We start from the raw sequence: 72,089 nt of genomic DNA on the forward strand, positions 1-72,089 counted from the left end.
TAGAATCTCATCACTGGCACTAATGTTTAATTATTCCATGAATCTGTTTTTACATCAGACATTTGGAGATGACAACATCTTTTCATCGTTATGGTATAGAACGAGAAGTCATCAGTTAAAGTGACTAGGAATCACCAGATTCACATTAAAAGATAAGAGAATAATAGTGGTGATAGAAAACTGGGGTGTCTGCTGCCATATTTTCCAGACCTTGGTGCATTGAGTTGTGAAAAGAAGGTGGGTTTGTTAATCAACTTTATTTTTATTGTGGAGTGAGTCATGAATAAAGTAATCCAAGAAAAAGAATTACCCGTGGTTCCTCAAGCTTCTCTCATTGTTCTTCTCTCCTCTCACTTTCAGATCCAGGGGGCAGAACTGAGTGAGGAGACATTTCTATAGTGGTTAGCTGGGAACTAGCAGATTCAAGTTTTTTCCATTCCAAACTCATGGGAAGATAGATAACAGTGACATCACTCAAGAATCTCCTAGAAGGGGCTGGGGATGTGGCTCAAGTGGTAGCGCGCTCGCCTGGCATGCGTGCGGCCCGGGTTCAATCCTCAGCACCACATACCAACAAAGATGTTGTGTCCGCCGAGAACTAAAAAAAAAATAAAAAAAATTCTCTCTCTCTCTCTCTCTCTCTCTCTCTCTCTCTCTCTCTCTCTCTCCTCTCTCACTCTCTCTAAAAAAAAAAAAAAAAAAAAAAAAAAAAAAGAATCTCCTAGAAGGAAACTTCTGCTGAGTGCTGCACCTTGGAGACACACTGGATAGTGTTACCAGAAGCTTACACCATGGGCCCAAGGTCTTCAACTCTTTCTCTTGGGTGGAGAAACCATCATCCATCTTCTCCATCAACTGGAGTCCCTCACTGAAAAAATGTTTCATACCTGACATTATGCATTAGTGATTCTCAAATTTTCATCTGCATATCTTGTAAATTTTTTTTTAATATGTAGATTCTGGGGCTGGGCAGTGCTCAGTGATAGAGTACTTGCCTGCCATGCTCAAGGTCCTGAGATGGATCCCTAGCAGTGAAGAAAATTAAAGAAGAAAAAAGTTTTAATATAGATTCTGATTCAGTAGATTGGTAAGGCCCCATATTCTGCATTTCTCATGAACATTTGAGAAGAAGCTAACACAGCTGATCTGTGGACCATAATATAAGTGGCAAGGGTATAGATCATTGTCCTCTGGGGACTGCCTCAACACCCAATTTAAATTTTACTTTCAGATTAGTTTTAGCCAATATGATCTCTGCACTTTTAAAACTGGTTTATTAGCATGTATTCTCAGGAATTCTGGGACTATCAAAACATGTATGATGGGGCTGGGGATGTGGCTCAAGCGGTAGCGTGCTCGCCTGGCATGTGTGCGGCCCAGGTTCGATCCTCAGCACCACATACAAACAAAGATATTGTGTCCGCCGAGAACTAAAAAAATAAATATTAAAAAAATTCTCTCTCTCTCTCTCTCTCTTTAAAAAAAAACATGTATGAGGTTGATAATTCCTCTGGTCCTCTATTTTATGTTTCCACATAATATCCCACACTCATAGTACCAGAGGCTAGATGAGGAAGGTGGGGAAGACGTGGCTCATAGAACACTGGGAATTTTCTTACAAACTCTCAGCTATCTCCTCTGCACTTTGCTGCTGAGGTTCTTCTCACCCCTAAACAATATTATCCACGTGCCCTGGGCCCAAGCCCCAAGGTAAGCTGCAGACGCCCACTAGCCACTTGTGCCTGATCTTATGCTCATGGAGCTGGCATGAGAACAAATTAGATTCATGCATACAAAGTGCTTAGAACGATATCTGCCAAAGAGTAAAAAGAAAAAAATAAAAGTCACCATTATTGTTGATGCTATGGTTCTTACTACATGAACAACTCCTCTCCTCTCCTACCCCACCTGTCAGCCTAACACTTCCCTCTCCCCACTGTCATTTACCTGCCCTGTGTATTTTGTGCCAAGGGGATTGCTCACAATGCCTTTCTTGGTGACTATCTGACACACAGTTATATATCAGAATCAAAAAGTGTCCCCACATACTTTCTTACAAAAGGCATTTTCATGGAGAGCTGCTAGAGACAGTATCTCCACCTTTGCTACACCATAGAAAGATCACTAAGAGAAAATTCAAAGTGGGACAGAAGGAAAGAACAAAGAGGTGGTGGGCTGGTGGGGCAGCTGTTTTTTAGACAGGGTTGATCCTACAGTGCAATTTTGGAGTTGCCCTGCAGAAGTGGCTCCCTTTGTTATGCTGATCTCTGGCTGGCTCTGTAAGTTCCCAGAATTTATTATTCACCAACAAACCAGTATTGGACACAAACCCTATACTTGGCTCTGAATTTACAAATACTACTAACACAAAGCCTACCCATGAATACTTTATAATTTTATGAGTGAGATAGATATTTTCTCACTCACATAAAGATTGAATGAAACAAATAATATGGGAAAATAAAGAATAATTCTTTCTGATTTGGGCAAGTGGGAGAAGCTTGAAGGAAGGTGAGTGTCTTTGTCTGTTTTGTGTTACTATTACAGAATACCTGAGACTGAGTAATTTATAAAGGAAAAAATTATTTCTTACAGTTCTTGAGACTGGGAAGTACAAGGTCAAGGGGCTGCACTTGTAAGGGCATTCTGACTGTATCATAAGATGACAAAAGGCATTAATCATATAGCAAGAGAACAGAAACAGTAAGCTCCGGTGTCTCCTCCTTTTCTTAGAAAGTCACCAATGCTATTATGAGGCCCCATCATAATGATCTCATCTAATCCTAATTACTTCCCAGAGATCCGTCTCCAAATGCCATCAATACATTAACTTGGGGATTAAGTTTCCAACACACGAACTTTGGGAAAACACATGCAAACCACAGCAGAGTGCCACTTAAAGGAGATAGAGTGACAGTAAATAGATAGCAATGGGAGAGAGGCCTTCCAGGTTCAAGGAATATCACCAGCAAACCAGACGCGTGAAAATCTAAGGATGATTGAGAATAGGCATAGAAGGAAAGATCTTTGGGAATTAGGAAGGATCATGGCAGTGGGCAGGTGGGCCACATGCACTCAGATGACAGCCAGCCTAGATTGCAGTTGATGTTGTTTAGATTTCAATCTGGAGGTGACGGAGCCAAGATGGTACTTGAGCCAGAAGCAACTTCGTTTGTTAGGAGACCTAGCAGTGGAAAGGGTCAACTGAAGAAGTAAAATCCCCAGGTGATAATTAAAATTGTATTAGAAGAAAAAATGCAGGGGGTCTTTAGAAGTGTCATGTCATTAGGGACACAACAGAGAGGCTAGATATGAGAATCCTAGCAAGAGGTCAAATGGCTTAAAATTAAGCTAATTTAGTCTTTAAATCCCTTGTATTTGTTTGCTGGTGTTGCCATAATAGAGTGTCACAGAAAGGGCAGCTTTAACAAGAGAAATTCAATTCCTCTCAGTTCTGGAGTTCCAAAGTCTGAGGTCAAGGTACAGCAGGTTTTCCTTGGGAGACCTCGCTCCTGGACTTGTACCTGGTCCTCCTCTTTCTCCCTGTGGCTTCACATGGTCCTTCCTCTGTGTGTGTCTGTGTCTTAGTCTCCTTTTCTCATAAGGACACCTGTCCTGTTGACACCCTGTTGACATTATTTTATCTTGGTGCACCTCTTTAATGGCCATTCCCCCACACAGTCACATTCCGAGATCCTAGGTATGGAACCTTGACATAGGAATCAAGGGCCACACCATTCAGCCCATGACACCCCTGCTTCATCCTCACTGGTTCTGCTGACCCAATGAATTGTGCGTATTGTCTCATGAGTAACCTGGCTGTGATGATGGCCCTTCAAATGCAAGAGCAGCTTGGGTTAGCACTCCTGGGGCAGTCGGCATATTTCCATCCGGTTCCCTCAACATAAAATGCTACAAAATAAAGATGTAAACAAAAGGTTTTTGTGTTAATACATTTCTGAGATACTAGGTCTTATTTCTAAAAGAACCTTAGGTCAGGTAGATCAGGGACAGACAGATTGGATTTGAGGTCTCATGGGAGTGATACCCCTGTGGCCTGATGGGTCCTCACGATGCTCGTAGGGATAAGTCAGAGCTGAATGGAATGACAGAGTGTGCCCTTTCCCTCTGTGTTAGTTCTGCTTTTATAGATCAAACCTCAAAGCAAACCATTTTTACAAATGCTAGCGTTTTTTACTAAAAAAACAAAGTCCCCCCCCACACACACATACATTTTCACACAACACGTTCCAACTGTATACAATATGAAGAACTGACTCCCTGGCTTCTAACTTAATGTATTAGTATGGACATCACCACATTGTGTTTTTAAGTCCTGAGGGAGTAACAGCTGATAATCAATATTCTAGATGTAATCTCCAATTCTGTGCTATTTTCCAAAAGAGCATTAGCCTTTAAGGTTTGCATTAGGCAGCGTAAACTTTCTTTTGATTTGTCAGTCACTATCACCCCTTTGGTCTCTTTCTGCCTTTCTGCTTCCGATGTTTCTCCCACCCGCAAGGCCTGGACAATTCTATGTCATGCTATAAAGAAAAATAAAGTACTTTCTATCTTCCCAAATTGTCTCTTCTGGGAACCTATTTATCAGAAGGCACAATACAAAAGAGAGGAAGTGCTGTAGGTAGATATTATAAATTCCACTGGGGTTTCAGAAGTTGAACCATCTATTTCATTCGAGCAGGAGATGTTTTCTATATATCTGCTGATTGCACATTCATTCTTTAATTTTATACATGAAAAGCTAAAAGCAGAAAGCCATGGACTAAAATCCTCTCTGTAAATTGTTGAACATTTGCAACAGATATAGAAAATCACAGTGTGAAAGCTGTTAAAGCTGTGAAAAAATAAATTGGAGGCACCACAGGAAATGGAGGTTTTACATAAGGACAAGGAGCCAGCCAGAGTTTTCAAGGCCATTTTGTAATAAAGGAAATTATGATCCGCATAAAGCCCACTTTGGGAAATTTACATTTTGATGGATAATATGCTTATAACAATTAGTATGAAATGTTTCTGGTTTACCTACGACATGTTTCTAATAGATAGTCCACATGCGTCCTTAGCAGAATGTAACTGCTAATATTTGAAGTGCAGGTAATTCCTTGCTTCTCATTTAAAATACCATAATGCTCTCCTTGCTCCAGGCAGGCGAAAATAAAATCTCAATTAAAATAAAGGCAGGCATGGTTCCAGTTAAGCAATGATCATTTAGAGAATTAATGCAATAAAGCTTTTTCCATAAAGTGCATAGTCAGCGTGGTATAGGAGCAATGATGCCAGGCTGGGAGTTCAGTCCCCTGGTCCCAGAATTAGCTTCACCCTTTAACAGGTTGTTTCATCCGCCAATGTCACGTAACCCCTCAGAACCACAGCTTCATTAGGATCAAAAGTGAAATCGTACCTGTCATCCCTCAGAACTCATCTAGCTCTGAAATGTTGGAGTTTTCTGTTCTAAGCAACCTGTGGAAATCCTTGTAGTGTGAAGAAACGCGGACTCTGAGGGGCTTGGTTCCACTATCATCTAAATACAAGAAAATTTTAAAAAATACTATGACATTGTATTTTTAAAAATGTACAGAGATTACAATTTTTTTTACACTTTGCTTGACTGGCACAACACTTTAATTTTAAAAAAAATAGATGTCCAGTTTTTTACAGAATTCAGCTTTTTTTTCTTTTCATTTAAATTTTTAATTGATGAATAATTATATGTATTTATGGTGTACAATATGATGTTTTGAAACCCCTTTCTCTCTCATCCTCCATCCATCCAGATCAATTCACATGTTGTCTGCCTGTCCCTGTTCAAATTTAAGTGTATGACTGGAACCTGATATTCACCCATTCATTAAATAATTTATTGAGTTCCAACCTTATGTACCATAGTTTTCAGAACTATGATTTTAATAGTAAACATAGTACCCACATCTGGTTTGCTAATTTATGCTTAAGTGTATTTTCATCTATTTGGAAGTGGAAGTAGTCAGATAGAGCTCATTTGCAAACTGCTTTCTCAGAGCTACCTTCATTTCTAAAGTAGAGGCTTAGATGACCCAAGAAACTCTACTAGTGGTCGGGATGCTCAGAAAATGCAGAGCATTGTCCCTATCATTGTAAAGTTTATCAAACACCTGAGTTTCATACACGATTTCTACTGTTCCCCTTTGCTCAAGAGAATGTTTCTCTCCACCTCCATCTCTGGGGTTTAAGAGGGTTTTGCTATGTTCTAAGCACGTTGTCCATGAATGGGATCCCATCATAGAGAGGACTGGGTCCTTGTATTGTTTTCTGGCTCTCCCATTATTTCAACAAATATCTCTTTCCAATTCTTCCTCATTCATCCATCTGTTTTCTGTCCCAGATCTTTTTCAATCCAGTGAGAATCTCTGAGTGGACAAAGTAAGGCAGACTTTCAAGTATTAGTAGAAATGCCTAATAAATATGTGGCTCTTTAAGTCTCTCGGTTTATCTTTGGGCAGGGAAGAGGGTAAGAAGGGAATATTAGATGAGGACATCAGCATGCTAGTTATAACAGCAGCAGAAGAAATCAGAAAAAGAGTGCAGGTGATGGTTCCACTTTCAATTTTTTTTAATCAAACAATGGTGCAAAAGCAGTACACACTCAGTAGAAGTTATATTTCAAATTTTGAATTTTGATCTTTTCCTAGGATGGTGATACATGGTGTGACACTCTTGTTCTGGGCTACAGCAGCAAGTCCCAGTTCCCAGTCAGCCACCACGTGATCATGAGGGATAACAATTAGTGTTTTACAAAGCTCTGTGTGGCTAGATTAATATGTTCAGTAGAATAGGCATGTTAAGTACATTTTTAATTTATCATATTTTCAATTTATAAAGGGTTCATTGAGATATACTCCTTCATAAGTCAAGGATCATCCGTAATATAATCATGAAACCAACTGTCCAGCAGGGCGAGGGGGAGGAGGTGGCCTTCAGAGATAGTGAAAACTGTCCTCAGGCATTTCATCCATGATCTTCTGATTAAAAGAAAAACTGAGGTCTAGTGGTAAGAAAGCTAGGCCAGCAATCAAGTCTCCTGAACATTTACCTAAACTCCAATATCCTGAATCTTCTTTTCAGTCTTAGCTTCTATTTCTAGAAAGGAAAAAGATTAGACGACTTCCCTGGTTCTCAGTGGTGGTTGCATATTAGAAGGATCTAGGATCAGTACTTTCAAAAATACCAATGTCTGGCCCTTATCCTTCTGATGAGAGGGCCCAAGCAACAGCATGACTGAGTGCTCTCGATGAAATTCCCAGTGGACAGCCAAGGCCGAGAACCACTGGCTTGGAATATCCATCAAAACAACTTTTATGTAGCTGACACGAAATCAATGTTGGTTAAATTGAGTTGAATGAACTCGAAATTTCTATCTAACTCCAAAATGCTATCGTTTATCTTATTATCCTTTATAGTAATGTTATTTTGACTTAAGATCTTTTTAAGCTAATGCATCTTTCTAATTTTTACTGAATTTTCCCAAACAAACAAAAACCAATATAGATAATCTACTAACTTCAGGATGTGAAGTTCTAAACAAATAAATAAAGCAAAAGAAAAAAAATCTAGACTCAAATGTTCATAGATTTAAATACGAAAAATGGTACAGCTATGAGTTATAAAGACTTGCTACATAAGAATCTTTAGGGGAGGAAGGAAGGAGAAAGACAGAGAGTCACCTTCCTAAATTTTATGGCCTGTATCAGGGTCTCCCTTAAAGTGGGGGAGGCAATTCCATTTCTAGGGCCTTCTTCAGGAGAGAGACCAAGAATGGCAGGGAGACCTTCCTACTTCTGTGGTTTTCTCCGTTTCTTTAATCTTAAAATATTTAGCATGCCAAGGGGCCATATTTTCGGATAGTGTATCATGTGCACCACCAAATCATGCCCTTTATTTTTTCTTAACCACAAAATGAGAATTCGAGCCAAACTGAGGCCAATATTGTAGCTAAAAATAATACCAACTCAGAGGTCTAAACCTTTTCTGCATAGCACTGCTAAACCATCCCCTCCAATAACCACTTCTTTATTTAGCAGTTTAAGAATGTTGGAAATTTACAGTTTAAAAAATTATCAAAATTATAGACAAATGGAAGGAAGGAAGGGAGGAAGGAAGGGAGGAAGGAAGGGGCCAGCTCTTTAGTTATCACCCACTAACCTTGCTGATAGGACAGAGTCAAGTTTGTTGTTTCCCACAGCGGGGAGAATTCTGCCTCCACATCACTTTGGTAGTACCTCAGAGGAGGAAATGGAAATGATCAGCTCCCCTTTTTTCCCTGAAGGCAAGGTTGGAATTTTTTGATAATTGGAAATTGGGTCTTTCAATGTCGGGCCAGAATAGGGTTGGATAAAAATCATGAAATAAGAGTTTAGGATTGGTGAAAATAGCAGGGTCAGGATCTTTGAGACAAGGAATTTAAAAAATATTGGAGCTTGTAAACTATTTGATATTTTCTATTGTTTTGAAAAATTTCTGTAATGAATAATCAAGTTGTTTACCTGGGAAAGACTTTCCTGGAGTAGTTACTAAACACAATAGAAATCCTGTTACTAAACACAATAGAAAAGTAAAGTACTGGTAATGTAGGGAGTAAGCTCTGTTCTGTGGGACTAGTAACTTATGTCGTGTTTGTGAGAGTGTGTGTGTGTGTGTTGATGAAATGTATGGACACACAATAAATGCTACTTCTTCTCCTTAAATCTATATCCAAAAAAGTGAGGAAAAATATAATTATCTAATATGCATTTTGAGTAAAGCTCAAAACAAGGATCCCACATCTAATATTTTTGTTATTGGATTCTGGCACTTGCAACCTTGTGTATCACTGCTTCTGATCACATTTTCCCTCCAACCTGGAATACTCAAGTCCCTCCACTTTTCTATTTTTGACTTTTAAGCATCTGTTTCCCACAATTCTAAATAAGGTGATTGCTGATTAACAAGCATACATGTAAGCAAACAAGTATGGGGAAACTAAGTAAAAATGTTGAACAAATTTCTTTACTAAAGGACTTCTATGTTAGTTAGCTTTCCATAATTATACCAAAATACTTGACAGAATCAACCTACAAAAAGAAAAGTTTTATTTTAGTTCATAGTTCTGTAGCTTCCGTCTGTGATCTGTTGGCCTTATAGCTTTGGGTCTGTGGAGAGACAGCACATCATGGTGGGAATGTGTAGCAGAGCAAGACTGATCACCTCATAGCCAAGAAGCTATGTGTCCCATAGTCCTCTCCAAGTGCACACCCTGACCTAACGGTTCCTAATAGGTCCCACCTCATGAGGGTTCCACCACCTTCCCAAAATAATCTCTTGGAGACCAAGACTTGAACACATAGGTCTTCAGAAGACATCTGAGATCCTAACTATAGCAACTTCTCGAACCTTTTGTGACTCTCTGAAGTAAGCCTATAACCTGAAATATTTACCAAATTTACTTGACCATCAAGCACATTTTTGAAGAATATGTCTGAGTACTAATGCTCTAAGAAATTAATTCTAGCCTGGCACAGTGACACAAACCTATAACCTCAGCATCTTGGGAAATTAAAGCAGGTGTATTACAACTTCTAAATCAGCCTCAGCAACTTGGCAAGGCCTTAAGCAACCTAGTGAGACCTTAACTCAAAATTTAAAAAGGGCTGGGGATGTGGCTCAGTGGTTGTGCACCCCTGGGTTCAATCCCTCCCTTGTACCGGAAAACAGGAAAGAAATTAATTTGAAGACACAATGGCCTAAGTTAAACCTTCTCCTCAAGATCCAGTTCATGTACCTCCTCAGTGATGATTCCTTCATCTCTCTGTTGATACGTTAAAGCTAAACATGAAACAGACCACTGATTCATGGGAATTCATTATAATAATGACAGTTTTTATTTGGAATTTATGTATCAAGTTTATGAGTAGCATTAGGAAAACAGAATTAGTTATTTGCTATCCAAGGAATATTATTGACATTGTGGACTTAAACATGAAGAGATGAGAAAGGTCTCAGTATCCCAAGAGCTCCTGAGTATCTGATAGCTACTATGAGACTATCCAGAGAATTATCAAAGGCCAGTTCAGTGACTGTTGTGTAAACAAATATTGATCTTGCATAAACAAAAACCAGAACACCTATCAAATCAAAGCCAATTCTACTTAAACTGAAGCATATACACCAAGCATCCAAGTGTCAAGAATAAGAACCCACAAATAGCACAAACTATAAATAAATTTTTAAAAATCTATTCTTCCTTTCTTTGATTCCTCCCTTCCTTTGATCCATCTTTCTTTCCTTTGTCAAAAAGTCATTAAACAGACCTGAACAAGCAGGTAACTGGGATAAGCAAATCCAAGCCTGCACTGGATGGGTGGAGTATGTGAGCAGGAATAGTGTCAGAGACTGTCTAAATGCTGAGATAATAAACAATGTGGGGTTAGGGGTGTCACTCAGTGGGAAAGCACTTTCCTATCATGTATGAAGCCCTGGATTCAATCCCCAATTAGAGAGAGATGGGCAGAGGGAAGAAAGTACAAAAGTGCATCTATCTGATTTCTCCTTTTAAGAGGAGAGAGAGATATTTATGGGAAAAAAAGAGGGCTAGAAAGAAGCATATGGTATTGGCTTGGAATTGGAGGCATCAATGTAAATTTAACACATATAGATGAATGGTGCAAGGTAACAGAACCTGACTCATCCTAAATATACTACCTTGGCATAAAGAATATTTTGAGCTAAAGGCAGTTGAGAAGAAGCAGATAGAAGAAAAACTTTCTGTTTTTACCAATTGACCTAAAAGTAGAATTTAAGTTTATAAAGGTGTCTTTCTTCCCCTCTCTGGCAGGAAGGATGAAAGTTAATCACTAACAACTCCAGAAGAATCTATGTGGCAAACCTTACTACCAAGTCTTGCCTCCCATTAGCTCCCCATGTACTTACCTTTCCAGGATCTGCCACCCTAGACGCGCTCCAATTCCTTAACATTGGCAAATTTAGGATTCTTCTCTTAAGGTGCTAAACAAACTCAAGGTCTATCCACCTGTCTAATTAATTGCAGGTCTTCTCATCTCCAAATGCCCCCATGTGTTTGTGTAATGCATATATTTATGAATTTGTTTGTCGTTCTCTTGATAATCAGTCTTTTGTTAGTCTCATTTACAGGACCCCTGTTACAGAAGGTGAGATGGATAAAAGAAACATTTTATTTTCTCCCCCTACAATATAAATTTATTTGTAAATGAGTGCAATTATGCTCATATTCATTTAAAGGTGTATATATTGCATGTACCTCCTGACTCTTTGCACAGAGAGGGTGAGGGGGCAGTAACACTCCAGCAGCCCAAATCATAATTTCCAAACACTTCTCCAAATATTCTAGGGCTTCTTGGAAAAATGGATTATTGTCATGGCACAAGAAGAGTCTGAAGTAATTTATGGTACCAGAAAACAAGGAAATGCTCAAGACTACTGGGACATCAAAACACACTGAAGCAAGCTTGTGAGAGCTTCAACTGGGCAAATCTGAGGAAAAACACTGAGCATAGAATAAATAATAATAGAAATTATAATAGGATTATATCCCACTGGATTACAACTGATTGACTATAACCTAATTTTGTAACCCAAAGGATTAAAATCCATTAAATAATAGGATTACCCAGGAAATTGGAATCTATGAGTCAAAACAAATATAAATAAATAAATAAATAAAAGGACACATTAATAAGAAGAGAAAACTTATTCCACATAACAGAAAAATATGCTAGATAAGATTAAAAAAAAAAGGCTACAAAGGAAATAAGATTGTGAAAAACTCAACTCTTGGCTACCATTTCATCAATACTTATTTCAGGTAGGAAACATCAATGGAATTTAGAGCTATAGGTAAACATGGGTGAGGAACAGAATTTTATGTGGTCTCAAAGTATGTACCCCCAGATATTCATTAATCTCGACATATTTTTTAAAATCACAGTTTAAAACCCTGGAAGATTGCCGCAGTCTGGCTGGGCACAATTCAGGAGCCACTTGTCAAAAGAAACGAACTTTAGGCTGGGCACAATTCAGGAGCCACTTGTCAAAAGAAACAAACTTTATTTTTAGAACACACACACCGCACCACACAGCTCTTCAGGAATCCCCTCAGAGCCCAACTGCCACCACTGGCTTCCCACAAGCCTCTCAACCTCCCCCACCCCTCCTGCTCTTGAGGCCGATTGGAAGGTCCAGCAGGCTGAGCCAAGAAAAGTCCCCCAATGAGCAGCTCCATGGTCTGAAAGGGCGGGGAAACAGCCCAATGAGCATCACTGCAGAGGAGCCAATCAGTTGGCAGCTAGAAGTTTGCTGGGGCCGCTGTGAGCCACTCATCAACTGGCAGCTGGAAGTTTGCTGGCAGCTGGAAGTTTGCTGGGGCCCCTTCGGCTGTGGCTCTCAACAGAAGATATTATCTAAATAAAATAATAAGTGTAAACACTACCAGTAATGGGGGAATAGACATATTTCCCTCAATAGGATGCAATAATAAAAACACAGTGTCTGGGATATTCCAGAATCAAATGTATATTACAGGATGAGAATCTCTAGCACAAAATGCCTGGTACCAAAAGTGTTGCAGATTTGGGTTTGGGGTTTTTCTTTTTTTTTTTTTCAGATTTTGGAATATTTGCATACACATAAAAAAAACATTTGGAGACAGTATCCAAGTCCAAACATAGTATTCATTTCTGCTTCATATACACCTTATTCCCATAGCTTGAAGGTAATTTTATATAACATTTTCAGTGCACCTGTGTTTTGACAGTAACCAATCACATGTGTGGAATTTTCCACTTGTGGCACCACCGTGGCTCTCAAAATGTTTCAGATTTCGGAGCATTTCAGATTTTGAATTTTTAAGTTAGGGATGATCAACCTGTACCAGGATTTAATCATGAGGAGACATCAAACTGGAAGACAGTCTGAAATTGGATCACATCCTATAAAATGACCAACCTACCCATCAAAATGATGAAAATCAAAGAAAGACTAAGGAGTTGTTCCAGATCAACAAGACTAGGTGAGCAAGGTGTCAACTTGGAGTAGCCAGTGATCCTGGATTGGATCCTCCTATGCTACAAAGGACACTGCTGGGACAATTGGTGAAATTTGAATTCAGTCTCTGGGGAAGGGGATTCCAGGAGTTCTGTGTTCTCCCATCTTCTCTGTAATACTGAAATGTTACTTTACCCCCTGGATTAGAGGTATTTATTTGTTGGTCTTTCCTTCCACGGGATCAGCTGCTTGATTTCAGCATCCACAGCTGGTTCCCTGTGCTACTCCTCTGCTGCTCCTAGAGCATGGTAAACGCTCATAACTGTTTGTGGAAGACAGGAGGGAGGGAGAACAGGAGGGAAGGAGGGCTGCCAGCCAAAGTTGACATGTGACCCCTCTGCCAGACAGTTCAGTTGGGCTGGGTTCCTAGATGAGGCTGGGCTGGATAATGATTATGTAAAATTCTATCCTTGCTTTACTTAAAGTGTCTCTGGAGGAAAGAAAAACCATTGAAGTGTGTTTTTGGACCAGCTTGTCATTAAGCTGGAAAAAGCTATTTTGTTGCCTTAATTAGTTTTATTGTTTTGACATTTTAGCTTTTTAAAGGCTTTGTGCTGGAATTCAAGTACAGTATTTCATTGCCATGGAGCCTATTTTAATGAATGATTATTATACAAATGAACCTGCTAATAGGATCTTTTTTTTTCCCCTCAGAAAACAAACAAAATCCACATAGAAATGCCTAAGAGCCTCCACTTTATGTTAAACCTTTAAACCTGTGTGTAAATTGTTGTCTTTCTTAAAAATAGGGGGTGGGGAGATAAAAGAACAAATTTTAAAAACTACCTGGTTCTGCTACACAAATCTAAGTGATGGTAAATTGACACATTAGTAATGCCTGGTATCTAATGATGAGAATTTCTCTGCCTGATTCTTTTCTCAGATTGGAAAAGGTGTTTATAAAATAATGCATTAGACTAAGCACCTCAGTTCCTTTAGAGCAATCATGTAAAGACACTAATTCCTTGTTTCCTCTCTTAAAAGCTAGCCTTTCCTATTCTCAGTGGCCATCCCATGAATAGGCTGCAAACCATATAAAAAGGAGCTCTTCCTACTGGAAGACAAGCCCCACTCATCTGCTCATAGGCAATGCTAGCATTTGTGGTGCTCAGCCTCCCTGGACTTCACTGAACAGGGGCATCCTGAGGGATGCTGTGGCAGATTACCCAGCAGGATTCCAGTTACAAGAGCATGGTAAACAATTAGACCTCATTTACATTTTACAATTAGGTTTCACTTACATTTTACTGTGATTTTTACACGCATCAAAGGCTTTATTTCACATCTTTACTAAATCCACAAACCGTGAATTTAAGCATCCCATATTTTTGACATGTTATTCCACATGCTAAATGTCAGTAGTCTACATTTGGTTGAACAAAGGCAAAGAATTATACAAGAGTGTGCCCAAATTGAAATGAAATGACTCTGAAATCTAAAAGCTAAGCTAAATCATTTACAGCAGCTTCATAAAAGCCTGAGAGATGAAATGCAAATTTCCTCTGGTGTTAAATAAAATATATTTAACTCATGTCATGTATTCTAAAGGTCTCCCTGGATAGATTTCTGAAGGTCTGTCAGTTTATTAGGGCACAGATGATATCCATCAATTGGAAATCAATACTTACCACTGAGTTCTAATTATAAATTATTGGGAAAATGCAGGTGGTAAATAGGCAGGGCATTTCTTGCTAATAGTTTAAAAGAAAATTGCTTTAATTTCTAGTATGTGGGTTAAGAAGAACTGTTTCTGTTTATGTATATTTGCTTTTAATCCCATTTTTTTCCAGGTTTGGTTGCCAGAGGAACAGTTTCTCTCTATGGACTGTTGCATTTTAAATTCTGGAAAACAGTGCTCTACAAATCCAATATGATGATGTTCATAGGGAAATCACATGCATTTACATTTTATTGGTACAAACAAGAGTTTATCTGCCTATTTCCTTTCCTTTTCATGGTCACTTTACTCCCAACTATACGACACTGTACATTTATTAGCCTTTTAAAATATATTCTATATAGAATCTCAGTGGCTTTTCCTTTTTCAAAGTTCTTCATCCTGCATTTATGCCTTTATAATAAAGTATTCTCCTTTCTTCATTTAAAACTATCTAAAAGAAATTCACAGTCTCTTAGAGAGAGGAGAGATTTTTGTTTGTTTGTTTTCTAACATGGGCTATCTCATTTCTCCACTCAATTGTGCCACCAATATCATTTACAATGTAGTTATTCAAAAAATTGGCTTTGTTTGCCTCCTCAGCAGAGCAGAAGGATTCCACCTCCAGGATTAATTCTTCACGTTCGTTCAGCATTTGCATTAGATCCTGGGAGCTCTCCCCAGTCACCTGCTATTGATTCATTCATGCCTTCAGGCCAGTGTTCAGTCAGTAGCCTCTATCAGGTACCAGACACAAATATGAGGACCCTGCCCATATGGTACAAAGATCCTAATAGTGAAACATGACAACAAAGAATGACATCTCTTGTGAAGAGGAGCAGAGAAGATGAATTGGGGTGTGCCAGGGAAAGTTAACACAAGAAACACCGTGTCGGAAGGAAACCTGGAGCCTTCCACGATGGAAACCAAGGTAGGGAAATCTGGAATCTATCCTCCAACCTCCCAGATTGTCTATTAAGAGATGAAGATGTGAGAAAGACAAAAAATAGGAATTCATCAGAGGAGTGACAGCACATTCACTCAGCAGAACTAAGGACACAAAGCTATGCCTTTGACCCAAACTGTGCAGAACTATAATTAGCCAATTGGTGATCAGATCACACTGAATATTCTCAGATGCAATCATGTTACCTAAGACCTTCTTTCTCATTTTTGGAAAATACTTTAAAGAGGACAAAAGCCTAGGAAAATTATTCATAATTTATTTTCAGTGAATATACAAATGTTAATTTCACTCACAGAGTCAAATATTATAAAAATATTTGTGTGAAAAAAATAAAAATGTCTCATGAGGTCATTTTGGGCCATCAGTTCACAGGTCTAATGAATTATCCAAACATTTTAGCATGCAATGTAAATACCAAACTTGTATACACTACAAGAATGCACAACACCCATGCATATGTCTACACATCTAATACAGTGGCACATGCATGTAGGCATTATACACATATGCACATGGTAATGTTATTGGAATCCTATGCCGAGGACTGACTTTTGGGGACTCAACAGATAGATTGAGGCAGTTGCCTCAAAAAACCAAATGGAAAAATAATGGTGAAAAACAAGAAAGGAGTTTTAATCAGTGTAGCTACAATGGTAATACCAGGAGAACCCACATCCTTAGCCCTGTCTTTGGGGGGCAATGACTTTGATACTTTCTGCAAAGTGGGCAATGGAGGGAGTGCGTAGGTACCAAAGCAGGTAATCTTGGTCATGTGTGATCTGGTTGATCCTCATCTCAAGATTTGTTGGGTGGATCCTTGTCATATAAGAAAGTTGCTCTTGTCTAGGGCATAGTTTTGACACTTGTCACAAGATGTTTATCCATCAGATCTCTTGTCTCTGAAATCCAAGGTGAATGCAGAAGAGAATGAATGGCTCAGAAGAAAGGAAAAATGAAAAAAGGTCAGGAAGGCAAGATGGAGTAAAAATAGGTCAGCCGTAAGGCCCTGCTTGGTGACATGCATGTGGTCAGAAACATAGAGATGCAGGGACAAATGCATCCACACAGAAAGAATATCATTTAAAGATAGCATTATAGTCATAATAGCACAATCATGCGCACTCACTACTCTTAACTTCAGTATGCTTCCACTTATGTTATTTTATTAATCTTTACCAACTTCCTTCTTGGTTGATGTACCCAAGATCACTGAAAACCAAAACATAGTGTCAACATCTCCAAAATCCACATTGCTTTTCTAACCCCACCTGCTGCACTGCCATTGAGTGACACTTTCACTGACTTTATTCTTAGCAGAAGCACACACTTAGTAGCATATAAAGGTTAAAGATAGAGGGAAAGGAATGTTAGAACAGGAAATAACTATAATGGTCACAGAATCCAAACTACAAAACTCCTCCTGCAACCATTTTAGAATTGCTTCTTCTGCTAATTATTAACCATCAAAATGCTAATTTATACTATATATGGTTGAATGAGCCATTTCTGTTTGAGTACTTCTGAAGCCAGATTTAAAGTTAGGTAGTCAGTGTAGTTAGGTAAATCGGGCCTAATATCGAGTGAAATCTAAAATGGAGGCCATGCCGAGAATGACTCAGGGAAAACACAGGACAACTCATGGAATGTTAATGAAGTCCCAAAAAGGCCCTAGGCCAAAGTCCACCTCAAAGAAACAGCCCCCAACAGATTTGGAGATAGCCCATCCCAGAGGAGTGATAAGCCCATCCCAAAAGTCCTTCCTGCCAGTTTGGCCCACCTGTGTCCTAACCCTTCCCACCTACATTCCATCACCAAAACTACAAAAAGGGGAGACAACCGCACTTCCACGGATTCCACCTCTTGGGTCCCCTTCTTCCTCCAGGAGAAGTCTTTTCTGCTGTCCTTTAATAAACTTCTAATTTCTACTCTGACCTTGCCTCGGCGCGCTTCTGTGGTGTTATTCTTCAACATCGGGGAAGCAAGGACTCGTCACCGGTCAACAGGGGTATCACTTCTTTAAGCCTTAGGCAAGAAGGTACCATCTTCAAGGCTCTTGTGAGAGAGTTCCAAATTGAGTTCCTTAATGCTAAACTTCAGATTTTGTGCAAGTGTAGTAAAAAGATATGAAATGAGAAAACATGGGTGTCTGTCCTAGGCCTATCACTTACTGACTGTGAAATGCTGGATATGAATTATATCCGAGTCTCAGTTTGCTCATACAGAAGTCTCATTTCTGTCTACCTTGAGGATTTTTAAATGTGTGTGTGTACATTCAGATAAAATAATGAATATGAGCACTTCATTGGTATAAGATCCTCTAAATATTCAAAATGTTATTGTTATTATCCCCGATCATTATCATCACATAGTAAATACGGTGCCTTAAAATGTATAACTCTTTGCCAGCTCTAAACAGAAATATGGAAATAAGCTTAGTGTTACCTGTGCAAATTTACAATCTAAAATATTTACACTCTGATCAGGTTAATTCCCTCATCTATAATGTATTTAACTTTTCCCTGACCCACTGTTTAGCATATCCTTGGAAAGCTCATTTATCAAATGATTATAGGTCTACAGCAATTTTGCAAAGTTGAGAAGTACTTTCTAGAACACACTCAGTTTTCATAAAATGTAGCATTAATATATTTTTCTAATTATTAACCTTGTCTAGCAGTAGGTGGAATGTATTATCAACCTAAATATCCCTTTCTTTTCTTCTCCATAAATTCAACTTTGGTGGATCATCACATGATTCTTTCCACTCTTGGCCACAAGAATAATGATTTTTTTTTTTTTTCTGATCAGACTCAAGCTTACAAATTGGATATGGTGGCAGTTTTCCTCAATCTGGCATGTTAGCAAGAGACTTGGCAAATGCTGGTCTTATATTATTCAGTGGTGAGATTGACAGTTTTGTGGAGTCAGAAATGGATACAGAAGATTCAGCTGCCATGTCAAATCAGATGGAAAGTCTATCATTGTTTGTGATCTGAATGAGTTTGGGGGAGTTGGCATTGTGGTATTATATTCTCCAGTTGAAATCAAGTGATAGAAATTTGTAACTTTCCTAAGGTATCATTCATTTACCTAGCTGTCGTAATATCTGTGTAATGTGTTACTTGGTTTTAAAGTGTTGCATTTCTATAATGCCTAAAGCAAGGAATCTCTAACCATAGTATCCACAACTCCACAAAGTTTCACATGGACCATCAGGCTGACTCTCCACCTCCTATGGGTGGTGAAGGAAATAGGAGGAACAAAGATATTTTTTTTTCAAATTACCCAATGTATATCTGATATATTCACTGGTAAATCATGCAATTAAACTGAGATGAAGTCAGGAATTTTCCCACAAACAGCTCCACATTTGGTAGATATTACATGTATTCACTTGAGAGCCTTTTACGTTTTTCCCTAAATAGGAGCATAAGTAAAAAAAAAAAAAATCTCAATATAAATCATTAAATTATTGTCAAGAATATGAACAAAGATCTTAGTTCCAAGATCTCCAAAATTAAATAGTAACAAAAAAGGAAGAATAAGTGTCCATACAATGAGAACAAATGAACATACTATGACTGATAAATATAGTGTAATATCATAGTTCCACTAAAAATGCTTATACTTATATATCCACATACAGTTTTAACTATGGAAAAAATCTGGATATATGGAAGAAAAATAAAAAGAAACAAACCTAAATATGAACAATCATTATTACCAAAATCAGACATGTCATTGGTAGATTATTTTCCTCAGCATGTTTTTCAATATTTTCTACAATAGTCACATGTTACTTTCATGTTCAGGAAAAAAAGGCTAGAACTAAAATATAGTTCCTTAAACTGGCCATTATGGTAAATGGCTGAGGGAAACTTTTCTGCATCTTGTTATTTATGCCTCTTTGTAAAAATTTTCTTCCATGGCTATTAAAAAGGAAACATGTTCTTTGAAGTATTTCTTAAATTTAAAAAACGAATAGGTCATGAACAAAAGATGCATACATTTCTACTTTTTCCAGTTTTAAGGGGTGAGAAAGAACCATTTCCTCTGCAGTGACCCATATCCCCCCTTCCCCATGCATCTCTGGCCTGGCCCCCAGGCAGCTGGAGATCCTGCTGTGTATTGATTGACCCTTCTACTCAGTGACCTGAGGTGGCCTGGGAATTTCTGACCTGCTCTATTCGTTTTATTAATCATCAAAACTTTAGCTATGAGACATGTTGCTATTGAAATAATTTCACCTATGGGGTTCATTTGGCTTTAATCATTAACTTCAGCTTTCAATCTCTTCCCCTTTATCCCCATCAGAAAACTTTTCAAGCCTCCAGTCTGGCATGGAGATTAGCGTTGAGGCCTGTTGGTTCAATCAGCCTCTGTGCTTCATTATGATCCATGACATAATGACATGGTGTGATTTGCCCCAGTGACTCTGAAGTGACTAGCTGTTGTGGTTCAGCAAAGCAGCAAGAGCCTTTTTTTTTTAAAGGCACATTCTTTTTGGTATCATGGTTTCTAAAGCATTACATTTCTCACTGATCTCTTTTTTTTTTAATTAGTTTATATATGACTATCTCTACCCTTAGACACATGTATGCAGATACACATGTAGAGTCCCTCTGGCCTAAACTGAACACCTCCATTATTTTCTTATTTTGTAGAAATTGCACAACAAATCTTCGGTTATATTTCTGTTTAAGTTAACAGTATGTGTGTGTAAGGAAGACAAAAAAGGTCAGATGGAAAATTATTTATAAGATATTGCTGAAATATGTGCAACCATGTTGCATTTTATTTCTTATTATACACATGTGGCTATCTGACATGAGGAATTCTGCAGTAGAATTAGAGATACACCTTCAATATTCAAGGTTACAACCACAGAATTTGCCCTAAATTTGGGGGGTATTTTGTTCAGAATAGGTGATAAAGGCAGACAGGTTTTTGGCCCATTTGCCTTGACCTCTCATTAACCCAGTCATGAATTTTAGGCAGGTCTTAGAAGGATGAGAGTTCACTTGGTCTCTGAGCCTGAACAGTCCTCTGTGCTCTAGTCTAAACGTTGGAGACCCAGGAAAGCTTGGTGGTGTGAACTCTAGTTCAAGTCTAAAGGCCAGAGAACCAGTAGCACGGTAGTGCTAAATCCCACCCAAGAACTGAAGACCAATGTCTCAGAAAGTCAGTCACAGAAAGAAAATTGAAATTTCCCCTGCCTTTTGTTCTATTTGGAATCCAACAGGTTGGACAAGGTTGACCCACACTGGGAAAGGCAATCTGCATTATTCAGTTCAACAGAAATACTCTGAGATACATTCAGAAGTAGAATTTAACCAGAAGCCCTGGCATCTACAGTGCAGTGACATGTAAAATTAACCATCACTGAAGGCCTTGAACTTTCTTCACATTCTGATCCAGAGAGACCATGGAAAGGACTGACATTCAGCAGCATTCTGCAGTACACCACTACACGATTCTTTAGTCAAGTGACTTTTTCCTGTACTTCAAAACCAAGCAATTTTGTTGATTATTTTTTTTATCTTGATTATGTATTTTTCATAAGGGATAATTTTTAAAGAGTCATCAGACTATAAATACTTTTTAAAATTGTTATTTGTTCTTTATTTTTAATCTTAATGTTATAACTTACATCTCATTTCTTTAAACTTTGTACAAGTGTTGGTAAAATACTGTTCTTACCATTAAAAATGCTGAAAAAGAGGTCACAATTTTGATTAGTAAAAAATTCTCTTCCAAACATTAAAAATCATCTCCTTTTTGATATTGAATTTGTTGCTATGGTCAAATTTGCTTTTGGCCATTGACAGATTCCTTGTGCCTAGTTCCACTGTTTTATTCATCAGGAAAATTGATGCACCTTTGTTTAAGGTACTGGACTTAAAACTGAGTATAAAGTGGGTAAAATGTATGGACCCAGGGCATTCAAAAATCTGTCCAGCCATAGAGCTGACTTTTGGGTAAAAAAAATAACAACAACAACAACAAATTTATTTTGTGGAATTAGAATGCAGCTCTATTGCTAAAGCATAAACCAAATGCAAAAAAAAAAAAAAAAAAAATGCCCAAATAAAGTTCTCTATTGTGTGAACTTCTCTGAAAGATGCACTACTTAATTCTAAATAAACTCAATTAGAAAGTTTCATGGAGCTAGATAATAATGCATCTGAAATCAATGACAAGCAGATGTGGCTTCAGAAAGTAGCTAAGCTTGGAACGTCTGATGCCATGCCTGAGAACTGATCAGCAGCTCTTGAGAAGCAGTCAGCTCAGTGTATGTGTGTACAGCAGAATGCAAAGCAGTGGCCTGGAGCCAGACTGCCCAAGTTCAAATCTTGTCTCTGTCACTTACTCTAAGAACTTAGATAACTGATTTAACCTCTCCTAGCCTCAGGGACACCATTGGTAGAATGGTGCTAATAATCTTCCCTTCCTTAGAAGGCTGTGCAGACTAACAGGTAAAGCACATAGACAAATACTGAATACATGGTAGTAGCTCATAAATACTGTTTCCAAACTAGATAAAATTTCAAGACTAAAACAGATACTTGCTTTTAATGTTAGAGGAAAAAATCTATTATCTAATTATTTTGATTTGTCACAAATGGTATTCTCTTCTTGAAAAAGTAGAAAGCAGTTTGATTTTTATTAGATGCATTTTCTGTTGTAAGAGGCACAGTCATTTTGACATCTGTACTTGAAGTCTTTTCCAAAGCAAGTGAGTCATAAAATACTGCTATGAGAAATCAAATGAAGAGATGCTACTAAATCTATAACTTAAAGCATTGTGTGTGGTTAAATCAATGGTACCATTGAGGAAAAGGGACTTTGCAAATGCTCCTCAGGGGAAAAATACCTCCCTCTGTTTGGCAGACAATAGAAATACGCTTTTACTTTTGGCTACAAGAAATAATGAGCTGATAGACTAAGCTCTGTGTATCTCAAAAGGAAACATTTTGTGAAGCAGCAGAGTACGAGTATGATCAAGGAAATCACAAGAAGCAATTTAGAAAGGAAAATTGGGTGACCAGAGTACTTCAGTCGAGAAGCAAATAAACATAATTATTATGAGTAAATTCATGCTATACTAAAAAGACTTTCACTAGAGAAAATACTAAGCAGTAAGTTAAGGAGAAACTGTGAAGAGTATAATTTACTTCTAACAAAAATTCAAGATAAATTTTAGAGCCACCCCTCAGGCTTTTCAAAGGACACAGGTACTCTAGCCTGTGCAAGAAAAATGTCTTTGTAAAATGTGTAATGAAAAATACATACTTTAAAAACAATTCACTTGTAAGAAATAATGATGAAAAGGCAGTGCCCCTGGGGTTTTCATCAACCCAGGAGTCATGAAAAGAGATTATAACATATATTCATGAACTGTTGTGCATATTTGAATACATAGCATGGGGGATTATTAGAAGGCAAAGTGCTCAGAGGCAACAGAGCAGGAGGGTTATGAGATGACTATAATGAATACAGAGGATCTCCCTCTCTATATTAGTCAGCTTTCCCTTGCTGTGACAAAACACCTGAGAGAAATCAACTTGAAAGGAGGAAGGATTTATTTTGGCTCAGTCCTTGGTCACTTGGCTTCGTCGTTTCTGGACTGTGGTGAGATAGAATACCAAGGTGAGGAGCCTGTGGTAGAGCAGAGCTGTTACCTCATGGCAAATGGGGAGCAGAGAGAGGAACAGGCAGGGAACAAAATATACCCTTCAAGGGTGACCTACTTCCTCTAAATAGATCCCATCTCCTGAAGTTTCCACTACCTTCCAATAGCCCATTAAGCTATGAATTCCTCAATGTTTTAGTCATTCACTGATAAGGTCAGAGCCTCCATGATATAGTCACCTCCCAAAGGGCTCACCTCTGAACACTGCTGTACTGGGACCAAGCCTTCAACATATGATATCTCTCTCTCTCTCTCTCTCTCTCTCTCTCTCTCTCTCTCTCTCTCTCTCAGATTTAGCCTATGAGTTCTTTACCACCGAGTTACATCCTCAATCCTTTTTATCTTCTATTTTGAGACAGGGTCTCCCTAAGTTGCTGAGGATCTAATTAATTACATTGCTGAGGCTGACCTTGAACTCACCATCCTCCTGCCTCGTCCTCACAAGTCTCTGGGATTGCCGGTGTGCACCACTGCACTACACAACACAAGAACTCTTCAGAAACATTTCAGATCAAAACCATAAGACACCCTAAGACCCCTGTAGATGGCTATCTATCTCTTAGGCTTTTCCTTTCTTGTGTAGAGGATAGAATGTGTCCTCTACTTTGTACAGGTGATTTTCTAATTGGCAAATCTCAGCTAGTAGTATAATTTAATAAACTCCCAGTTCAATGAACACAAACCAGGCACAAATGAGATGCTCAAAAATAAAGTAGCTGAAAAACATTTACTTGGCAATTAATGTAGCAGGAGCAATTTTCATCACCATAAACTCAGTGGGCAAATGTGTAAATTGTATTGAATATAGCTGTTATGGTTTGTATCTTGACTGTCCCCAAAAGGCCCATGTGTTTAAGGCTTGGTCACTAGACTGTGGCACTATTGCAAGGAAGTGGAACCTTTAAGAAGTGGGGCTTACTGGACAGAAGATAGGTCACTTGTTCTTAAAGGGGACATTTGGGATTCCAGCTCCTTTGTGCTTTTCTTTACTTCCAGCTTCCATAAGGTAAACAGGCCTCTGTCACATGCTCCCTGCCATGATGTACTATGCTATGACAGGCCCAAAGGCAAGGGAGCTGAGCAACCATAGAATGACTCCTCTGAAACCATGAGCCAAAATAAACCTTTCCTCCATTTAAGTTTGTTATCACAGGTATTTTGTTACAGTAATGGAAAGCTATCTAACACAGCAGCTCAACTTGTTTGTTCCTTATCTTCCACACTAACAAATGGCAGAATACATACTGCCAGTTCAAGATATAACTTTAGTTCTTCTAGATGCTTTCATTTTCAAGTATATTGACAAATTTAAGACTCTCTCCAACTAACTCCTTTTTCTCTTTATTTTACCTTCTTCTCCAAGAGGAACTGTTTTAAAAATTTATTCTGATTTGTTATATATGATGGCAAAATGCAATTCATTTCATATTACACATATAGAGCACAATTTTCAAGTCACTGATTGTACACAAAGTAATTTTTTTACACTCTTTGTGTCTTCATATATATACTTAAGGTAATGATGTTTAACTCATTCCACCATCATTCCTACCCCCTTACTCCCTCCCTTTTCCTCCCTCCCCTTTGCTCTGTATAAAGTTCCTCCATTCCTCCCCATGCTCCCCACCCCATCGCCATTATGGGCCAGCATCCTCATCTCAACGAAAACATTTGGCCTTTGTTTTTTGGGATTGGCTTACTTTACTTAGCATGATATTCTCCAACTCCATCCATTTACCTGCAAATGCCATGATTTTATTCTCCTTTAATGCTGACTAATGTTCCATTGCGTACATATACCACACTTTCCCTATTCATTCATTTACTGAAGGGCATCTAGGTTGGTTCTATGATTTAGCTATTATGAATTGTGCTGCTATAAACATTGATATTGCTGTGCCCCTACAATATGCTGTTTTTAAGTCCTTTGGAGTGGGATAACTGGGTCAAATAGTGGTTCCATTCCCAGTTTTCCAAGGAATCTCCATACTGCTTTCCATATTGGCTGCACCAATTTGCAGTCCTACCAGCAATATATGAGTGTGTTTTTTTCCCCACATCCTCACCAACAACCAAGAGGAACTTTTAAGAGAAACTTCTAAGAGCAGCTCACTAGGAAAAAAACATCCCTTCCATGGTCATTGGATGGTGTTCACACTGGCTTTAACTGAACTATATAATCTCAGTAGCCTTTGGTGGTTGTCATCTATTCTCTCACTCGAGTACGTTGAGATGGACTTTTGATCAGTACACACACTCAGAATCTTCCTCATTTCAAATCTGGAATCCCACTGGGGCTACCTGTTCCATTCTAGGTACATGCACACCCTCCTGAGGGAATCCGAATTTCAGGCTCTTCTTTCTACAGCATTCCTTGGTGATAAGCTGTCTTATTACAGATATCATCCTGTTGATGGGATTCAGGACACTACCCCAAATATGGCTTCTTGGAACTTAAGGATTTAGAGGAGGCAGGAGTTTATATCAACATATTCTCTGTCCCCCCAAAGCAGGTCATAAAACCTAAGAAGGATCTTTGACTTTCCCCAGAAGCAGGTCATAAGCCCTCACGAGAGAAGTACTTTCCCTGTACCCAAAGGAAAGGAAAGTCTTAGCTCCAAAAGAACAAGGATCACAAAGAAGAATCTGAATCAACAGACCTTGCTACCTTCTTCCCAGTTTATTACCATCAGTTTATGCTCCCTTTATACAATCATATCTCCTCACACCTCAGCTCTTCTTTTCCTTAAGAAGGTTCCTATATTATTTAAAATTCACATTAAATAAATTTATGTGCTTTTCCCTTGTTAATCTGTCTTTTGTTATTGGGGCTCCAGTCATGGATCTAAGATGGGTGAGAAAAAGAAACTTTTCCTCTCTTACACTATCAATACTGCAATATTATTAAAACAAAGTGCTTTTCTCCACTTTTATAAAGCTGTATTGAATATTTACATGGCTAATCATTAATTTTAAAAAGAAATAATTGGGAACAGTATACTATTCCAAGTACACATTTGATCAGCTTGCATAAATCAAGAATTTTCAATTGTTACATATATGCATACACATATATCCTTAATCATCATTGTGTAACATCTGTATGTTTCTACTCTCTAATGTATAACATACAAATATAAATACATATAAATTGTGCACTTATATTTAATTGTGCCACTTAATTTATTGTTACCTCTCATAAAATGAGACATTATGATTTAATAAACAACCATGTTTCTGTGTAAAATTAATTTTCAGAAATGATTATAAGACGCAGTACACACAGGTAGTTTGAGATACAGATTCCTGGACTGAAACCCAGCTTGGGGCATGTTACTTTATTTCTATATGCTTCTGTTTTCTAAAGTAGAAAAATAAAAACAATAATATACCTATCATATAATATTCCTGTGGAGACTAAATGAGATCACACACTTAAACTGGTTGGAGTGATGTCTGATGCCAAATCATAATGCAATAACAGTTTACTGTTAGTATTATTTCTGGAAGCCCCCAAACAACATCTTGACCCAGGAAAACTGTACATCTCTTGGGACTAAAGTTGATCCTGTCTGGATAATATCATCTGAGGCCTAAACTTTTAGGAATATCTTAAAGATAAAACAAATATTTATTATTTTAAATTGTGGATGTAACTTTATTTATTTATTTATTTATTTATTTATTTATTATATGTGGTGCTGAGAATCAAACCCAGTGCTGGGCAAGTACTTTACCACTGACCTACAACCCCAGCCTCCAAGTGTTTATTTATTTTTTATAATTGATCTAGGGGATCAATTGTGTGTCACAGGATATAAAAAAATATGAGGTCATCTTTTGGGCTGTTCATAATATTCTAAGTTGTTTCCAGCATTTATATAAGCACCAAATAAAAGAACTTTTGAAAGGATTATAATTTCCCAATGACTTACTTCATGTTCAATGGAAAAGTTAGAAAGATATGATAATAATTACTTATATTCACATACATCTTTAAATTTTTAAAAATGTGTGTTATTTTCCTAAAGCTGCCATAATAAATTGGGTGGCTTAAAATAACAATTCTTTTCCTCATACATTTCTGAATGTGTGTTCTGGATGCTAGAAATCCAAAACTAAAGTATAAATAGTATTGATTATGAGAGAAAATCTGTTCTATACCTCTCTCCTCTGTTCTAGTGATAATTGACTAGTAGATCTAGCTATCCAGTTGCAACCATCTACATGTTGATACTCCTCATCATATTCTTATAGCCCTTCTCAATATGAACACCAGTCATATAAAATTACGGGCCCATTGAACTCCAATATAACCTTGTTTTATTTTAACTAATTATATCCACAATAATCCTTTTGCAAATGTCATCAAATTCTGAATTTGGGGAGATAGAGTTCTATATGTCTTTTTGTTGGGGGTGGATCAGAATTCAACTCATAATAATACCTTAACAGCAGTTCATAAAGTAGGAATTATTCCTGCTTTATATATAAGGAGGCTGGAGCTTCATTCACCGGAGTGTCCTTCCCGTCCAATGTACTGCGGCTGTGTCTAAGGTTTAATTAAGCGTTGGTGACTCAAAGTCCAACGCTTTTTGTGCAATTGCATCAGCATCACAATAATAGCTTTCGTTTATTTTTTTACCTACCATTTATCATGAACTTTGTATATATTTTTTTATTTTTTATTCTTCACTTTTAACTTTGTTTATTTATTTTACATTTTATTGTTTTTTTTTAGTTTTACATAACATTAAGATTCCTTTTGTCATAATTATAAAAGCATGGAATACAGTTTGTGCTAATTTAGTCCCTAGTACTTCCCCTTTCGCCCTCTCCTCCCTTTCCCTATTCCCTTTCCTCTATTCTACTTATCTTTCTGCTATTTACTTTTAGTTTTTTTTAAAATAGTTAGTGTCTTTTAAATTTCATATGGTATGAGGGATTGAATCCAGTGGTGCTCTACCACTGAACCAAACCCCCAGCCATTTTAATTTTTTGAGACAGGATCTTGCTGAGTTGCTGAGGCTAGCCTCAAACTTGCAATTCTCCTGCCTCAACCTACCATATCACTGCAATAATAATAACAACCAACTGATTCTTAAACTGGATTACACCCCAAACAGAATCAGTTGGTTATTATTATTGGAAAAATAAGAGGTATGGTAGGGTTCAAACCTGGGAATTTATACCTCTTCTTCTACCCTGTCATTTTGCCTTCCTTTCCAGTCCTACATAATTCAGTTTAGGTGGAGCCTGAGCAAAGACAGAATGACATAGGCAGGAGAGCCCAGAGCAGAGTACAGAGTAGAGTAGTGAAGCCTAGTCAGTTAGGCAATGTCCTGCAGTGGGGAATGGAAAGTGATTGAGATGAGCAGACATGGTGCCTAATGGGGTCCAAGGACAAGAACACAGCTTCACTTCTGTGACATTCCTGCCAGAGATGTACAACTTAAGTGTAATCATAAATAAACACCAGGAAACTCCAATGAGGGCTATTCTATAAAATAATTAGCGAAGTGTAGTGAATGTGAAAGTAGAGGACTGAGAGACTGATTCAGAATGAAAGTGGCAGAGAAGCAGGAAAACGAAATGCAATGCAAAATTTTGAACTAGATTATTTTGTTATAAATATCATGATTGGGACAACTGGCAAAACTTAAATGGACTTGATTATAAGATGAAAGTAATGAATCAATGTTAATATTACTAATTTTGAAACTTCTATTTGGTTATTCAGGATACTATCCTTGTGCTGGGAATAAGAATCTTTTTTTAATTTAAATTTGACCAGTTGGCCACTTTTTCCAAAGCACATGGACTTCACATGGGGGAGACTGAATTACTAAATAAAAATGTGGGTAGTTACCCAAATGTGGTAGAAAGAGAGGCTGAGCAGGCAATTACAATATCCATCCTGCTGCTCGGTATAATGTTGTGGTTAGGACCTTATATTCTAGTGACATATAGTCACTAGGAGAAGCCCTTGATCTGGTCTTTCCTAACTATTTGATTTCATTAAATTTTTTTCATTTATTTGTCCAAATTTTCCATGTATGAAGTTAAAATGATAATCTTAAATATTTTACAGGATTATTGTGAGAATTCAGTGAATTAGCTAACATCAAGCACTCAGAATAGTATCTGGTACACAGCAAGTATCCAAAAACATTAACAATTCCAGATATATTGATAAACAAATGATCACTGCATGCTTGCTCTATGTGACATTCTTTCTAGACAGGGAGAACACCAATAATAATTCAACAAAACAGATTGTCCAAGATGAATTTAAAATCCATTCTGCCCCATTGTCCCAGATGTGGAGCATCTCTAAAGACTTACATTGGGCCACTTATGGTAAATTTCAAACAATTATTATTTGCAAAATTGTAAACTTGGGACTTAATGGATTTAAAGAAGCAGCTTGTTTAGGATCAGACAACTAGTAGTCACAGAGGTCAGTTCCTCAAGTTCTCACTTTTCTTTCAAATGTGGGTGGCAATACTTTAAGAAACTACTCTAGGAAAGGAAAACTTGGTTTCCATTCAGCTAACATATATTAAACACTTACTTGACACCACATCAACTCATCTTCAGTAAGAATCTAAGGAGTCAGTGTTGTTATTATCCCTATATTCTGGTTGTACATGATGTAGATCAAGAAAATAAGGATTATAGATGTAAAGTGACTTGTCCCAGATCACAGAGCTGCAGCTAATGGAGCTATGACTGAATCCCAGGTAAGTCTATCCACTTTTTTTTCCCTCCCTAACCTACTCTGTTGTTTTAAGTTGTAGCAAATAGTTGACACTTCATTTGTTAGCATTTTTTGAGCAACTACTATTAGCCAGACATCTAGACTCTGTGGTACAAACATGAAGTCTTACTATTCATGGAACACTACAGAAACTTGAGTTTTCAATAATTAGGACAGGCCCCAATGACGGCCTTCAGGATCTGAGGGTCAGTTCACCTCATGCAGCAAATATAAGGTGAATGGTGACTTATTTATATATAACAAAATTATACACACAAATGCACATATATTCACATATTCCAACTATAATATCAAGAAAGGCAGTAATTTAAATGATGGCAGCAGAAAAACCAAAATAGACTTCTCAATGGAATTATCTGGTTTTGCCACATCCCCCAAGAATGTCCCCTTGGAAGAATAAAAACTGATCTTTAAGAGAATGTATCAAATGTTTGTGCTGCTCATCCACTCTCACCATATAAAACTCCTTTCTCCTTTTTCCTCTTTCTCACTTTCTCCTTTTCTGTGTTTCTGCATTCCTTTCTTCCTATCTTTCAGTACATTGAGATTTTTTACTGCTGTGAATTAAGCCTGACAGTGGCCCTGAGGGGCTTTGCCTACCCTGCTGCTGACATCTGCGGCTAAAGCATTTGCTAAACCTGTGTTCTGGGTGATAGGGCATCAAACAGAATCCCTGACTGGTTGTGATTATCAAGGGTACTGTGGAATTTCTCACTGTGGTGTTAACTGAATGATCTGGCCCCTTGGCCTCAGAGCTATTGCTTTGGCCTGCTACAGACCCTTGTCTGCAGCTTCAATTGAAGAATTATCCTTTACATCTTCAAAGACTCTTCCCCTGATTTGCTACAGTCAAGGCCATCTCTAGGCAAAATTTTCCTATTGGCTACTAGATTTTGAAGTCCCTCTCCCTGAGTATAGCCATTTTCTCTTATCCACAGTGATCTCAGGCCACTCTCTGGCCACTGTACCCCTCACCCCTAACTAAGCATGCCCAAATCTTCTGAGTGGCATCACATTCCCTGAATCTTCTCTTTGCCCCTGTTCCTATTCTCCCACCCAACGTGCTAGTCCTACATCCTATTCTCTTGGGAGTTCTTTATTAGGGGACTGCTAACTAGGTTGAGAAATCCCATATTGAAGAGATAATACTTGTAAATAATCAATGGTTTTCCTTACATCCTCCCCCAAATCTTCAATTCTCTTCACAGAATTTATCTGTAAATCACAGATCACATCTCTCTTGAGCCATTTCCACGTGTCAAAATTTTTTTTAAAAATTTGCTTATTCTAATTAGTTATACATAAGAGTAGAATGCGTTTTGATACATCATACATAAATGGAGTATAACTTCTCATTCTTCTGGTTGTACATGATGTAGAGTTACACAGGCCATGTGTCAAACTTTTCATGGATATTTTGCATTGACTTATTTAATCTTCATGGTGACTCTACAAATTAAGTGCTATTCATCTTACCCTTTGTTTACAGATGAAGAAACTGAGGCACAAAGAGGTTAAAAATTCACCCAAAGTCAAATAGAGACTAAGTAAGAGAACCAGGATTTGCTTCCAGGCATTTGGGCCCCAAACCTGTGCTCTGCCCCCCACCACATGCTGTCTGTCAAACCTGATTCTTCCCTGCTATTACTCTTTTACTTGAATACCACCCAAGAGCTACATACAACCAGAACCACCTAGACAGCCAATTGGCTTTTCATAATCTAACCCCCAACTATCTCACAATAATTGTGCTCCATTTCTCCACCCTACATACCAATGCTTGGAGTTTCCATGCCCTTGATATTGTGACCAGATAGGGATCCAAGGAGGTTCAAGGGGGTAGACAGATTTCAACCTGGCCCAGATGAGTTCTTGACACACTTCTGTAAAGAATTAAGCAAAGACTTTATTAAGGGACAGCAAGGTTTGTATACCCCAAAGGCAGGTGCAGGGACCTTTCATCTCTCAGAGAAGATAAGTAATGCATCCAGTGTTGAGCTCTCCAATCATTCATAAATTAAAAAATCATTCATATATCATAAAAAATATATAAAATTTTTATAAAACATATAAAATTTTGGGGGGAAGAAAATATTCATGTTCCCATGCAAGCTTTTGTGAGAATTCAGTCTCATGTCAAGCACTTGATATTTGGGAGTCAGAATATTTCTTCTTGGTTAGGCAGTCTAGCCATAAATCAGTTGTGGGCACAATGTATATGACTTCTGAATCTGGTAACATTTAAATTGATTATGTTTTTCTTCTAGTTGATCTGATACAAGTATGCACTGGAGGTTTTGTTCATCTAACCAAAGAGATAATCATGGCTACTTATGCTCATAGATTCAGGTCTTTGTTTACTAAGGGTTGCCTTTTCTCTCTTCCTAAGAGATCACCCATCTCAAAATCATGCATATTCTTTTTAGTCTGATGTATTTATTTATTTTTTTTTATTTAGTCTGATGTATTTCTGATGTAGTTCAGGAAATGCTACTCCAAAATATGCTGCTTTGGAATACTGATTACTTTGATCTGAAAGCATTTGAAAATCAACAAAGATGGGGAGAAGATTTATCTGCACTCTCCTTATCTGCCTAAAGACTACTGCCCAAAAGAAACTCGGTGGTCCTCAGTGTCCTCCCTGAGATGTTCATGAATCAGGGAAGATTAACTTGAATCACAAGAGAGGAAGCTAGAAGCTGATACCATGCTCAGACAAACATTGTCCCAAACTACCACCTGTTCTTCTAAGGGCCCTATTCATGTTTCCCCAAATAATTTTCTCCTATGTATTTTATGTCTCACCCCCATGCAGAAGGTAAAGAAGTTTCTCAATATCACTGACTTTTTTTTTTTTTTTTGGTATTTGGTATTCACTTTTCTTTCCCTGTTGTGCTTTATCCTTCTTTGTATAATAAATTGGTATGCTTTTTCCCCTATTAATCTGCCTGTTGTCAGTTCACTTCATAGACTCAAGTATCAAGTTGAGGGAAAGTCTTCACTCTCCTCCTCCTCCATCATTCCATGTCCTCTGCACAAGGGTCTTTTCCTATACTCTGACTGGAAAACCCATGCTTCAAAACCTATCTCTAGTCTTGTCCAGCACATTGCCCTCCTTATCTGGATCACATTCCTATACATCTCAAGTAACCTACATACCATTTCAAGTAACCTTCACCATGTACTATTTGACTAACAGTCAAAAGACAATCCAAAAATTTTTCCAATTACTATGGTCAATTTCATGATCTGGTGTCTGGTCTCAGTCAAAGAAAAAGAGGCTCTTAATTTTAAAGCAGCCTAGAAATTAACCATCTTCATACACTTAAGTTAGACTAAAGGCAGTTAAACAAGAACTACCATGTAGAAATAATCTACAATACAATGGTTACTGCTCCACAACCTATATCATATCCTGCCAGACAGGGATTGAAAAGATTCCCTACCCAGGCAGTGAAGTGGCTTGCAGGTCAATTGATATAACCATCCTTTTTCACTCCTCTGAGAAGACCATTTTTGTCTATCACTCTTCATAAGCATGCATTTCTTTCTCTGGGGCTTAATTGTCATAGCATCTTAATTCTTACTATGGAATTAAATTTCAGCGATGGCAGACTGTAGTCAAAGGGCCATGAAAATAAGTAATTCAAAATTTCACTTGACCATTGCTGAATTAACTTTTTAGAAAACTTGAAGACTAATAAAGTGAAGTCAGAGGATTTGACAAGATGTGGTTTCTAAATCTGGGTTAGGTTATCTCTCTGCTTCTCTGCCTAGTTATCTCTGTTTCCACCTCTTAGTTGAGAGGCCTCTAGGACAGTCTATCCTTGTAGCCCTCAATTTGAAGGGTTCTCTCAGCAGAGCTTACTCCTCGTCTCTCTGCTGTCACATGGCCCAAATTAAACCTAAGGTGGTAATGTTTCTTTTATTACCTTATTGAAAATTTTTGAAAGTAATCCATAGAAGGAGGTTATAGCTGTGCAGGACAGGGAATATATAGAAACTCTATGTCTTCTGCACGGTTTTGCTGTGAACCTAAAACTTCTCTAAAATATGGATTTATTAATGTAAAAAGTAATCAACAAATTCAAGATCCTCAGATTTTTCTACAAAACCTTCCAAAATTAATTTAAGAAGGCATATTTCTGTATCAAGAAATGAGAAAAAAAACATAGAAAGCTGCTTTGCTGCCCCTGAACATGTATTTCTTGTTCCTTAGGCAAAAATGGGACATTCCTCACTCTGTCTGACTGCCATGGTTACTGGCCACATCCCGTTCCTGACACCAATTTTTTTGTGCTGTTAGGGCCTGTTGGTTATGAGCAAAAGAAAGCAGACTTCAGCAAATAAATGACAAAGATAACAGAAAAAAAATAGAAAGTAAGGAAGAAAGAGGGAGGAGAGATAGAGAAATGAGAGAGAGGGGAGGAAGGGAATATGGAGAGAAGAAAGGGAGGTATAATTAAAAAATGTATTGATTAACTCAAAGTTTCCCATACTGGTAGGAGGAATTGAATTGTCAGACTCCGGGAAGGACAGTTCCCAGGGATCTTGGTGGTGGACAATGATAGACTGTCTCTCCAGAGTGCTCTCAGCAAAATGGAACTACTACTATTTTCCACCCTCATGCAATTTAGTCAACAATTCAAATACCTAAGATTGTCATTGGTTTGTTTTGAACCATAAGCGGGCACACTTCTGAAAGAATTTGGGAGGGGAGAGATGTGAGAATGGAGTACTTTCTCTCTGAATGGTTGTGTGTCAGACTTGGGCTCACCCCTGTGATTTGCAGAACTCATGCCCACAATCAGAATGAATTCTCTCAAGAAAAAAAAAAGAATTTTTACCAACAGAGAAAGAGGAAAAGATGATGGAATGGCCAGTTTAACAAATCTCTGTTACAATCCTAAGTGTGGTTCTTAATACTTTGCATGTCATTTTGTTGTGTATCTATCAATCATTTTTTTTAAAAAAGAGAGAGAGAGAGAGAGAGAGAGAGAGAGAGAGAGAGAGAGAGAATTTTTTAATATTTATTTTTTAGTTCCCGGCGGACACAACATCTTTGTTTGTATGTGATGCTGAGGATCGAACCTGGGCCGCACGCATGTCAGGCGAGCGCGCTACCGCTTGAGCCACATCCCCAGCCCCTATCAATCATTCTTGTTGGACATGATTTTTCAATGCCTGTTAGTGAATTGGACACACAAGGCTCTCTAAAAAAGCATTTTTCTATTTGCTCACTTAAAGTATTATCATTCAAGGTATACTAACAGGGGTCTACTTATAATATTGCCCAGTATTTTTAAAGCAATGATATAAATTTTAAGACTACCCTTTAGGATAAGTGAATCACCTAAGTATGTAAAATCATTCTAATTAAAGACTCATAATTTCAGGGTGGGAGGGAGACTTGGAGTTAACATTGCACTATCTTTCCTCATCCTTACAACTGCTCCATTATGGCCACCCCACATGTGTCACATCAAAAAACTTTTCCACAAGCTTTGAGTTTTTTTCAATGAAACATGGAGTATCTGGTTTGAAGAGGACCTTTAATTTGATAATTAAATGTACACTAATTAGATGTATTTTCTTAGTGGTTGAGAAAAGGAAAATGAATGAATAGCACAGGCATTCAGAACACAGGCTATGCAGTCATAATCCCATCTCCACTACATATGGTCTATATCAGGAAGTGAAATGGGAATAATAATAATATCTAGTCCATGGTTGATGTGAAGACTAAACCCAATAATGCTTATAAGGTCTTAGCACTCTTTATGGAATATTATAAAACTCAGTAAACAATATAGCTTGTATTAGATCTGATCTGCTATTAGATTTGATATGTGAATATTTATAAGGGATATTTTACAATAGTCACACAGATTATAAATAACCTAATAGGACAATTGTGTTGGATTCCGCTGCTTTGCTAGCTCTGATCCCATTAACCATGCATTATCGGTCTTATTAATGACCACCATGCTATCTTTTACACAAATATTAAGCTTCGCCTTTTAGCCCTAGGCCTTTTACTCCTGTGCTCATTAGCTCTGTGCTATTATAAAGTCATTTTCTGTCACTCTTTATTCTTGCTCTTCTAGGTGATTTTATCCTAGTAAGAAATCCTTGCATTTAGCAAACTTGACATGAATGTTGCTTTATCTTTTATCTTAATTTGGGTGTGCTATAGCCCATTTAGCTTTGAAATTAAGCTTTGGGAATAAAAGCATAGAGTTTTCTGACCTTCGACAATCACTCTAAACCTCTGAGCTTCCTGTCCGAATTTCTCTTATCTCTTCCCATTGTCTACAGACCAGAGGGAGAGTCTAGACATCAACACCACACACATGCTGTCTGGGCTATCCAGCTCCCAACACTAGAGAACAGTGGGGACATCGCCTTCTGTGGCTCTGTTTGCATTAGTCAATGTGGCACTAGCTTGAAACCTTCTGTAGACATTTATAACTGTGTCATACCAACAAATTACTTTATCTCCCCCTTCTCTGATGCCAGGTCTTTCTAGGCATGTTCTAAATTCTTCAGAATGAAAGGATGACATTTAAAAGCAACTTTCCTTTACTTGCTGGGTGACAGGCATGCTGATATCATATTCATTATTATCATTTATTATTCATTATCATTATTTAGTTGAATGGTGATACTTTTAATAAAAGTGCACATTCTATCTCCAAAATTTTTTTTGGTGCTGGGGATTGAACCCAGGATCGTATATGTTTGGCAATTGCTGTACAACTGAAACACCTCTAGTCCCAAACTTTTAAAAGCCTTATTTATCTATTTATTCAGTAAATGTTTATTAAACCACTTCTTCTTCTTCTTCTTTTCCTAGATGATGGAAATAGTAGTACACAATGCAGCTATATACCTATAAAATCTATTGTGGATGACTGGTAATTGAACAAGCACTTACAAGAGAGCAGTAAACAGTGCTGAGAAAGAGATGCAGGTGCCTTGGAAGCCTAGAGCAGGAGTGCATGACATGGAGGGTGTTGGAAAAGAAATCCTCAGGGTAGTCTAGGATGACCAGTGAGATTTAGCAACACAAAAAGGAAGGTGAATAAAAGGAATAAAGGCAGAATAACTTGCAAGCACATTAAGGCCTTCAGGTGAACATCTCACACACTACGTGCTCAATAACTTATTAAAAGAGTGAAAGAGAAAGGATGACATATTGGAGGAAATGAAGGAAATTCACCATGACTAGAATGAAGTGAGCAGGTTGGGCAAACATAAGATGAAGCTGAGCGCATGAGTAGAGGCCAGATCAGGCAGCCTACGGAAGGAGTCACAGCATCATCCATTTGGGGCAATGAAAAGCTGCTGAAACAAGACAGCGACTTAAACAGGTTTTCATTTTAAGACTATCACTGTGGCTGTAGAGTGGAAAATGAATTGGGTTACTCCATAGAGTAACCCAAGCAGGAGAGCACGGTGACAAGGATATGGTATGAGAGGACATAGTATGAATTTAAGACATAGTTTGGGTCATATGAAACATTTTGAGAACCCAGAAGGAAAGCATTACTGAGGAAAAGAGGTCCAGAGGATTCTCAGGATCTTAGGCTCAGCTCTGATGCCTTCTGATGAGAGAAGTAACTTGGGGGAAAAGGATAGGTTTGGAAGAGTAATAGAAGCAAAATCTAGATTATTTGCAGTTGAAGAGTGAGAGATGAAAAGATGGAAGTAGGATATATAGACTTCTTGTTTCTGGAAGGTTTTTTTCTGAATAAAAAGAGAAAGAGAATGCAGTAGCCAAAGCGGGGCAGGGGGTCTATGGGAGTGGCTCAAGGGTGGAATGGAAAGAATAACCAGAGAGAGCAAAATTGAAGCCGTAAGAAAGAAGGAGCACAACTAGTAGAGTGAGGTCTCGGAAAAAAACACAAAAATGGAATAAAGAGCCCCAGAGAGAGGACAACACAAATGTGAAGGACAACAGGAATAATAGAGATGTAAGTGTGTGGGTGCAGACCTTGGTAGTCAGCATCTGTTTTGTCTGTAACACAGAAAGTGGGGCCATCCAACTTAGTTTGAATGTGGCAGAACAAGAAGTTGAAGCAGAATAGAAGCTGGAGCAAAAAGAGCCTATGAGGAAAATAGAGAAGGACTATCAGGTAGCATGGAGAGTCCAGTAGACCCTGGAGATCGGAAAGCTGCTTGCACTCAACCTCAGAGTTGCATAATTTTCTTCGTTTTCAGCAAGCGTAGGCTCTGAGCAGCAGGCAGCTGGATGGGCCCACTTGGATTCCTCTTCTAGATTCGGAAGGCAACTAGCCAGCTCTTGCCTGGGCTCTCAGGGAGGAGCCTAATCCACAGGTTAACAGAGATTCATGTAAAATTGACACATTACATACAATAACTACTCTCAGTGCCCTGAGAATGGAAGAAATAGTGGAAACAGTAGGGAGGCTGACAGCTGAGACTCAACTGTCCCTCACCAAGGCACAGGGGCTCAATTCTCCAATCCATAAAATAATGGGATTGTACAAAACAGTCTCCTCCCTGTGAGAGATCTAAATTTCTGTGAAAACTGCGTATCTGCTGCAAAGATAACTCCACAATGTCACCATAAATTGGAGAAAACATTTCACAAGTGCAGAATTTCCAAAAACCTCTAGAAAGGCAAACTTCTAGAAAATCTCTTACATTCGAGAATAAAGATTCCCTGATTCCCTGTAAATTCACATTTTACCCACATTCAGAAACCCCTCAGATTAAGGCTTGAACATTTAAAGGTCCAGGGCATCTATGATGCTACCTAGAAAAGCAGCTCAACTTGTTAGCATATCACAGAGGGAAGAGAGCACCCCCTGAACAGTGGGAGTAGCTAATCTGGGAGGTATATAACGAACATACCCCCGAAGGAAAAAAGAATAATATTGGGGGACAATAACAGTAAACCTTTATGTAACTCTAAAATTAATTGACACATGGTTTAAAGCCAAATCTAAATAATGTGTGTGTGTGTGTGTGTGTGTGTGTGTGTAGTTTTTTAAGTGCCTTTCCTAGAAACTCAGACCAGAGAGTAGAGGAGGGATTTTTCTTTCATTTTCCTTCTCTGCCAGATGAGTAATTTCAGAACGACTGCTGAGTGCTGAACAATAAGACATTCAAGGACCAAAACTGGAGAGTCGTTTTTTTCTCCACAACACCCTCGGGTAGCTGTTCGCTGTCTCTGGCAGACAAAATTATTTTCCAGCCGGCTCCTGGAGGACCATCTATAAACAAATTAGAAATTTCAAAGGGTTTGTTTTCTGCCTTCTGGCTGCCAGTAGGGGCCGTTCCCTTTGTGTCCTTCATATGAAAAAGTAATTTAACAAAGAAAAAAGAGAGAGAGAGCTGCCTCAGTTCAAAACAGACAAGCATGTACACCCTCTTCCCTCCCTCTGTCTTCTCCCTCTGTCCATTGTCATGTTTGGTCAGTTTTCTGTCAAAACAACTTTTATTGTATGCAGCTTTCAGTCCTGCAGGGCTCCGGGAGCTTGGGAGACAAGCTGTTTTCCTACAGCAATTCCATCAATAAGAAGAAAATGGGAAATGAGGACTGATTTATGGCTGATGCTTCATAACAAATAGCAGCAGTAAGAAAACGCCCACCCGGCTTCAGAGGGAAGGAGAGAGAAAAGTGCGTCCCTTTCCGCCCAGTTCAGATTCAGACCCGAGCAAGCAAACACAGCCTGAAAACAAAAGACATCTTTCTAAGCACTTTACAACAGCTTGTCAAGTAAAGCACAAGAATATATTTCAATGGGAAGAAAAAAAAAATCAAGTCTGCCTCATGCTAACACAGAGCAGGAGTTAAGCTGAATATCTGGCACTACTAAAAAAACCTTCCTCCCCCAAAATGTCTTAGTTGATTGAAATCACCAAGTACACAGGTATGAGGAATGTATTTTATTCCACATGAGAGAGAGAAAGAGAGAACACAACTGGCCCTTGGCTTCCTGTAAAGAAAACTGAGACCTAAAGAATGGGAGGTGGGGGTATGTCTATAATGACAATAGCAAACTGTCCTGAAGACAGGACCAGCAGGCCAGGGTCACTGCTCCCTGTTTCATGTGGCCCAAAGTCAGCATATGGAGAATGAGATGCTTTCCTGAGTTTTGGCATGAAAAGTCCATTTTCTCATTATCTTAGTTTTCATTCTCTGAGATTGATTTGAGGCTTGGCTGGCAGTCAAGAGCTGAAGAACAGGAGGTTCACAAATACAGCTATTTCTAGCATGCTGATACTCTCTACTAATCATGGTTTAAGTGGCATGCCAAATCTAGACTCTGCTTTCTAGGGCCCCATTCAGAGGCTTGCACTTTAAGGTGAAGAGGTCTTAAAAGCCTTCCTAGCACGGTGCATTTCATTTAAGGAAATTCTTGGCTCAGGAAAACCAATTTGAAACTATTGGGAGTATGCCAATAGAAAAAAGAAATACTGTGTGGCCTTAATTTGATTCTGGGTATTTTTTTTAAAAAAACATACATTTTGCATACCTCTATTTTCCAATTCTATGCCTGCAGAGTCTTTGGATTTTGCAGGTAAATTTCTGGCAGCCATACCAACCTCGTATTCAAATAAAGAATGAAGAATGGCTTGTTGGGGTAAAGGGCTTCGGAGCAGTCCCAGCCCAGGTTCAGAGCACACACATGTGTACTTGTGTTTTCTTGTTGCTGGAGAAGGAGGAGGGAGCCTGCAACAGAGTGCCAGTTAACGGAGTGGAGATGGAGGATAGAAGGGTGACATCTCCATCTGGCTAAGGTAAGTGCTCGACTTCCCTCTAGCCCCAATCAAGCAAAATATTCAGAACAATGTTTAGATTATGAGAAACAACAAAATTATTTCCCCCTTTCCCAGTAGAAATATTTTGACTCCTCCCACATGCACCCTACATACATACCTCAAAGTGTATGTTTGGGAGCTGGTTCAGAAACACACATTATTTAAATTCATTCATGTATCCCTAATCTGTTTCCGGTGAATGAGATGAAGCCATCCCTTTCTGCACCATGCTAAAGAAAAGCATAGTGTTGGAGGTGGAGGAGTCGGGTTTCAACAGGAGTATTTATAGTACTTGGGCTGAGATGACTGACCTGGGTTCAAATGACTAATAGAGAACAGACAAATGGTCCTTCCCTTCCCCCAATATCGTCAAAGAATACAATATTATGCTGAAGACAAGATGTAATAAGCCTCAACACATGTAATCTAAGGGAGATGAAATATAAATCACAGAGGGAGTCTAGGTAGTGTATTCAATAACATTCAGCAGTTTTACAAATTGTTTATTTCCTTCACCAGATGGACCTTTTTAAATTTCCTCTCTATGTACCTTAGTTCTAATGGAAAATCCACCTGAACCGCTTCAGTGCCTGTGCGGCCCTTTCTGGGATCCTGGCCAGACACAGTGCACGCAGGGTTAACGCCAGCCTTGAGCGGCTCTCTGCCCTGAGTAAGGTTATTAAACAGGAACATTTGACTCATAATTTGTTCTCCTCATGTTAAGTAGATTGCAATAACTCAGCTGTCCAGGATCTGTTTATCAATGCTCTGTGGCTTTCAGCAGCAGATATTTTATAACCACTAAGTAGATGTTCAGACCACTCATCAAATGAAAATCTCCTGTACTCAGAGCTGGTGTTATCATCACAACCCACCAAGTGAAGAGCCCTGGAGAGGTAGTAACCTTGCCCCAGAGCCTATCAGGCTTAGCCAGATCCTCATCCTGGGGAATTCCCTTCCACTAAATGACTTTAATAGAAAATGGCCCACCCTCACAAGACACTAGAACATTTGAGGGACTCTTTGTTGGCTTTTACTGTCCTAATGAACTGCCATTATATTTATTTTTATTGTCTCCTTTATTCTCATAGAAGTTTTCATAGGCAACCTAATTTAAAAAAATAAGAAAGAAAGAAAAGAAAAAAAGAGAAAGGTAGACAAATAAATCTATAGGTATTTCAGATTTTGAATTTTTCAGATTTTGAAATATTGCACATACATAATGAGATATCTTGAGAATCAGACTGGTGTTTAATCATGCAATTCATTTATGCTTCACATATACCTTACACAATAACCTGAAGATAATCTGATACAATGTTTTTAGTGCAGCTTGTTTTTACTGCAATCTGTCACCTGAGGTCAGGTATGGAATTTTCCACTTCTGGCAATATGTTGACACTCAAGAAGTTTCAGATATTAGAGTACTCCAAATTTCAGATTTTGGGATAATGAATGCTCAAACTAAGCAGTCTATATTATTTTGATTTTGTATCCCTGAAACTATACAATCTGAGATTAACTGAAGACATGATTATTGGCACTGATATGCTCCTCTATAATAATCTGATTTTTGTTAGTCATTCTGGCATTTCCCACTTAGCATACAAAGTGTGAAGGTGAGCAATAATTTAACTGCAGGATATTGGCCAATTGTTAAGGCATTAGTAATGAAACTAGATCCTAAGTAACTTCTTAGGAATACCCCAAATAGCAGAAGGACAGAAGAATAGAAGTGTTTTTATTATTAAGTGAGAATTTCCCACATGTTGAAAAAAATGCTTATAGCTGGGCGTGGTGGTGCACACCTGTAATTCCAGGGACTTGGGACACTGAGGCAGGAGGCCACAAGTTCAGGTCCAGCCTTAGCAACTTAGTAAGACTATAAGCAACTTAGCAAGATCCTCTCTCAAAATAAAAAATAAAAAGATCTGGGGATGTGAGTCAGTGGTTGAACATCCCAGGGTTCAATCCCTGGGATCAAACAAAGAAAAAAAGAAAAAAAAAATGCTGTGTTTCAATCTTTCAAACAAAGTTCTTGTACTTATCAGTTATATAAAAAAAAATGAATTCCCTGTTTTGATTAAACGTCTTTAAGTTGGAATACTGTTGCCTGTAACTGGGGAGCACTGAATAATCCCCATGCTAGTGATAGGAGCAGGGTGTTGTGACTGGCTCAACTTACATCTCTCCTCCCACCTCAGGGGAGGAGAAAGACACTGCTGTAGGGTAATAGCCACTCAGGTCGACATAAAATGCAAGGAAGGCTTTTCCCTAAAGAAACAGGGGCCACTGTTAGTAGAAGATAATAAAGAAAGGCAAGGCAGGCAGACACAGTCAACTACTATCTTAAGAATCCTCTAGCTAACCCTATTTCCTGCAGGTTACATTAATCACAGGGTGTTATTCTTATCACTATGACAACTGCTGAGAAGAGAACCATTTACAACTAGAAAAGAAATAAAAAGATTATTAGAAGAAACCTCTCATGAGAAAATGTATTTAATATAAAATCTGAGGGATAAACATGAAGCAAGACAAATTAAGAGCCTGGAGTTGAAGGAACAATATAGATAAAGCCTCATAACTCTAAAATAATTTGGAAAACTCTGTTCTAATTCATCTGCAGATATTAGCAAGATAACAATAACCAATAACAAAGTGGAACAGTTTTAATAACATACTATAATTTTAAGAAAGAAAAGAATAAGAAATGGCCACATTCATCCTACCAAAAAAAAAAAAAAAAGTTGGAAAGTTGCATTTTTAAAGAAAAAAAGAAGACCCAAAGAAACCCAAATGAACTAAGTTCCACAAAGCAAGGAACTCTTTACAAGAAGAAATGTCTTACCACTGCTCTCATACCCGGCAGAGCAGAAGGAGGAAGATAAATCTACCAAAGTTTTAATAGACCAAATTCTAATGCACTTTAAACAGCTTCACGTGGCATTCACAACCGATTGCAGTCTAAAGATGCTACAGCCACAGAGTAAGGCTCCAACTACCCACTGTGTCTTCTCCATGAGTCTTCATTGAGTTCTCAGGAGTCCAGGAGTCATACACTAAAAGCAGGGCAGAAGAGAGCTCACAGAGATGTTTCTCGTGGGTTTAATATACAATGAATCACACATACTCTCATTACAGGTGATTTTTTTATACAATAATATTTACTTATATTATTTAGAATTATATGTAATTTACATACATAATTATATGTAATATACATATAACACTATGTAATGTAGTATATCCACCTGTAGCACATATACACATATATAAATATATGATTTTAAAAAAAAAACACTTATGTACCGCAAAGACTAGCAATGAATATGGTATTTGTAATATATATAGTAGTAAAATCTAAAATGACAAGGATTCAAAGTGTAAGGAGTATAGAAGGAATTATTCTGTTTTAAAGTCTTACATGGTTCCTTGAAATAGATAACATTTTAATAGTTCATCCCATAAACTCTAAAACAATTATGTAAGACAAATCTAACACAAAGAATCATAAAGATAATTCATAAGACAAAACAGAACACAAACACAAATGCAATTCACTTGAGAGAAGACAAGAAGGAGAAAGAGTAGAATTAAGAACAAATGGATTAAATATAAAACAAACATCGACATGGGAGACTTAGAGGCAACTCTATCAATAGTTACATTAGATGTAAATGAACTAAACATACCTATTAAAAGACAGAAATTATTAGGTTGGATTAAACAATCAAGACAAATTTATGCTGCTTATAAAGAAATATCATTGTTATGAAGCTCAGACTAGTTGAAAGTAAAATCATGGCAGAAGGTATAAGCATGTGGTGGGTAATCTCCAGAGAAGGCTGCCATCCATTCCTACCTGCCTGGACAAGCATGCTGCTCCTCACATCAAAAGCTGCAATCCAATTCCCCTCTCTTTGAACCTAGGCTGGCTTTCGAGGCTCGTTTAATGAGCAGAGTACATCAGGCATGCCATTCTGGAGCCTCTGAGGCTACTTTATCATACACCTTGCAGTTTCTTCCCAAGATTCTTAGAATGCCTGCTATTTGGATGCTGCTTTTGAGAAAGCAAACACCATGCAGTGAGAAGTCTCCGTCCTCCTCTGTGGAATGAGCAAAAGTGGAGAAGGGATAGAAAGTTACTGTGATGAAATCCCTTTACATGTACAGAAACACTTGGAATAGAAGTTTTTCTGCATAAAATTTCCTATGATGTTTTTTTGCAATGCGTTGTACTTAACCATGAAGTGTATGGTCACTTGGGGATGGAGAGGAGCAGGTGAGCATGGGAGTACATCAGGACAGCTCTTCATGACATCATTCCCACAATACCACTGCTTCAGCTATACTCCTGAGAAAATTAAGGAGAAATAGAAGTTTTTCCCCCACTGGAATGCTCTAAAATGAGTTTGAGTAATGAAGTAATTAAAATAACTTCAGGGACCCTCTGCATCCAAAGCTGAAAATCCATTCACCATCCAATATCCCACCCTAAATAATGTCCAGAGGTGTTTTTTAACAATATATGAGAGCTTCAGCAATGAGATTAAGTGGCAACATTAAAATATCCCATAAAATGCATACAGATATTCAATAATAAAATGTCAACAATGCAGAACTTGGTCAAATTTTAATAAAAATATACCCCCATTATCATATTAAAATTCAAAGACATAACATACCAAATATAAGTGTAAATCAAAATTTTCCCTTTGCAAGTTAAAGTCCAAGGCATGAAAGTTAAAGTTTTTCTTGTCCTACCCACTTCATGATCTGTAGTCAGGAATTCTCAAAGTTCAAAATCCATCCTTCCTAATTGAGTTTTTTTTTTTTCATGTTTCTAAAAGGAATTTCCTGATGCCTCAGTGACACTAAGATTCCATCAGTAGCTTCATTCTGGGTTGTCTCTCCTTGGGATGGATGTAGTTCCTTCTGTACATCAAGAACAGTATTGGTTCAGTGCCAGTTTTCTATATGCATCCATTTCCTAAGATCCTGAACAATTCATTATAACAAATAAGATTACTCCAGCCCTGGCACCACAACCACTAAATTGAGAAAAAAAAGACAAACTCCAGATTTGGGTATAATTATTGCAGGACAAGTAAATTCAGAAAACCTAATTCTAAGGGTTGCCAGAGCCCATCCAGAAAAGAATCAATTATGTCTGAAGAGAATAGATGGAAAAATCCTTGGTTCAGCATCACTACCAAGTTGATGCTTATTTTCTGGAATACACAAGCTATGAACTTAACATCAACTAAGTGAAGTCTCCCAGCAACATATTAATATTGGCTGCATTCATTCACCATTTCTGTGGGTGATCTCTCTTAACTTGCTGTCTCATTTCTCAGAGTGGCATTTGAGATATTGCAGCCTTGTTGCAAAGCTTAGAAATGTGAAATGATGGAAACCCAGTCAGTAGCTGTTCTTTGAGCTGCACACATTTTCCATCTGATGTATTTAACTACCGAGTTTCACTTGTGCTTACATATTTTTAGTTCCTGGAACTCAGACGCTGCTTGCAGGTTAGCCCTCTGTGGCAATGAAGATTGCACAGTGTCTTGGAGAAAGCCTTTGTCAGTTTCTGTTGCAACCTCTGCCTCTTGTATTAGAAGTGCCTAGGGAAAAATTGTACCTATGCGTTGAGTATATTCAACTAGTTGGACCCTCTACCTCACACCATATGTAAAAGTTAACTAAAATGAATCAAAGATCCAAATGTAAAGCTAAAACTAAATGCTACCTGAAAGAAGCCAAACATCAAAGACCACATGTTGTGTGATTTAATTCATATTAAATACTCAGAATAATCAAATCCATAGAGACAGAAAATGGATTAGTGCTTCATACAAGGATGGGATGGAGGGGCATGGAGAGTGATTGTTAATATATAGAGTTTAGAAATGATAAAAGTGCTCTGAAATTAGTGGTAATGCTTGCATAATCTTATGGATATATTAAAATACACCAGATTCTACACTTTAAAGGGGTGAGTTTTATGATGCATGAATACGCTTAAACATTTTTTTAACTCTTAATCATCTTGGGGGGGCTATCTGAGATTGAACTCAGGGGTGCTTAACCACTGAGCAACATCCCCATCCCTATTTTATATTTTATTTAGAGACAGGATCTCACTGAGTTGCTTAGCACCTTGCTTTTGCTGAGGCTGGCTTTGAACTCGGGATCCTCCCACCTCAGGTTTCCAGGTAGCTGGAATTACAGGCATATGCCACCATGCCAGGCTTAAACATTTTTTAATGAAAACTGTTGCAGTACTTAAGAATCCTCTGCCCCCAGGGCCTAATGAAGACCAATATTATTATCCCATCATCAAGATGCCATTTTTCCTTTACCCACCTGGCATGTTCTCTTGGAACTAGTTACTCCAAAACAGTTAGTTACTCCAAAACATAGCAGTTTAGAGTAGCAGCCATTTATTTAGTTCCAGATCCTGCAGGTTGGCATGTTGAAAGAGACTCACCTTGAGTTCTTCTCATTTTGGATCGGTACATGTGTCTGCAGTCAGCTTTGGGGCTAAGACAACCAACCTCAGCCTTAGTCAGGGTGGATCATCTTTGAGAGAGAAAGGAAGAGGGAGAGAGAGAGAAAGAGAGAGAGTTCTCAAAGGAAGTCAAACAATGTCATTTCCACCACATTCTATTGGACAAAGCAAATAACAACACCAGCTGTGATTCAAGAGAAGGCATTCAAAATTTTCAGTTTGCTAAGAAGAACTACAAAGTCTTATTGCAAAGGCTATAGATTCAGGATATTGGGGATTTTGTAATCTACCATCTCCTAGAGCAAAATTCCAAGACAACAGCTAGAGAACAAGAAGCACACATCAGACAAGGAGGATAAAAGATTTCAGAGAGGAAATGTCTAAGATAAAAACAAATAAAAACTGATAAATTGATATATTAGACCAAATTGAAAGGAATTTTAAAGTTTCTTCAGAAAGTACTAGTATGTATTATAGGATCATGGAAAATAATTCCTTTAGGAGTCAGGTGAGTAATATAATTAATTATGTGAAGTGGGAAGAAATTATCTGGGGAGTATATGTCCAGCTTAAAATAATCAAATTCTTAGCTTTGGGGAAAATAAAAAGGATTTCAAATATATTAAATATAATATATAGACTTCATGGTGTATGTGATCATATTTACATAATTGCCTACTTACATATGGTCATAATAACATAAACACTGAATAGTAACAACCAGAAATATAATATAGTTGGGCGTAATGGCACTTGCCTATAATCCCAGCAGCTCAGGAGGCAGAGGAAGGAGGAGCGAAAGTTCAAAGCCAGCATTAGCAATTTATCAAGACCCTAAGCAACTAATTCAGTGAGACCCTCTCTCTCTAAATAAAATAAAATAAAATAATAGGAGACATGGCTCAGTGGTCGAGTGCCCCTGAGTTCAATCCTTGGTGATCCCCCCCAAATGTGATATAACTGTAATGATAGAATAAAGTAGGGAGAGGTGTATGTTAGGATCAGAAAATGAGGTGAAAGGGGATCAAACTCCAAAGATCATCCAGGAATGATGGCTCACACCTGCAAATGAAACAATTCAAGAGGCTGAGATAGGAGGACCACAGGTTCAAAATCAGCTTTTGAAATTTAGCAAGACTATGCAACATAACAAGACCTTGTTTAAAAATAAAAATAGAAAGGACTTGGTACTCTTGGTAAAGCACTCCTGGGTTAAATCCTCAGTATCCTCCCTCCTCCAAAATTTCCAAAGATAAATAGAAACCTCAATGCATCTCAAATATTGCTGAAAAAACTTAAGACAAGTCTTTGATTTATTGAGAAATCCCAATGTGCAAGCTAAAAAAAAAAAACAGGAATATTAAACTAGGTAGTAATTGTTGGAGACTTAGGTTGTCCTTTATATTATATTAGTAGAGACTGTATTTGTCTAAGATTATTTGAAGAAATCTGGACAAACTATCACAAAACTTAATTCAAAGAATGTGCTAATTTCACTTAAATGTAGGGAAAGCAGTTTTAAGATTTCCAATCACAAATAATCTTTGTGACTGACTTTAAAAGAATAGTTAATGAAACTATAGGATGATAGTAAATGATTTTGAAACAGTAAAGTTTATTGGGAAAGTTTCTGAAATTTGTGACCATTCGTTCAAAATGACTCTAACTATGAGCATGTGTTTAAAGTTATTACCTTTAATGACTTTAAGAAATCCTGCTCCTACTTTATAATACATTTGGTAACTCTGTCTAAACTAGGGCCTGCTATTTTAGGGGCAAGTTTAAACTTCATACAGAGAAAATTAATATGTGTTAAAGCATACAAAATCTACAATAATAGAACATGAAGGCAAACACATTCTGGAATGATGACATAATCTTTTCATCCTCTGGTTTGGGTCCAGGTACTTAGTTTTAGCTTGGAGGCTTTATAATTTTTATAAAATAAGATTACCTATAAATCTTCCTTGTCAGAAAACCAACAGTAATTGACAGTGTTTTTGTATCTTGGCTTCCTTGAAGCAATTCTCTTTCATTTTCTGTATTTTGAAAACCACATACCGGGATTTCTCCTGGAGGCCAATTAGATTGATATATTGGCTAGTGAGGATGGGTAACCTCTAGAACAAGGAACTTACCAGAGCCATTGTTCCCACGAGTGCACTTACCAGGCACACCTGAGTCTCATTCAAGCCTTCACCATGTAATGCCCTCATTTAAAGCAGAGCTTGTGGGTAATAAACAAAATGTACCTCAGTGGTAAAACCACACTATCCTATTGAGCAGGCCACATCTTAAGGGGCACTGGGAAACCAAACATCTGTTTTGTGATTTTTAAGGCCAATGACAAGGAATTAATTTCTGGCCTTGGTATCCCTTCTCTCATTTCCAAATTCTAGATAAAGAAAAATGTGTATATTTGGGTGTTGGGGGGGAGCAGGTAATCAGACCATTTTAATAGTCCTAAATTACCTTGTTAGGGGGTAGATAGATATTCTACAGAAACAAAATGATTATCAATTTGAAGATGAAAGATATGCTTTTACTTTCTTAATTCTATTGAATGGACATCTATTGGATATCTCTACTTTCTGAAGAAGCCTTATCTAGACCCCATTGAGTTTTTTAAGATAAGTAGTTTGCAGGCCTGGACCTGAAGATCTTACACTTTCATCATAGAATTTGGGATTTAATGGATACAATCTTGTAGCTTGTAGGCAAATTTGGTACACAGCTTTGTTGAATTTTGTAATTTGAACGTTTTATGTCATCCCTTTTCCAGTTAATGTTCTGGGAACTTACATCTGACAGCTTCCCAAAGCTATGTTACCCATTTAACTCCTGAAGCAATTGAGTTTGCAACACTGATGTAAACAACTGAAGCCACTACACAAACCCATGGAATAAATGGAGACACAAGATGTTATAGAGGGAAACACATTTTTAATCCAAAAGAGATTCACATATGAATTCTTGTTCTGCCACTTGATATCTACATGATCTCAAGCAAGCTCTGACATATTCTTCTTAGGGTTTTATTTTACTAACCTGTAAATGGAGCTAAAAACACTAAATTACAATGTAGGGATACTACACAAGATTTCTGATTGTCACAAGATCTGTTACACTGTGAAGTCCTTATATAATTGGACACCTGTCCTATCCCTCCCCTGCTACAGATGCCTAAGAGACCTCAGAAGAAGAATCCAATAATCTGTCTGGGTGACCAGGAAAACTTCACTAAAGCAAGTGGTCATTTGAATTAGGCCATGAACCATGGAAAGGATTTCAATGGATAAAGAGGGGATGTAGGGCTTTCTAGGGTTGAGGTCTCATGTTGGGTAGGTGGGGAGCAAGGTCACTTGATGAGGGTTCTGTGGAAAGGGATGGCAGAGACCATCTCCTGAGAGTAAGCAGGGAGCAGCCTGGAACAGGCTGTGCTGTTCGCCACTGGCTGTCCCATGTCCCCATTGTGTGGTAGAATGCACAGTTGGTTGTATTTATACAATCTAAGTTGGAGTCATATAATTCAAAGATCCTTGGAGCTGAAATCTGGAATATAAGGGCTTAGAAGGCCATTCATGAAAGACAAACTTAAAAGGAAAGATTAGGCACCAGGGACTAATCCTAGAGTTGTGAGCACAGGCATATACTTCTTGAGAACAAACTCAGATGCCATATCTTATTCAAATGATCTCTCCTGAGGTTCAGTGACAGGAATTTATGTTTTACATATTTTTAGAATTATGAGAATATGTCTATTAAGTCCTTCTGAGCAGTCTGTAACTTCTACAGAAAGCGCCAACCACCTGACATGAAGGAGAATTAGATACCGCAATGGTTATAAGGGTGGATGACCCAGTTGTTCTGCACAGTGTCTAGAGAAGTCATGATTTGTACAGTGAGTGGGAACAGAGAATCCTGTGGGGCCAGGTAAGTTGCTCCTTCCAGCTCTTATTCTGAAGCAGGAGATGAACATGTTTGTGGACATGAAGGCATTTGATCAGTACTCTCATGATCTGGGTATGAACTTGGAGCAAGTGACTGAAATTAGGAAGATCAGTATTGCAAAGAGATGAAAATCTTCCCTTGTGAGGAGGGTTGTGGAAGTCATCATGAAGGGAGGGAAGGTGAAGTTCAAGACAGAGCACAGCTTGTTAGAAAGCACATACACCATCAGGACTACAGGAGCCAGAGGAGGAGAAATCTAAAATGAAATCTGGCACAAGAATGTCGAGAGGATGATAAAAGTTAGAAGTAAGAGACTCTCTCCACCAGTGGCCACGGTTACTGTTTCAGAATGCTTGCCATCCCACAGACTGGACAGCACCAAGCCCCTGACCTGACCACAGCACTGGCACTTTTTCCCCTATGTGGTAATATATCCAGTACACACAAGAGACCTTGAAAGCAGAAATATGTATGCACACATCCTTCCAATGTAGTAACTAGTTACTACTCTGAGTTTTGGCAAAACTCTAGCCTTGCGGAATGTCAAGAAGTGGGGGGATTCTAATCTTCTGAAAAACTTATCATGAACTTTCCTGAGACCTTTTCCCAAGGTATTAAACCATTCTACTCAGATAATCATGGGAGAATGCAGAATGGGGAGAATCAGAGGAGAATGTATACAAAAGTCTATAGCACTGAGAATCCAGACTGATAAAGCTGTCAAACTTGACTATCTTGTGGCTAGGAATCTGAGGTCAGCCCTGCACTCAGTGTCACCCTACTGAAGCAGCAAACCTCCCATCACTCCACCACTTTGGAAGTGCACTGCATTCTCCCTTAAGCATTAAGCCTTGGGTCTCCATGGGTAGGTGGTTTTATCATGATAGGGCGGGGAAAATGATGGACTCCCCCAAATCTCTCAGAAAGCAGGAATGTGATGTGATGTGTGTGTGTGTGTGTGTGTGTGTGTGTGTGTGTGTGTGAGAGAGAGAGAGAGGAGAGAGAAAGAGAAAGAAACATGATTGTCCTGTAGCTTTTACAGGCATGGTTGATACCACTCAGAATATGATATATATATAAAATCACAGTGCTACCTGGGGTAATATAACAGGGTGGTGATGGTAATGAGATATATAGGTGATATATATACGCATATATATACATATATATGTATATATATATTATATATAGATATATGCTATACATTTCATAGATATGTCATATATATATATATATATATATATATATATAGAGAGAGAGAGAGAGAGAGAGAGAGAGACAGAGAGAGGGAGAGAGACAGAGAGAGGGAGAGAGAGACAGAGACAGAGACATAGAGAGAGACAGAGAGACAGAGAAAGAGATCCATCCATGGAATGTGGTCATTGATACTCACTGAAAAATAAGCAGCTAGATCTGGAACCTTGTACATCTCATGGAAAGTAAAACTTATTCTCTTCAAGGAATGCATGATATGGGTATTGAGGGTTTTCTTGGGCTGAACTGTCAGACTCTAATACAAATAATAATCTCCCATGATTCTTTGTGGCTTAAAGATACACTCATTAGGGCTGGGGATGTGGCTCAAGTGGTAGCGCACTCGCCTGGCATGCGTGCAGCCCGGGTTCGATCCTCAGCACCACATACAAGCAAAGATGTTGTGTCCACCGAGAACTAAAAAATAAATATTAAAAAAATTCTCTCTCTCTCTCTCTTTAAAAAAAAAGATACACTCATGAAAGCTTCCTTTAAATATTCAGATTTTCAGGATCTCTTCTAAAATGAAGATGTGAAAACAAAGGTTCTTCATTCCCACATGAAAAACAATCCACAGGACCTGAATAAAAACTTACACCTGTATGTTCTCTCCAATCCCTGCAAATCTGTTCTACTCCTCCGTGTGTTTCATGGACCACTTCCCTCATTTGTGTTTGTTTTTTGTCTATCTTAATTAAAGAAATAGCAAATACAGAGGATCTGCCATAATCAAAGCAGGAGAGGTATAAAGTATGAATCACTTAATAGAATATATACTAAGTTATGGGGATAGAAGGCAAGGTTGGAATATGATGGAGAGAGCTATGAAAACCATCCTAAGCTATTAGATGTGTTCTGTAGGTAATGTTAAGAAAGCTTCCACCTAAGAGTTAGGTAAAATGTAAACTTCTTAAAAAATATCATTGCAGAAGCAATGTGAAGGACACAATATTAAAGTTAAAGAGTAGAAGTTAGGAGGTTATTTTGGAGGAACACACACAAGAAAAACGTGTGAGTATGACGTAGAGCCTTACCCATGATGCTGGAGGAGGAGGAAGAAAGACTGCAGAGAACTCAGAGATGGAATCTATCAAGCTTAGTAGGCAATGGTTTGGATGTAAGTAAGGAAATTAAGATGATTCTACCTTCAGTGTGTGGAAGAAGAACATTAAACCATGAGATGAATTCATAGGGTGCTGAATGCAAGGAAGGATGATTTTCAGTTGATTATTCTAAATTGAAGGAATCCACTAGTTCTTTAACATAAAAACGTCCACCAAATGGAGCTCAGGGAAGAAAGACTTAAATATAAGGACTTGGATATCATCAATAGAGAGGTGCTATTTGAAGCTAAGGATTAGGTAAGATGGTCCAGGACGAGGAGAAGAGGGGCAGCAGACCCTTCTGGAAGCGTATACTTTCAGAGATGGTGATAGAAGAAGTTCCAACAGGTGAGACTAAGACCCTTGTCCTCTGGCATTGGGTCTAATTTGACCAGTGGTAAGCACTGGCTGAGGTCAGGGTTGGGCAGAGAGTGAAGGTAGGGCATTTATTTCCCTGGCTCCTTCTCTACTGAGTTTCCCCAGGATGACCCCATCTCTTGCTGAAGTCCACAGCTCTTGTCAGGCACCCTGCCCCTTACAGCAGTGGGAAGGAGTCTCTAAGGGTGGTCGCCTCCTATCTGTAGTTCCAGAGTTCTGACCCCCTCCTTTGCTAACTTCCCATACCCTGCCCTATCTTTTTCTTTTCTATTTTTTATTTTTTTTTACTTAATAATAATTGTACATATATATGGGATACTGTATAGTATTTCAATATATACATACATCTATACATTATGTAATGATCAGATCAAAGTAATTGGCATATTTATCACTTCAGACATTTATCATTTCTTTATTCTGGGAACATTTAGAATCCTATCAGCTATTTTGAAATGTGCAGTTAATTGTTGTAAATCATAGTTAGGCTACTGTGCTATGGAACATTAGAAATCATTTCTTCTATCCAACTGCATCACCGTACCCATTGACTATCTTCTCTCCCCCAAACCCCTTCCAGGTTCTCAAAACCACTATTCTACTCTTTTTTTTTTTCTATGAGATCAACCTTTTTAGTTACTACTTATGAGTAAGAACATGGGGGTATTTGTCCTTCTGTGCTGGATTTATTTCACTTAACATAATGTCCTCCAGGTTCATCCATATTGTGACAAATGAAAGGGTTCCATTTTTTTGTAGCTGAATAATATTCCATTATATACATGTGCCACATTTTTCTTTAGCCATTCATTCATTCATTGGCACCTAGCTTGATTCCATAGCATGTCTATTGTGAACAGTGCTGCAATAAACACAGGAGTCTTGCCCCATCTTTGTCCCTTCATTATGCCCTTTTCAATTACTCAGTGTGAATGTGCCATCTGCTTTCAGATAGAATCCTACTGACTCAGAGGTAAATCCCTTAGGGTGCAATATCCTGGAAGCCCTGGTAGAAGAGTTGAATGCTGCAGACTGCAGAATAAAGATTGGAAAGAAGCAGAATTTAGCGCGCGCTCTCTCTCTCTCTCTCTCTCTCTCTCTCTCTCTCTCTCTCTCTCTCTCCTCCCAGAACATTGGTGTAAACAGGAGTCAGGTTGCAAGGTTTAGTGGCAAAAATGAATTGCTAAAGGAAATTGAGGCAGTGTGTAAAAACTATTGCTTCAAAAAGGTTTGTGCTGTATGGGGCAGAGGGGGAAAAGAGATAGGACATCAGTCTGAAACAGAACTCATCTATGCCTTTAAAGTTAAGAGACATGGAAATAGCACCATAAAACTGCCCCCCCCCTTTTTGGTCAATTGCCTTATTGTCACATGATCCAAATGGCCTCTTTAAATTAGCAAATCACTTTCTCCCCGGAATTTTAATATGACAGAAAGGTTGCAAATATGACCAAGAGACAACTAAAGATGAAATATTGAGTTCAGGCTTACCTCTCTAAGTCATTACAGTTATTAATCATTTATAGGACACCATAAGCCACCTCCAGGAAAATGATGACTCTTTATTGCTTGTTAAAAATATTTACATTTTCCTCCACCAGCTGTATATAAGGAATTGATATTTTCTGAATTGCTAAGTCAATAACATCTTCCTTGAGCCATCAAAGGATTTGATAAACCAGCAAAACACAAGAGCCTCTGCTGCAAATAAGTGGGAGGCACTCGGGCTGTCAGGCAATTAAGTGGACCTGAATCAGCTGATGTAATTAAGCCTCTTACTGCATAATTATCTTTATTTTAAATGTGTCTTTTGATGAAACATCTGTTCCCTGCTCCAGATATGAAAAGAGGGACCCATGCTCATGAAGAAAACAGAGCTTGTGAGGCACTCACACATGCTGCCCGGGCTGCTCAGATTCAAGGCAACAAATGTTGTCATTTGTTCCATCTTCGCATGCAAGAGGCAGGTGTCCTTACGTCCTCAGTCTGCGTTCGCCTGACCTCCGAGCTCAGAGCAGCTGTCTGGAGTCCTGTTACATAAAGCAGCCAAGGGGATAGCTCAGAGGCTGGGGTACATCTAGCTAGTGCTTTGGCCATCTGCAAAGAACAATCAGATGTGCTCAGCAAGCCAAGCTCGGATTCTAATGGTCAGCAGGATTCCCTCGGGTACTTGCCTCCTGGCAACAGGACATAACCTTCTTCCTTTAACCAAAGATAAATAGGATTAGTCAAATCAGAGCTTGTTAAAGGCAAGTCAGTACTACTTTAATTTTGGTGTAGTGTTGTGTCTTTTCTCAATTCTGCAGGCCCCAAACTCTTGCTTGTCAAATCCCCATGTTTGTCTGAATGAAGGATTTTGAATCACACTACTGGACAGGAGAGTCACAGGCTTTGGTGAGAAAGAGACCTGCTTTTCTACTCTGGTGCTGCCCCTTGTGGGGTAGGTGAACCATGGTTGTCTTTCAGCGTTACTTGTTCAACTCTAAATTGAAAATAATGACACCTACTAGGTTGGATGCCTGTGAGAATTAGAAGATAGACAGAGGTCCTGGGAGAGTGCCTTGGATATATTAGCCAATCTGAATGAACTAATGTTCTTTCCCCCTTTCTCTGACCCACCTTCTCTACTGCCCATGCAGAGGCCTAAATACCTGTTTCTTAATAAACAGTGAGAAATCTGCTAACAAGATTCTCACCGGCACCACCTCTATCCACAGAGTCCTGCAGTTTGGGGGGCAAGAATTCAGACCATGAGGATGAGTGTTTAATGGAATCAACAGCAATCTAGAGCAGCCAGAGGAAGGAACAGCATCTTTGGTGAACCGAGGTCATACCCCAGACCCTAGGGACAGCTTCCCTAACTCATAATGAAGAGAGTTTTTATCTTGAAATTCTATGTTCTATATTTTAGGTAGATCACTCCCTTTTTATTTATCTCCTTCAAATTATTAATGCCATTCATACTGGATCAATTTTTGGCATGCTAAGATATTGAAACAATGTCCTAATCTCCTTCTTTCTTTTATCAACCTATTGAAATATACATATAATTCATCTATGTAATATGCACAATTCAGTGGCTTTTAGCATTTTCATAGAGGTTGACATTCATCAGCACAGTCAATTCTAGATTGTTTGCACCACCTCAAAAAGAAACGCTACCATCACTTCCCATTCTGTTCTCCTTCTGCCCTAGACAGCTGCTAATCTGTTTTCTGTCTCTAGAATTTGTCTTCTCAAATCACTTCATATAAATGGAATCAAACAATATGTAGGATTTTGGTGTCTGCTTTCTTTCACTTAGTATTATATTTTCTAAGTCCTTTAATTTTGTAGTTTTAGGAGCCCGGGCTGGGGCTCAGCGGTAGTGCACTTGCCTGGCATGTGTGAGGCACTGGGTTCAATTCTCAGCACCACATATAAATTAAAAAAAGAAAAGAAAAGAAAGATCTATCAACAGTTAAAAACTTTTAACAAAATTTAGTTTTATTAGACTTTATTCCTTTTTATGGTCAAATAATATTCCATTGTATGGATATACCACATTTTACTTATCAATTCATGATTTGATGAGTATTTGAGTTATTTCCTCCTTTTTGTTTTAGCTATTATGAACAATGATGCTATGATAATTTTTGTCAAGATTTTACATGAACACATATTTTCAATTTTCTTGTGTGTATACTTAAAGGTGGAATTGTTAGGCTATACAGAAATTCTATTTTTAGCATTTTTTCCCCTGTGGTGCTAGGGATCTAGGTGCTAGGGCCTCATGCACGCTAGGCAGGCACTCTACCACTGAGTATTTCCCACCCACCCCCAACATTATTTTGAGCTTTGGGGGGAACTCGCAGACTATTTTTCAAAGTGGCTGCATTATTCTAAATTTCCAGGAAGATTCTAATATTTTCACATCTTGCCAACACTTGCTGTTATCTGTCCTTTGGTGTACAGCCACTATAGGGTCACAAAAATGGTATTTTCTTGAGGTTTTGATTTGCACATCCCTGGTAGAAAATTATCTTAGTCTATTATAGAAAACATTTCAATGACTCCCACTAGAAGCCTGGTCCTGAGAATATGTTTTTCTGGCTGCTTTGTGCCTTCAAGATGACTAATAGCCAATACAGAATTTACAGCAGTAAGACAGCTACTAAAGGTCCTTTTGGGGCCACATCTTTATGAGAACATGTAGCACATCATTCTCCAATGGGGGAAAAATTCATCAGGGATAACTTGGTCATCTCAAAGCAAGGGCATTAGGAAGGTAGACATCACATTAACTAACTAGGAAAAGTTGAAATCCAATTCCATAATCGACTTACTATTTAATACCAAGCTTTAATACACTATCACCAGTGATGTATTTATATGCCACTTATGTGGAAGCGGGGACAGAGAAACTAAATGGCATCAAAAGAACACAGTATGAGCCTGCTTCTAACTTTTTTAAAGGATTTTAAAAAGTCGGTAACATTAGGCTTAATTTTTCATAAGATGGAAAAAAGCAACTTCCCTGTGGGGTTATTATGAGGATTAAGATAAAGTTGTTGAGTCTACTTTATAACTTACAAAGTACTATGTCAATTACTATTATCTGGTACTTATTAATAATAAAATTGCTCACATTTATTAAAAATTTGTCCTATGCTGGGGCTGAACTTCAAATCTGTCAAATTTGGAGTCTTTATGGGACTTAGATAAAGAAACCCCAACTTTGTATAACATTTTATATTTGTACATTATTTTATAAGCTTTATAACCATAAGTGGCAGCAACTCTGGCTGAAATCACAAATGGGCCAAAATGCTTCCATATACCCCACACGTTGAGGCACAATGCAGCTAGGAGAAGTCATACTCAGTGTCCCAATTATTTAGACAGGGGAAGTGACAGACATACTGTCTTAGAATGAAGCAGACTGCCCAAAATAGCAACCTTAGGGAAAATCCAAAGTAAATGGGATCGGGACACCTCACAAACTCAGCTCACCAAGACAGCATGTGTTCACCTTACAAAAGTATGAGTGTAGCCATGCATGCACATTTAACTTTATCACCTGGGCTGTCACACACAGCTGCATTGAACTGGAGGTTTGGTTGGGCAGGAAGATCTAAAAAAACTTCATTCTTGTGTCCAGCTGCCCACCAACCTATTAGAGGGGCAGATCCTGTTTTGCTGTTTTTTTTTGTGTTTGCTTGTTTGTTTGTTTTGGACATTCTTCAATAGTCTAAACTATTGTTGATGGATTTGTTTGGGGGTTGGATTGTGTGTAAAAGCAGTAGACACACAGTATCAATTCTGATCACTTCTGCGAATTTCAGAGTCAAAGGCAGTCCCCAGGTCAGCTCAGAGGCAACAAGGTAGAGGAATAGACTCTACTTCCTGGTGTCACAAGACATCATATTTTATATTTAATCTACTCTGCCACTACACAGGAGTCTTGCTTTACTTACAAAAATGCCGTGAGCTTACTGAAACATGATGAGGTCAACTATTGCTCTTTTAGATAAAGAAACTCAGACTCCAGCTTAACATCACATTTAGGAGACAGAGCCGGGTTTGAGTCCAGATCTTTCTGACACCTGCTATTGACTGTATAAATACAAATCCTATTGGTTATGATCAAAGCTCCTGTAGAAATGGTTCTCTCCTCTATCTACATCAGGACACAAACAAATGATTTCCTTCAAGCATATTTTTCCAAGAGATTCTGTTTCTCCTTTAGAAGATTTTAATGCCGTCTGCCTGATCTCCAATTTTGCCCTTCCTCAAAGGTCTATTTTCCTCTATAGAAATGGATTTTCATTCAGGCCAAATTCAGTCACAGAATCATGTTGGAAATTTCAGAGAAAACATGAATAGTCCCTATTTTACTGAGAATTTATTTATTTTTTTCCAGGCTAATAGAGGAGAAGCAGAAGTTATAGAGATAGGGCAGTCATTTAGCCCCTTAGTTTTAATTTTCAATCTTTCATATATATTCATATATATTTTTTCTCACCCTTTGAAGTAGGTATTCAAAGTCGTAACTTAAAGGTGAGGAGAAAGACCAGAGAAAACAGGTCCCCATCTCTGTAAGAAGGTAGAAAGAAGAATAGATGAAGATTATAAGCTCAGATTCATTTGAGCTCTACAAATGACTAGCTATTTGATCTTAGGCAAATCATTTCAACAAGCCCCAATTTTCTCATTTCTTAAATGAGAGGATGGAGTTGGATACCCTCTCAGCTCTAATATTATTTGATTCTAGTGCCAGAGCATGATTTTATCATATTCACCACACATTTTTTTATTCCAAAACACACTGACATCATGCTAAATTAGGTTGACTCATGTTCCCCATGTAGACAATTGTGGCGATTGCCAAAATTTTCTAACAAACAGAAAACAAGTGTGTTTCAAGTTATTTCCTTTAATTCTCTGATCATATTTTTTCATGTATTGAAAAACTGCAAGGTATTTCTGTACGTTGTTCTTTATCTGATTCATTAGATCTCACCAAAAATATCTCACAGGTCCTCTTTCCCACTGAAAGTATCGTCTAAAGCATCATCCAAAGAGCTGAGCAAAAATATTTGAACAAGATGTCTTGATTTGTGGTGGGGGGGAGTACATCTGTGTTCAAGAAAAAAAGCAAATGCACAAACTAGATGTTAATCTTTCTGTTTGATAAACCAAAGCATATTGATAAGCTCCTGCCAAATAGTTGAGATGTATTATAAATGAACATAACTTTTGTTGGACAGCATGCCGACTGAGCTGTAGAACATAGCCTGGAGGCACTTATAACCAGATAGAGACACCAGAGGATATAGAGTTCTCAGGGAAAACCACACATGAAATTGTGAAATGTTTTGGAAAGTAAGAATTCCAAGCTATCATCTTCCCAGAAGATCTGATTACTCTCATGTGTTCTGATTTCATAGCAAACACGGGCCCAGTTGACATTTGGGGAGGAATTTTTTTCAAACAAACCATTTGTGGCATCCTTGGAAATAATTCTTGATGGTTATGCATTATGGAAAAGCCTGGTATCATCATTTCTCGAGTTTATATCCACTGAATTTCTTTGGTCAAAAGAAAACTTGAGTAAAGACACAAGCTCATACACTGTTCTTTGTCACACAAACTGAAAACCACTTGACCTTTACTAAAAGTCCTAACATGGGACAGCTTAACCTAGTGCAAATGAAGAACTAGAAGCTCTGGTCTATTTCCAGTCTTCCTGCATGTCCCACAAGACTCTTCTGAATACAGAGTTCTCATCCTCTGTGCAAGCAACTTGATGTTTGAGATCAGCCCAGGAGGCCAAGGAACTGTGGCAACTTTGTCTCCACTCAAAGACTACTGGAGCTTATCTTGAGATGGGAAGAGGAAGAGGATGTAAGTATATTTCTTTGCTAGGAATTTCTCTTGACCTTGCCCCAGCAGTTTGAAACTACTCTTTGTACTTACTTTTCCCCAGTTTTCTGTAGACTTTGACTTCAAATTTACCATTCTTTCTCCTCTGCCCTTCCATGGTCTCTCTGGCACTATCGCTCCTCTTTTATTTGGTCTACAAACACAGATAACTATAGGGAGCCATGGAAGGATAAGCTTTTTCCATTGTACAATGAATAGAAAAGTCAAATTCTATGGGGAAAAACATGGAAGGACTTCAGGTTGGAGCAGAGAATGTAACAAGGTACATGTGGCTCTGTCCTCAGCAAGCTGACCAGTCTTATTTTCCTAGCTGCATTTCAATCTTCAAGTACCTGTTTTAGTCAACTTTTGCATAATTGTGACCAAACGAACTGAGAAGAACAATTAAAGGAGGAAATCTTTATTTTGGCTCACGGTTTCAGAGAGTCAGTCCATGGTCAGCCTACCTCATAGCTCTGGACCTAAGGTGAGGCAGAACACCCTGGTGGAAGGGTGTGGTACAGGAAAGCAGCTCAGGACATGACAGCCAGGAAGTAGAAACAGAGCTCTGCTCACCAGGGACAAAATATCATCCCCAAAGTTCCACCCCCCCTTGACTTCCTTTGTCCAATCACACCCCACTTGCCTACAGTTACTACCCAGTTAATCAGTAGTGGATTAATCCACTAACGAGGTTAAGACTCTTATAACCTAATCATTGTACTTCTGAACATTCTTGCATTGTCTCACCCACGAGCTTTGGGGGACACCTCATATCCAACCCATAAGAGTACCCTATTTTCCTCTGACTTACTTTTTATTCAAAACAAAATTACTCTCTCATCTGAAGAAGTGGTGTAGACATATTAGTTGGCATACATCATTCTTGTATTTACCTCTGAGTCATTAGAACATCCAGGCAGTAGACTTTAAAAGGTTATTACGTTTTAAAAATTGTCCTATCCATAGGAAAAAAAAAAGAAATCACTTTTAGTAGGATAGCACATGGGACTGTTCATTAAAACTGAAAGTAGGGGACTTCCTCTACTCCCTACTTTCCTCTACAGAGATCTAGGCACAGCATATGACTAACAAGAAATCCTCTAGTCACCGTCATCATGACCAAGCCCTAAAGAATTTGAGGGACAAGGGATGCAGGATCCCTCTTTCACCCTGCACACAGGAGAAAAACAAAAAACAAACAAACAAAAAAAAAACCCTAATTTTAGGATACGATTTTTAATGATAGACAGCATGTTTTCTCAGCACACAGGCCCACCAATCTATAGTGGATCCCTGGCCAATCCCCAAATTCAGGCAGTGCCCAAGGAGGCCAACACAGAGCAGTCAAAGCAATTAGATTTCAACAGGGTCACAATGGGTAACAGTGTCAACACTAGTTCCAAACAAGGACTCCTCAGCAGTCTGAGCCAGATCTAAGGCACCCTCTTTTGCTTGAGGTATGGTCTGATTTGGTCTGAGCCATAATTACTCTTATGTGAGGAAGTTGTCAGATGAAACATCAGGAAGAAAAACACAGCATCCTCTTGTTTACGAGGAACAAGGGCTCAGATTCATTATATTGGAATATGCAAGTTTTAATCCCAAGTCAAGGACATAGACATGTTGATTTCAGTATATTGTCTTAGTCTCTTATATAACAGAATACCATAAACTAGGTAGCTTCAAAAATCAAAATTTATTTATCAAGTTCTAGAAGTTCAGAAGTCCAAGATCAAGTACCAGCAGTTTGAGAACCCACTTCCTAGTTCATAATTGGTGTCATCTCACTGTGTCCTCAGGTTGTGCAAGAAGCAATGTTAAGTTTTCTTAATAAGGGCACTATCCTGCTCATGAGGCCCCACCCACATGACTAATCACACCCGTAGGCCTCACCTCCTAATATCATCACTTTGGATGTTAGGATTTCAACATATAAGCATAAATATTTAGACCACGGCACAAGATACAGGGGCTCAGAGTCACTGAATACATATAAATCTTATATCCCAAACTAGGGAAGTAAGGAATACCAACTTTATATCTGTAGATTTTTGGATTGCCCAACATCCATTCTTTTTCTTTCAAGAATGTACTCTTTCCCATCAGACATAGTTAGGTGAAAAGAATTCAGGGACCATGCATGCCCTTTCTTACTCAGGGACCAGTGTAAGACTCCATTTCATCCAACCAAATACCCAGTATTTAAAGCTGAGAATAGAGTAAAGAGGCCTAGAAATGAATGAAGCTCATTTCATCCTCATGAATTGTTGTCACTGAAGTGTCTGGAATATCCTGCTTCTTTGCCTCTGAAGTTGAATAATTTCTTGTCACATCCCCAACATCTCCATGGCTCCTTGAAGTTTTTTGAGTCTCTGGTATCCTTCAAATGCATTCCTGCTATCCTTGGTTAGCCACAGTTCATTTCTATGGCTTGTAATTAAAGATATGTAACTAATACACACCAATAGTCATACAATGGTCCACGATTGACAATGCATTTTATTCATTTTGTACCCAAGTTCATTCCCATAACAGTCTGACATTAGTAGACCAGATATTGTTCTCATTTTAAATGAGAGGGAAAAAAAAAAAACCAAACTCAAAGAGTTTAAATAACTTGCCTATGTTCTCACAGCAAGAAAGTGTTCCCAGGCCTGAGTCTTTTGGCTTCACATCTAGGGCTCTTTTCACTGTAGTGAGGTGTGAGTCTCTCATCTGTTCCCCATAAAGCAGCAAAAGGAAGACAAGTTAATTGGAAACACCTACACTATTTGCTAGCATTTATGTGACTAATATCATGAGTCTCTTTCAAGATTTCCCTTTTAGTGTACAGGGATCTAGATGTGAAAACATTCTTTAATATAGTACAGCAATGTTAATGGAGCCTGAGCACAACAGAGTGACACATTTACATTTGGAAATATTGAAAGTAATGACAAATTGGCTCTGAAGCCACCTATAATTGTTGCCTTTTAGAGGAGGGATACTTAAGTCCATCATAACTGTAAAAGAAAATGCCTTTCGAAAAACAAAAATACACAAGCCTGTTTCCCAAAAGAAGTACTGTTAATAATCAAGAGTTAGGCCTGGCATGAGCAGTAAGTATATGAGAGTTATTTCTCTGAGTAATTGCTGAGAATTTCAGATTTTTTTTTCTTTACCCATGTAAGGACACATTTTAAAGCATCACCAAAATTTAATTGACCATTACAGGATTTGTTGAAACCAGTACAAAGAGAGTATAGGGAAGGGAGGGAATAGGAATAGAAAAGACAATGAAATGAATCTGATATAACTTTCTTATGTACATATATGATGAATACACCACAGTGAATCACTTTCATGTACACTCACAAGAAATTAATTAAAAAATAACTATGGGTAAATGAAAGAAAGATCAAAAGAGGGAAGGGAACAGGGGGTAGGGACAGGGAAGGGGAAGGAGAGGTAAAAGGATCTGAATTAGAATATGATATATTCCATATTTGTATAATTATGTCAAAATAGATTCTATCATAACATGTAACTGAAAAGAACTAATAAAAATAATAAAAAATAAATCAGTAATATTTATTTGGAATTTAAAATCACTAAATAAATAATTTGTCTGATGTCATATTTAAGGTCTTCATCAACTTTTGATGCAAAAAGAAAATAATTCAGTTTAGAATCATAGCACCTGAGGTATCACCCCAAAGCATAGAATCTACCAACCCCATAACTAAAATATTAAACTTCTATTTCCAGCATCACTCTCAGGCTCATCTCTGGGAGCACATGTTTTTTTGGGGGGTGGGTTCCAGGTATTGAACTCAGGGGCACTAGGCCACTGAGCCACATCCCCAGCCCTATTTTGTATTTGATTTAGAGACAGGGTCTCACTGAGTTGCTTAGCACCTCTTTGTTGCTGAGGCTGCCTTTGAACTTGCAATGCTCCTGCCTCAGCCTCCCAAGCCACTGGGATTGCAGGCGTGCACCACTGCACCCAGCCTTGGAGCAAATATTTTAATAGAAGGTGAGAAAATATACAAGTATGATAATACATGCTTTACTATCTTACAATAATTCTCAATTTAGAAGAAAGAGCCTTCATGAAAATACTTGAACTATACACACTGAATGAACAGACATGATAGAAATAGTTCATGAACATGTGAGTTCATGCAGACTTAAAATTTCTGCTTTTTACCATCTATGCTAGGCCCTCTTATAGTAAAATATACCATATAGATAAAATGTATTTTATAAATTATTGCCATTTCATAACCTTACATGAAAAATCTGGAAGCGTAACTTTTCATTCAAAACTCTGAAGTACTAAAATCTGATGTTATTTTGCACCAGGGAAAACGTGTGGCGGGGGGAGGCTATATATATCTATATGCTAGATAAGTGCTCTAGCACTAAACTATTCCCCCAGCTCTCAAAATAGTTCTTCAAGTGAAGGTTGAACAGTAATGTCCAGACTGCAGGTTAGAAATGATGCCTCTCTTTACTGTGACTTCCTTTAGTGAGTTTTCTTCCTCTAGCTCTGGGATTTGTTAGCACTTTTTTGTTGTTGGTTTCTGTATCTGTCTCCCTATTGTAGAGCAAGCACAGAGTTAATATTTCTACAGTAACAGCTATTCTTAATAAGGAAGACAAACCTTGTCAAAGCAAATAAAATGTTTTGGAAAACAAAGAGAGTAATTTGTAGGATGTGATTTTGAGGGTTTGGAATTGGGGTAAAAAAAATAAATTTTAATATCTTTTTTTTCTTGAAAGTACTTTTCTGAAAGAAAAAATTTTGATATTATAAAGAAGAGATTCATTGCAGTATTCTAATTTTGTATCACTCCATTAAAAAAAGAGTTTTACAAGTAATTGCTTACAGAATACATAAATGTCTCAGAAAATAAGTGAATTCTACTTTATTTGGGGAATGAAGGGATGAACAAGAGGTAGTGTCTATAGTTTGCTGTCTTTCTCAGGCCTTTTCTGTAATTCTGTTGCCTGCATATCTAACAAGCTGAGAATCTAAGATGTTGAAGTAGGTCAAATTTCCTCTTTCCATTCCCCAGGTTAATGACATTTGCTGTGAAGGCCGGGTGATTACTTGAGAGTTGGGAACTGGAGAGAAGGAGCCAGAAGGCTGAGTCTCAGGGATAATATACTACATTTATCTGAAGAAAGTATTGTGGAAGTTCCCAAGTTATTCATCTGTATAAATAACATTGCCACCCACCTGGCAATTTCTCAGAGGCATGCCTCTGATTGCCTCTCTCTAGCCGCCACGCAGAACAAATTTAAGTCTCATAGCTAGTCACCTCGTGGTGTTATATATTCTATTTATTGCAAAATGCCCATTGCTAAAAAGAAAGGAAAAAAAAGTTTCAGGACTTTTTTTTTTTTTTGTCATTTCTCTAAACATTCTGTTTTCCAGATTTAGTACCAACCATCTATTCACCAGGCTTGACTCCAAATGTGTTTTGTCAGTCTTCCACATCCCCATAGGGATGAAAAATCACTGTTAGCAATTTTCTGAATGTGTCAGAGACCAAGGGAAGAGACTGATAAAGCCTTTGTAACAATGAGGTCTGGATGCTAGAGCTACCTCCTGTCAGAATGGTATTGGTTATGCAAGAACACTTCAAAGTTAATCAAGACACCTGCCCCCCCCCCACACACACACACACAAACACGCAAACAAACAAATCAGGATCTTCCAAACAGGGCAAGTTAAGTGGCAGGAAATTAGGAAAAAAGCGGGGGGGGGGGGACTCCTCAAAATCAGTTATTTTGGGAGAGATTTTCTGCCTTATATTCATTTCACATTTCATGGTGCCTGCAACTTTGAGCCTAAGTAATGTTAAAAAGGGAGTGCTTTATATTTGTGTTATATTCCTGGATTTCTATGCACAGTAGCCATCTAAGTAATGAGAGACCTCCTAGTCCTTTCTAATTTTCCCTGTGTTTACAGTGTTAGTTCAGGAATCAAAGTGTGAGGAGTTTTCATGCTTTTTAAAAATAAGAAATTTTCATGCTACCTTTCCTATGGATACTACAATAAACATATTAGTTCCAAATGGTTGGGTTTTCACTTCCACAGAACTAATTCTAAGGCCCAACTCTGTGGATTCCTCAGCATGTGGGATCACAGAAATCCAGAGGGAAAATAAAGGGCAGGATACATGAATCTTCACTGTGGAATGAGCTGAGTTGCCTGGAGTCACTGACATCCAGGAACCTGGAGTTGAAGAATGACATTTCTTAGGTAATTATGATCTCAGCCAGTTCTAATGGAGCGATAATAGTTTGGCTGATCCTGTGGGTGGTGTGCATTTCAGAGCTCTCATAAGTTCCAAGGAAAGTTATTCTTTAACCTCAGGAAAAAAAAAAAAAAAAGAATAATTGACCTATTGGGAGAGGGGAGAAAATTGACTACAGTTCCTTTGGCACTAGGGTCCCCTGTCATCTAGAAAATAGTGATTGGATTACAGACTGGATTAGCATAATTTAGTGGCAAAAGTACTCGTAACCATTTATCTTCTGGACAAATGGCTACTGGACCATGTTTCTTCAATTCTTTCCCTTCTACCTGCCTAAAGTTGAAAGGGGGGGGGGGAGGAAATGGAGACCAAAGGGTATAATGTGACTCTAAAATCCTAAATGCACAGGACCACATGACACAAGAAGTGTCCCACCATAGATGAGTACTGTGCACAGTACTATCGGAAGCACACAGTGGAAAATGAGACTATTCATTAGAGCTGTAGATTTCTTACAGCTAAGGGTGGTGATTTTCAACAATTGTTTCTTTGCATTGAGCTATTTTGATAAATTTTCAGGATTTTAGTGATGTTTTCTTAGAAGCAAAATCACAGTAATACATGTACCATATTTAAAAATAAAATACTATAGAAGAGGTTTTAAATATTCAAAAATTTTCCTCATCTCATTCTTCCCCTTCTCTTTCCCCAAGGGCCCTGCATGCCAGAGATAATTACATTAATCTTATTGATTCCATTTAGTTAATCAAGACTAAATAATAAATTATACCAAAATTATTTATATTCTTTTAGCATTCTACTTTAACTTGAAGATGAGGACTTAACTAGTGAAAGCTGAAAAACAATTAAAATTTTTGGAATGTTATAACATATAAAACAGTGTTCACTATCAAGTTTAGCAATGTGTTAGGTTCATATTCTTTCTTCACATGTCCAAGGTCACAATCTTTGTGCTATTGAAAGGAAAAAGATCAAGTGAATTAAACACTAAGTCATATGGCCTCTTCTAAAAAATCATTACTAATATGACATCATTCTACTTTTGTTGTGTTTTTCTTTATTTCCTGGGTTTTATAATTGCCTTTTTTTTAAGGCAAATAAAAAACTAATATAAAATTTCCTTGGCTCCCCAAAATGAGGTAAATAATTCCCATCCTAAAATTTCCTTAACACACATTTTGTATAGCATTACAATTACACATTTTGGTCTGTGTCTCTTGACATAGATTATAAATTCCTTAAAAAGAAAAAATAATCTTTTCATGCTCTCCCTCTAGCACACTGACTAATACACATATGTGTTCCTTACTTTTCTTATGTCAATAAATAAGCATTGTCTGAAGGTACGTATCTCTCCAGTAAATATTATTTTCACTCATTTTAATTTCTCATCTCTACCCTCCTTTCTCCTAGGTTCATTTGTGAACATCAAAATGAGGGAAAAAATTATATTTCAAGTTGTTTTCTTAAAATTCAGATAAACATGGCATAATTTATCCCTTGACCTTCAAAACAAGATGAACTATCACAAATATCTTAGAAATTTCCTTCTTCTCACCTTCTACTTGTGAAAATCTCATTTAAAACTATAATTTATTAAGATTCTGAGGACAGAAAGTATCAGAGAAACTTCACCTAAATCAGTTTCTATTGTCTTTAAAGCTCATATATTCTATGAAAACATAAAATATACACACAATGATATAGAATATACAAATTTAAAGACAGACTATGTGAATGCAAAGCCATGGGCCAACTCTTATACCAAACAAGTGGCACTGATTTCTTCTTTGCTACCATGACCAGTTGCTTTCAAAGTACAATGTGATTTTAAGGGCTTGTCAGAGTCTGCTCAATTTCTTATTATCACAATATTTCCTATTATGAAAGAACATTGATGCTAATATTCATAAAACTTATGAACATATACTTTTGCAAAATGTCCTCATCTTTATTGAAAGTAGTTTTGCTTTGTTAGGTTACATGTCCATTTTCTTTTGAGCTACTATCAATTCATTTAGCTAAAGTTTGACCTCAACTATTCACATTTTTTTTTAAAAAGCAGTCCTTTATCTGAAGTATCACCTTGACAATGAAAGTTTTCTTGATCTCCTCTATGATTTGACACACCCACCTATGACTCCTGGAACATTTTCCAGATCATCAGAATGCAAGCTGTGCTTTGTTATACTCTTTTTAACCTTTTTGTCATCCCTATATAACCCTGGAAGGTATGGCTCTGTGTTTACAGCCTAATTCCATGTTGTACTAAGCATCAAATACATGTTTGTTGAATAAATTGAGAAATCTTTCTGGTGGAAAACTTCTTTTAATATAGCTATAAAACTTTTTCTTATGCAAATATTCCCAAATTATTGCCTTGGTCCTAATCTTCTGGCCTCTAAATTAAGAAATTATTTTTATTAATAATTACATTTTCTGACAACACAAAGCATGGGGTTGCAGAGAGTCAGGGAGACAGCAAGACTTAGAATCCCACCACTGGCTAGTGCTGGCATTCAGCCTTATCTGAAGTTGTTTGATGAATGGGTAAACAGACCTGATGAAGGTTTATTTTCACAGAGCTGAGGTTATTCTGAGGGAAAAAAAAAAAAAAAAGGATTCATCCCAAGGGGTGGGGGGGAGGACATTTAATTTTTGACTTTAAAAGACAGACATGAGAGAGAGGGGAGAGAGAGAGAGAGAGAGAGAGAGAGAGAGAGAGAGAGAGAGAGAGAGAGAGAGAGATTGAGGTTGTAGTGAAACACTGAAAAAGAAACTGTTTCTCTAAACATTTAAAGAATTAGAATATAAGAGACACTGGTTTGAGGCCTCTAACCAAAAGAAACATGAAAAGGAGTAAGTCATTCTTCCTCTTCTAAAGTATTATCTCAGACTGCTGTTTGGATCATCCAATGGGGCAGTCCCTATGATCAGAAAAGACACCAGAGGGGGACCATGTGTTTGGTGGAGGTGCAGAAAGGACCTGGAGTTGAAGAGCAGACAAAGTAATGGTGTGGACCAGAAATTAAGACAATCCACAGACCTGTGGCACTGTCAGTTCAACAAGAATATTTGCAACCATGAGTGAAATGGACCCTAAGAACATTATATGTGCTCATATATGCTTGAGGGAAGATAATTTTTATGAAGTGAAAGATTCTACAGAAGTAGACAGTGTCAAAAGTCAGTAAAATTTGGATCCTCTTTTCAGTCAACTATTATTTATGATTATGTTCTAGGCATTGTGCTTGGCATGGAGTATTGCTGTTAAAGTGATTCCATCTGCACTCCCAGATGGAATGGCCTGGAAAAATCTTTGTCTCACTAAAATTTAGAATGGCTTCCCACAATAGCAAAATATAAAAATAAAATTGAAGTGGGAAAATATGACCAACGAGCATATGAAAAAAATGCAAATTTAAACAATATAGATCATTTTCTCTCATCTAATTGGCAAAATTTTAAACATCAATAATATAAAATGTTGACAAAATGAAAGAGACATATGTACTCTCATACAATGTTTGTTTGAAGTGTAAATGAGAGCAACCTTTGAAGCAACTTGGAGATATATATAGAGAGGGATATAGAAATACACACATACACTTATCAATCCAGAAATTCTACTTCTCTTCTATGTCATTGAGAAATATATGCACACATATTCATGAAACAAGGGTTTGCTTTACTGCAAATATGTATGGTTAAAAAAACTAATAACAACCAGGATTCTGGTAGAGTAAGGATCATCAGGAATCTATCTCCATGCCTAGACAATTGCTCTGGTGGAATCTGTTTGGTGTAATGGTTTTGGAACTCTGGATTCTATTAAAGGTTTGCAAATTTCAGAAGAAGATTTGGATCAAAAATCATGGTTAATTTTGGTCTGTTTGAGCTCTTAGCATAGTAGTGCCTACCCATTCCCTACTTTTAGGCCCATGGCCAAGTTGGTTTCCGGAAGTTAGGGGTGTGGCTCAGTGATGAGGCCCTTGCCTCACATGCACGAGGCCTAGAGTTTGAGATAGCACCTCAAAAAAGTTGAGGGACAAAAGTTGATTCTTTGAAAAGATCAACAAAATAGACAAACTTTTAATTAAATGGACTAAGAAAAAAAAACATATTCAAATTATTAAAATTAGGAATAAGGGCTGGGGATGTGGCTCAAGCGGTAGCGCGCTCGCCTGGCATGCGTGCGGCCCGGGTTG

General features: G+C 38.0%; 1 long non-coding RNA gene across 1 annotated transcript; it reads right to left on the reverse strand.

The window, feature by feature from the left end:
- Positions 1–12,268: 12,268 nt before the first annotated feature.
- LOC308657573 lies at positions 12,269–41,226 on the reverse strand. The gene is made up of 3 exons (XR_014023993.1): positions 41,124–41,226; positions 31,986–32,094; positions 12,269–12,470 (listed from the first exon to the last, which is right to left on the reverse strand). It is a non-coding gene; the product is annotated as an uncharacterized lncRNA (long non-coding RNA).
- Positions 41,227–72,089: the final 30,863 nt, after the last annotated feature.

Source organism: Spermophilus citellus (genome assembly GCF_964194105.1).
Source record: "Spermophilus citellus genome assembly, chromosome: 1".
In the NCBI taxonomy this organism is placed as follows: Eukaryota; Metazoa; Chordata; class Mammalia; order Rodentia; family Sciuridae; genus Spermophilus; species Spermophilus citellus.